Genomic DNA, 72,089 nt, shown 5'->3' on the forward strand with positions numbered 1-72,089 from the left:
TTTGGATGGGCACACCCTTGACATTGAGCCTTTGGATCATCTTCTCCACCTTGTTGATCACTTTGATTGATTCTTCATCAAGATCAGAGGTGGAGGAGGAAGATTGATCGTCACTTGAATCTTCATCATCATCATCATCATCCTCATCTTCTTCTTCATCTTCACTTGAGGAACTTGAGCTTGAGCTTGTCTCAACTTGCTTGCCCTTCATCTTCTTTTTCTCGCTACAAGCGAGAGCTTTGCCTTTGCTTGATGAAGAAGCTTCTTTTTGACCCATCTTACGTGACATTTCAAATGCCACTAACTTGCCAATGACTATGTCTAGGGTCATGTTGCTCAAGTCCTCCATGTTGTGAAGGATGGTGATGATGCTTGCATATTTCTTTTGTGGTAGCATGGAGATGATCTTCCTCACGATGTCCGCATCATCTAGCTTTAATAATCCTATAGAATGGAGCTCATTGATAATTAGATTCAAATGAGAATACATATCATGAACAAGCTCATCATCATTCATAGTAAAGGAATCATAGTTTTGCTTTGCTAGACAATGTTTTTGCACACGGACATTGCTTGTGCCGTCATGGAGCTCTTGGAGTTTTAACCAAACTTCACGTGCTGTATTTAAAGTGAATACTTGTTTAAAAACATCCATACTAAGTGATTCAAACAAGCAATTTTTAGCTCTAGCATTGAAGTGCATTTCTTTTTCATCACTCTTTGTGGGTTTTTCGGGATTCTTGATGGGTTTCATCCCATCACGAGTGACTCTCCATACACCCAAATCAACTGCCTCAAGGTGGCAAGCCATTCTAGCTTTATAGTATGGGAAGTTAGTGCCGTCAAAGTGCGGAGGCCTAGCGGTATCCATCCCAACCACTCTAAATAGCGTCGGCTCAACGGCGGTTAAGCCAAAAGTCCAAATTGAGCCAACCGGCTCTGATACCAATTGAAGTGACCGTGACGCCTAAGAGGGGGGTGAATTAGGCAACTTAAAAATTCTAACTCTAAACTATGGCCTCTTTTTCTAACCCTAGCAAAACCTATGCAATAGATAAACTATCTATATGTGCAACTATGGTTTTGCTAGTGTGTTGCTATCTCTACCGCAAACGTAGTAAAATAATCAATGTAAATGCGGAAGCTCAAGAGCAAGGTAGAGATATGCAAACTCCCGTCGACGACTTCGGTATTTTTACCGAGGTATCGAGAAGCGCGCAAGCTTCCTCCTAGTCCTCGTTGGAGCCCCTCACAAGGAATCCCTTGCAAGGGCCAAGCTCCCGGTCGGGTAACTCCGTGGATAGCCTCGGGCCTTCCCCACACGCAAGTGGGTCTCCGACGTGCCTTCCGGCAAGCCTCTCCCGGATGCTCCCCGCTGTCTTCACTATCAAGCTTCCAGCCAAAACACCGCGGGCCTTGTTCCCTCCGATACACGGTGGCGGCCACACCACAAACGCGGTTGGTGTGATCTCACAAGACTTCAAGCCCCTCCGATGTACAACAATGGTGCTCGCAAGCACCGAGTGGTAAGAGGTATGCAAACCTCACTAAACACTAGGCCAAAACCTAGAGCAAGCGCATAAGCGGTGGTCTAATCCACCTAAGCACTTCGCAAAGCACCTATGCTAATCACCTGATGAATCACTAAGCACTATACAAGTGGAGATCACTAAAATAGTGTATCAACACCCTTGGTATGTTTTCTCAGCTCCACACTACTCAAATGATCGGTTGGAGGTTGTATTTATAAGCTCCATTGAGAAAGTAGCCGTTGGGGTCGAACTCCCGCGAAACTGCTACTGACCGGACGCTGAATCGTCCTGACCGAACGCGTCCGGTCGTCCCGACCATTGAGCCGGCAATATACTGATCGGACGCTGGCCAGCGTCCGGTCGCCTGCCACCGGACGCGTCCGGTCATAGATTTGCCGCTCTAGAACCTCTCTGTACTCGATCGGACGCTGCTTTCCTGCGTCCGGTCGGTTTCGCCGCCCGTGTCCGGTCGCCCCGACTGTAGAGCCATCGGTCCAGCGTCTGGTTGTTCCGACTATAGAGCCACCGGTCCAGCGTCCGGTTGTCCCGACTGCCGAGCCACCGGTCCAGCGTCCGGTCGTCCCGACTGCTGAGCCACCAGCGTCCGGTCCAGCGTCCGGTCGCCTCTGCGAGCTCGTTTCTTCGCGATCTTGCGTACGGCTTGGTTCCAATCTTCATGTTTGGACTTTGCTTGATCTCTTGGGTCTTCTCTTGTGCTCCTAAGGTCTTGCTTTAGGTGTTGATCATCGGATCATCACGTCGCCTTCGTCCAAGTTACGTCTTGCACCCTATTGAACTACAAAACAAACACTTACAAATTCATTAGTCCAATTTGGTTGTATTGGTCATCAAACACCAAAATCCAAAGTAAATGGGTCAAGGGTCCATTTTCCTTACACATATTATATGTACATAAAATAACGTACAATATATATATATATATATATATATATATATATATATATATATATATATATATATGTATATATATATATGTATATATATATATGCATGTAATATATACGTTAGTTTCATACTTTAGTTTGTACAAAATGTTCGACCATTATAAACGTGTAGAATACATATATTATTAGCAGCGTAGAATGCGTATTCGGAAACCTATTCGAAAACTAAAACGAATCATCAATTGAAAATAGAAATAAAAAAAGAAAACATTTAGTCCCGGTTGGTAATACCAACCGGGACTAAAGGGCTGGCCCAGGCCGGGAGGCCTCTTTAGTCTCGGTTGGTATTGACCTTTAGTCTCGGGTGCGAAACCGGGACTAAAGGAGGGGCCCTTTAGTCTCGGATTCGTGCTCCCGGTTCCAAAACCGGGACTGAAGGGGGTTGAGAACCGTGAGTACAGTCTGTTTCTCTACTAGTGGACATGGGTGCTCGTATTTTCAAGAATTTATTATAGGATTTAACGGCATTGTGCTTTCAATGATAGGCGACGTTCCCGTCGACAACGAGACGCCTATGGTGACTTTATCAATCTCGAGATGTGCCGGCACAGTCTTTTGGAGGTGTCCATAGGGGTAAGGTTTGCGTACGCTTGTTCATAGGGGTGAGTGTGCGTACGTGTTGAGCGTCTGCGTCTGTATTTGTGTAATTCGCAAAAAAAATCAAGTAGTGATACACCTTGATGACCCAAGTTTAGCAGCAAAGCCTTCACACTAACGAAACTCCTAGAGAACATCTATTTCAATCGAGCCAATTTCTCCTCTATCGACAAACCTCATGTTAGCACAATGGTTGATTGGATACAAATTCAATATGCTCCCAACATACGATGGCCAGTCAGACCCAAGATAATTCTTAATGAGCTTTGAAGTCGCTGGTTATATCTGGAGGGGACGAAGCCACATTGACGAAGTCACTAGTGATGGCAGTTAAAGGACCAACTCAACAATTGTATTCATCACTACACCCACGATCAATTCAGTCTTGGGACCAACTCAAAGCAAATCTCCTAGTAGATTTCCAGGGGTTCCAGCCCACGGGCCTTACAATCACAGACCTCTTCAGCTGCAAGCAACACTTAAAAGAGCCCTTAACGAAGATTCATTCAAATCAAAGCTCAAGTATCAAATGTCCCAAATGACATTGTTATCATAACAACAATTAAGGGGTTTCCCGTGGATCATCAGTTTTGAAATGGAGTCGCCATTAGTTTCGTATCCCTATCTGTGGTCGTGGGGCCGGGGGTGGGGGGGTTAAAGTTCTCTCTCTAGGAATATTTTTGTCCGGGTCGGATTAACCATATGTATGGTTACCAGGACACCACAGGTCACAAGCAGTGTGCATCTGTGCATGGCTGAAGAAAACGCCAGATTTTGTCTAGCAATCGATCGATACAGTCACCATGCATATGGTCAGCTTTCTACCCTGATTTCTGACCGGTGTTAACTTTTACTCCTTGTAGTGTACATACACATGAGGCGTCGTTTCATGCATCTCCCTGGTCGAGTCCGGGGCTTGTCAGGATTCGGTAATACTACAGTAAAAGAGCAGCTGCAAATGCATGCATGCTCTCTTCATGGAAGATGCGCGCAATAGGATTTGCCACGCACATGAAACAACATGCATGAAAGATGACAAACTAGTATAGTACCTAATCATGCGTACCACTTACACGTAATGTTTGTCTAGCTAGTTAAGGAGAATTCGAGTCACGAGGTGCTGTTAGGACGGCCGCCACACATAATATTTCTAGAGACATTCACAAAGAGACGGTTTTCCCAACCGCCTTTAACCAAGAGTCTTTAATTAGAAATTTATTTCTTAAACAACCGTCACCCCTGAAATTGATTCCTAGAGATAGTTATTCTGAGAAATCAGAATGATAAAATGGCCCTAAAAATAGCAAAAATAAAAAATACAAGATAATAAAATCTATGGTACCAAATAAATACATTATAAAAATATATTTTATGATGTGTCTTGTTATACTAATTTGGTGTGTCCTAAATATTAATGCTATTTTCTAAAAAGTTGGTTAAATTTAAAATAGTTTGACCGAGGACAATTTCTAGAGGTTGATTTAATTTGGGGTACGTGGATGGGATATCATGCATGCACACCCACCTTTTTTATATATAGCACCCGTTTTTAACACCAAATAAACGATGGTTGCTAAGGTACAACCATTATTACCTCATAGGAGGTAAGATCTCAAACAAAGCTTAGCCCTTGATTTTTGAAGTGCATACAATAATTAAGTAATTATTAATTAATTAAAATATTTAGAAAACAGATAATATAAAAGGCAGCAAACCAAAAAATGTATACAAGATATTTGCTATTCAAGAACAGCTTGTTTCTTGCCATAAACCGGTGCCCGTGTACAGCATGCAACAACGCATATACGGGGATTAATGTCAAAAGCTAATGATTGATAGTAGAATTTTCCGTTACCAACATACATTTGCAAAGTACTAAGTCATAAAAATACTAATGTTGGGATTATGAAAATAAATAAATAAATCATTCAAATACCAATACGTTTAGAAAAGAGGGAATAGTGTGCATTTTTCGTTGGGGATTCCCTGGAATAAAACGTCGCATCTTCCTTCAATTCTTTGTGCGGGATATCCAATCAATTAGAATTTAGGTTAAAGAGGGTCTTTATCCTCGTCGTAACCTTTATATGGAAATCCAGGGCCAGGGGGTCATTCCCTTGACTCGTACTGATGAGAAGTTTTTTACTCCACGAGAAATTGAACAAGACCGATGTTGCCATTACCAACACTTCACGTTATAATTTTTTTTTAAAGATCCGGCTGCCCGGCGTATATTAATAAGCAAGAAACAGAGTTTCAACATGCTTACGCGAGAGGCGCCATCCCATGTGGCAGACCGACACATGAGATGTTTAGGAGATTACGCTAATTACTCCCAAAGTTTGGAGCAATCCTGAGGTAGCTAAGTACCCTACCGCCCCAGCGCACTCGTCCTTGATCCTTGTAAACACAGCTTGCTCAGCACTCCTATTTCCGTTGAACACTCTGGTGTTTCTTTCCTTCTAGATGTGCCAAGTAGTCAGTATTGCCAGAGAGTGTGCCGCCTTCGTTCCATCGTTAGTCATTGCCATAAACCACTCTTCCATGTTGTGGTGGTCTGCCCAGCTGGAAGGTTGAAGGTTTGTACAGTTGCTCCATGTTGCCACCAGGGTCCATACTCTTCTCGCGTAGGGGCATTCTATGAAGAGGTGGACCGCAGTTTCTAGGTTCCTTTCACAAAGCGCGCAGAAGTAGTTATTTTTCCATCCCCTTAATTGGAGTCTGGCTGTTGTCCAAACCCGATCTTGTAGGAGTAGCCATATGAAGAATTTGCAACGTGGCGTAGCCCACACCTTCCAAATGAGGTTTGGAAAATTGGAGATCACCTGGCCACTGAACTGAACTTCATATGCCAACTTTGCAGTATACTCTCCTGAGCTGTCGAGAGTCCAGACGATCTGATCCTCCTGCCCGTTTGTAGGGTCCGGGTGTAGTGACGTTATAATTTAAATAAATAACTAAAATGCACCTCTACTTTTGTCACATTTGTAGAAAAAATACAGCTCATGTTTAGATACAACTAATCTTGACATAAATTACATATGCACATAGATCAATTAATTAAAAAAAAGATCACATGTCACGTTAGGAATCAACCATACATACTTAAAAAGAAAAGAAAAAACGAACCATACAAACGCAGGCCTCATGCTGTTGCATGCACGTTAGATCCAATTGATAGATATTTTACCTAAAATTTTGCTTACTTTCCTGTTTTTCAAAATAATAAAATATATTTATTCTATTACCTCCCAAATCGACAGTCCACAGTTACTTGAGGGTACCATAGCAAAACCCACAAACGATTGTCGTAGAATCTGCAACATGTGGGAAGGGAACGTGTGGACGGAAATGGATAGAGAACGAAGTGTTCATACACTCTGGTGTTCATATTCGAAGGGGGAGGTAAACGTGGCCGCCGGTCGCTCAAGTGCTGGACAGGCGCTGTCGTCGTCCGTGAAGGCTGCTGCATCTGGTTGAATCAAACACTAGCAGACTAGCTAGATTTTTTTGTTGCCTTGCCTTGTAGGATCGGAGTACTTAGCTTCACTGGGTAGCTAGTGCTCTTTAGTTACCCACAAATGATAAATGATAGATTAAGGAGAGAGCTCTTTAGTAAGTACTCCCTCTGTTCCAAATTATAATTAAGTCGCTTTAATTTTTTTGGTACATCTATTTTGCTATGCATCTAGATTCTAGATAAATAATATGTGTAGATACATAGCAAAATGGATAAACAAAAAAAGTCTATGCGACTTATAATTTAGAACGGAGGGAGTATATGATTGCATACTTACTTAAGATGAACATTGTTATTTAGCTATTAAATGATAAATGATTGATAGAGCTCTTTAGTTACCTGATCCTAGTGTAGTGCAACAAATGAAACCTAATTAAGGTGATGTTTGTTGCAAATTAAGTATACATGATTGCATGAGGGGCTTTTTCCTTTTTCTTTGGCATTGAACCACATACTGTGTGAATGTATATAGCGTAGTTAGTATAGCACTATATATAAACTGTAGCAGTAATAGTAAGTTGTTGCACTGGACAATCGTTTCCAAACATCAAGACATGCACTGGTTGTCCCACATTCCCATATAGTAGCTGACATGCATGATAAAAGGGAATGTTTGTCACGAAAAGTGAGGGTAGGTCTGTGGGATACCTGGCAGCAAGTAGCTAGACCCTATTCCAACCTCAGCCAAGTAGCAGCTGACATACACATATGTAACAGCGAGAAAAATGCATGCCAAAACCACAGACACGACAACCAATCAACAGCTAGTATCATATAGAAGGTTTCAGTGTTGTTTCTCCTCGATCAATATCCTCAACATTTTTATTAGCTCCGAATGATTCAGTACATATATATATAACTACTAATACAAATTAATTAAGGAACAAATAAAGTTACATAGCATATAGTGGCTTGAATATATAATTAGCCACGCGCAACAACTGGATAAAGGGTGAAATTAAAAGGCTCACTCTATCTTATAGCAAATTAAATCCTGGCCGGTACTAATACTTACTGGCTAGCGAGAGTTTTTCGCCTATTATTCTTCCTTGGACATGTGATCACTCTATCTCTCCTGGCGATCATCTCCTTCCTCTTCCTCAACGACACAAAATCAAAACAAGAAAACGCAAGCGATATGAATGAAGATATGATAGAGGTAGCTATAGGGTACTTAGGGCATAATAATCAGGTTGCACTCATGCATGCATCTCGGTGGCTACTAGTGATCGATTTCTCAGCAGCTAGCTAGCTAGAAGCCATGGCTAGCTGCGGACGAGCGAGCCCACAGGACAGGGTCATGAGCAGCATGGCGGCGTCAGTGATCTCGTCAGCCGGGAAGGCATGAAACGACGACATCGCCTGGGGAGGAGTGGCGCCGATCTTGCTCTGAAGACTCGTCGCGGCATGGCCATTAACCTGCTTGTCACTGGAGACGTGATGATCCACCTGATCCTTGGTCGGAGCAGCGGTTTCTGGCGTCGTCGTCGTCGTCGCTTCAGTGGCTGCACCACCAGCAGCGTGATCGACAACTACCATCTTGCACCGCTTCTTGAACGGCAGCGACGACCGGTCGACGTCCGACCTCTTCTCCTTCTTGGCCGGCTTCGGCTGCTGGGTGGCCGCTTGTGGAGCGCCTCCGTCGCTGGCAGCAGCTGCCGCGGCGGCCGCCATCGCCCGCCTCGCCTTCCTTTGCCTTATGCCACATGCGTTGCAAAGAGACTGCACCATGCAAAGGGCACAACACAACACACATTAACAAGAGGAAAATAAACACGCTAGCTCATGAATGTGGTACTAGGTTGCAAAAATGTAACAACTTGTGCTGAGAACCTCAAACGAGCACAGATCAGGGCTTTTTATTTCCCAATTGCATTGGTAATTCACCTTGGGGCCACAAGGACCACTCCTCCACAAGGGGGTCTTTGTGGTGTTGCAGTCGGAGCACACTCTAACGACACCCATAGCCTGCTGCTGATGCTGCAGTAGCTGGCTGTCATCTTGGTGCGCTTGTGGTCTTCTCCTTGGCTTTCTTGCTGCCCCACCACCGCCCTCGGGATACTCGCTCGTTGCCTTCCTCCGCGTGATCTTCATCTTTGCTGCTGGCGGTGACGACGACACTGTCCAGCCGCCGCTGCGCAATCCTTCGATGTGCTTATTATTCTCTATATCATATGGATCATATGCAGATCGCTGGATCATGTCACCATCGATGCTTTGGATAGTCTGCCGGAACGGCGATGGCCTAGTAGGGAAGACTTCTGATCGGTTCATCATCATCCGATCGGTGAACTGACAGAATAAAAATGACAACGAACAAATTAAATATATTATTATGCATGCTAAGATATAAATTTATAGTAGCTTTCCTTGTATGCTACACACATATGCATCTATATATACTCTATAGCAAAGTTGTGATCCGGCCCCTAACCTGTTGAGTAGATTCAGACAAAACATGCTGCCTCAAGTGCTGATCTCCATAGCTGCTTTGCCCTTGGAGCTGATCCACAGGGCTGGTGATCATGAACGGGAACAAGATGGGAGGGTCCTTTCGGACATGGAAGGGCGCCGGAAAGAGTCTCTGATCCTGCTCTCCCTCCATCTCCATTAGAGGGAGAGTAGACAGTTGGCTCATGTAGATGGTAGACATGTACGAGCTAGGGGGGGGGGGGGGGGGGGGGGGTGTGGAGAAGAGAGCTAGAGAGACAGATCTATAGTCTATAGCTAGAAAAGAACTAGCTAGATAGCAAAGCACTGCGGCCGGGAAGATGAAAGAGATCAGGGATGATAGATGCATGCCGCATATAATAAGCTGCAGGGAGATGGAGAGGAGATCATGTGCAGTTGGAGGGGCAATTTACAAGGGCCCAGGGTGATCATGGCCTGTCCTTTTTATAAACAGACGCAGGATGGAGGAGCAAGGGCTGCTATCAGTCTCTCTCTAGCTAGGGCCCTAGAGGGGGATTTAGAGAGGTGTCATGTGTGATCCCTTTCCGTGTGTGTGTGTGTGTGTGTGTGTGTGTGTGTGAGAGAGAGAGAGAGAGAGAGAGAGAGAGAGTGGCCACAGGCAGCACACCAGCACAGGAAAGGGATCGATGAGGAACCAAAGGGAAACAGTTGAACAAACACATCGCACACTGTGGGTGCAAAACATTCATTCCAGATCGAGCACACAACTATAACATCTGATGCAACTCCACCATGTGGCCCCACCAAGCTAGTACAGATGTCGTGCAATGATTATTTTACAAAATCCTTTCCATGCATGGAATTGAGAAGAACGGTGTTGCACTGTATTATATTACATATTTGATTATTATGATCATGTTGCACTTGCACCATCTATGAATATTGTTGCACTTACACGATGAGTGTTAGCAAATTGCATCCAGATATAATTCAGATTTGAACCAGATGCATGTTTCCCTTGGGATAAAATAGTTAGTTAAGTAATACCTTTGGACTTTGGAGTAGAATTCCTATATAATGCCAAATGGCTTTGCGTTCAAAATAATGCCAAATGACTCTCCAAATAGAAGTAGGTAAGGGTTCAAGTCACCAAAACGACGAACATATATATATCCCATAGTGCCTTAATTGAATAGGTATATATATATATATATATATATATATATATATATATATATATATATATATATATATATATATATATATATATATATATATATATATATATATATAGACACACTACCCTGTAGGTGGCTACAAAATAACTTATTCTGTAGCCACTTTAAGTTACGATAATTACTATGCTAATTATGTTAATTTACGAGATTATAGTAACTCCTTACTAAATGGTTTACTATAACATTATGTTAAATATCCCCATGTGTTATAGTAACCCAACTATCGTAAATATGTATTGACATTATCGTAAATTAGTATATAAAATTATCGTAAATGGAGGTGGCTACAGAATAACTTATTTTGTAGCTGGCTACTGAATATACTCTCCCTATATATATATATATATATATATATATATATATATATATATATATATATATATATATATATATATATATATATACACACACACACACACACGGTAAGACTATTCTGCAGCTGGCCACAGAATAATTTATTCTATAGCCACCTTGTTTTACGATAATGTTTGTACCAATTTACGATAATGACAATACACATTTACGATACATGGTTTACTATCATTCAAGATGATACCATAATGTTATAATAAATCACTTATGAGAGAGTTACCATAATCTCGTAAATTAGTATAGTAATTATCGTAACTCAGGAACCGCCCCTAGAAATAGGAGAGAGTATTAATAGGACGGCGCACGGTAGTGATGTCGTCTGGGCGCTGTCTTCTTCCACCGACGACGCCGTCAGGCTGCCCGCGCGCCTAGGGTTTCCGCCGCCGCCACCGCCACCGGTCCCGCGCCCGCACCCGCCCACACCAGCCCCCGGCGCTCGGCGTCCCGCACCCGGCCCCCAGCGCCCACCCCCGCAGCCGCCACCCCCAACTCACCTCCCCCAACTACTCCTTGACGGCTGCTCACCTCGCCGCCGGAGTCGACGGAGGCCTGAAGCGAGCGCTCGAGTCGGATCTGCGACCTCATCCGCGCAAGGGCGCGCCAGGCAGGAGACGTCAAGATCGACGACGAACTGGGTTCGTCTCGGATGGCACGAGCAAGGATGATCTAGTGAGGTACGGATCGGCGGTGAAGAGGCCTGGTCCACGGCTAAACACAAAGGTAAGCTTCGTGCGATGTTCCTTTTGTCAAGAAACTGTTTATTGGCTTAACCGATTTTTTTGGCATATATTCATATGGTTAAACATTGAGGCTCTGTTTGGATGCAAAGTATCTTGTAGTGTTGGACAAATATCATAGTTTTGCAAAATACATTGGTTTTTTAAAGCTGTTGGCTGCAACAAACCTTCTAGAACTCCAATCAGGACCTTTCTTTTTTTCTTCTAAACCACTGTATTTACTTTTGGATCTTACAACAGCCTAGACTTATACAACAAAATAGTTTATTTGTCAAGAACTTGAATGTTGGTTATTTTTCCCACCTAATTGGGCTTTACAGTTGTGTCGATCTAATTGGATTTGTGCAGTATTTTCCATGTATATGTTGGCACCCTGTATATTTAGTTTGCCTGGACCATTGTGGATTTCATATTGTCCATCTCACCAATTCAGAAATGTAGTTAAATGCTTGAAGAAGTTAGGAATTTTTTAATTATGATGAATTAATGGTTAGTAGTTTCTTATATAGGGCAATACTTATCAGTCCTACATTAGTCCTTCCAAAAGCAGCTTAAAATTCTTCCTATGCTTAAAAGTCTTTGAAGGCTTCATCCATGCTATCTCATTTATATAGGAATAGGATATATTGCAAAGTTGACCTGTAGTTCTTGATCTTTTAGTTGGCTGAAATGATATGGCTCCTTATAAATTGATGTGGGATTATCACATGTCAGCACAGGTTGTTCTTAATCTTCTAAGTTTGCTTGGTGGAAATGCTGCTCTAGTTTGCTAAAGATATATTTCAATAGAACAAATATTACATATCTGACTAGCTGAATTGAAACCTTCTTAACTGCAGAGTTCTCAATTCATGTACTTAATCCACTGTACTTGCTCCCAAGCTTTGTTTGCTGCTTTGTGCCTTTTCTTACCATTCCTCTACTGCAGAGCTCCTGAGTAGACGATAAATTGGGGTTTGATGATGTAGGTGTTATTTTCATTTTTGCATCTCTGCTGCTAGACGTTCAATAATTTGCTGCTTAATTAGTACTAGGTACTTATTTAGTTTAGTGCTGTTGATCAGATCACGATATCGTATCTGGTAGAAGGCACAGATCAGGCATGCAAACTATACGAGGCCTAATGCCTGGTAGCCTTCTGTAGCTGAAGGCGGTATGTTTTTTACTAAACCTACAATTCAGTGTTTGTGGTTGCATAAGCGGTAGCTGATAGCGAAAGGTTGCTAGTTAGCTAGTCTATTGATGTTAGTTTCATAGAGTCAATGTAAGTCACCTTTGCCAATGGTCAATTGGTTACTCCAAAGTCTAGGCACACCTTTTATCACTTACAGTACGTCGTAAGTGTGACAAAATGGCACCCAATTCTGCCACTTGCTGATGATGAGCATGTGGAGCAAAACAGATAGTGCTGTTCGTTTCACTCTGAGCTTTCTTTTTTTGGGGGAACAATTTCACTTTGAGTTTTCATGAATTGCTCACTCTTTTGCTAACAGTATCGGAATCCAAGGGTCGGTGATCTTCATTTAGCTGTTATGTTAATTAGCTCCTTGAACAAACTTTTCCTACACCCCTGTTTTGTCTGAACCTTAACATATACTGTATCTTGAAGAAACCCAGCTGAGAACACCCAGTTGTATAGGAAAAAAGAAGCTGATGAAAAAAATGAGATCCAACCTAGTGGTGTAGTGAGACAAACAAGACAGTCTAGGGTTATTAGTGTGTGGATTACTTTTAGCATTGTATTATTATTTGTCTAGAAAATTTCTCTACTGTTGAACAATATTACCTGTAGTTCTGTTCTTTAATCTTATGAGCTATAACCTGTGTTACCTCTGTTCTTACTGTTCTGGACATCAGTAATTTGATCTTGGTTATATTGTTGTTTTTCTAGGCATTTAATATTTGTTCTAAAACCCTGAAATTGGTAAGATTGGACTGTCACATTAGTCTAGGATCAGTGATCACCAACAAGCATTGGAAGGCTACCTAAAGCAGTTACCCACTGATTTGAGAGCAAATATATATAAACAACCATGTTTATGCACTTAATAAGCATTCTTCATCTATATACTTGCCATGATAAATGTTGAAATGATCTTGAGTAGCTATATTTCTTTTATACAAGCTGTGGAAATGATCTTGCTCCTTTTTATCACATTTATTATGGCTTTTGTTTGGATGAAATACTTGTTCATGTGTGATCGAGCAAAGTCAGTATGGCAATCCATGCCACAACTTAAGTTGGTCTAGTTTTTTAATGACTAGTCAATAGTTCAACACCGACAGACTCGTCTTTCTCACACCTACATGTCCACATTGGAATGCATAAATCTCAGACCTAGCCCTTGTTAATTTGGATCATTCATGTGATGATACCTTAACACAAAGTACCACTATAAACATTGATACAGTAGTGTGAATGTGGTTTTGAATGTGAGTGCCTGTTCTAACAATATTGCCTTTTGTCATGATTTGTCCTTTTGGGTTCTAACAATATCTGCTAAGTAGAAATAATCCTTGCATTTATATTATTCTTCTTACATTGTCATTTGTCAGTATTATGATGATCCTCAAGTTTTAGTAAAAATTAAAAATACACTATTGTGGCCGGTGGCTACTAATCTTCTCTGTACTTGCTGTCTTCTCTGTACTCCTCTTCTACTACTACTCTCCTCTACTCCACTCTACTCCTCGCCTCTCCTAAGCAGTTGTTGCTTTTTTTGCTACTTCTACTACTTCCCTACTACTACTGTCTACTACTTCTGATTGTTCGATCTGCTTATTAGGTTCCGAAGATATTAAGCATATGATGTTCTTACATTGTCATGTTGCTTTTTCTGGGAAGCAGCACCTGCTTTTTTTTGCCAAATCTCCCCTCTCCTCTATTTGTTGCCACCTTTCCTATCCTCTATGTTTTGGAAGCAGCACCTGCTTTTTTTGCCAAATCTCCCCTCTCCTCTCCTCTCCTTTGTTTTGCCGATGATGAAATCGTCCAAGTCCATACTTTATATGGAATATGAGCTAATGATCAAGAACTTATGAGGAACTTGGCATCATTAGCAGCCGCCCCTACATTACCTTCTCCTCTCTTCTCTGTTATGATGCCTTGATGCTCCAAGTTCAAGATCAAATGATGATTGACATGTTTCTGAGGCCTCTACCACTGCTACTTCTCGTTTTTTTATATATTGTTGTTTTATAGGACTACTTTGGTTTATAGATCTTTTTGATTTCTTATACCTTCTCGCGTACCTAAAGCACACTTTCTTGCATCTATTAGAACAAAGCGTGAAATAATGTCGTGGACACCAGACAGTGCAGCCCGATGCCCCGAGCATGATGAGCAGCCAACCCTTGAGGAGCAAGCACTAGAGGACCAGCTTACTCAGGAACAGTTCAATAAGGAGGTAGAAAAGGATCTAGAAGTGATGCTTACTCAGGAGCAGTGTGACGAGGAGGAAGGCCCCGAAGGAGAGGCTGCTAAAGGCAAAGAAGAAGAGGATGATGATGATGATGACTCAGAAGAGGGATATGTAAGTCTCGAGGATCCTTTCCCACGTGAAGCCAGAAGGAGGCCAACGAAGGAAGATTTGGACAAGGACTTTGACCCGAACGAGGAGGTAGAGAAAAAGCCTTAGCTTGTAAATTTTGCTAAAGCTTTGGCTGTGTTACCTCTGCTAACACTTTGACCTGTCGTATATACAGGTCCCTCCTAAAACTCGGAAAAGACGATGTCAACGTCCGTGACATCTCGCTGGACAAGACAGAGTAGAGGAAAGGAGAGCAGAGGCAACAGCCACATAGATGGATCACGATACCTCTACTCCACAACCTGAAGACACAACCACGACTACCAAGCCTAAGAGAAAACGAGGGGATAGAAAAGGAAATCTATATCCAGATAAGGCATGCTATGTGATAACGGAGGTCGGGCCAGCAGGGGAGGTCCTTGAGCCAAAGGAATTAAGAGGACGATTCCGTAATGCGATCGGGGCCCTAGTAAGAGATAAATTGAACCCAGCAATCCCTAACTGGAAAGAGGTACCAAAGAACAAAAAGAATGAACTATGAGATAGGCACCTGAGGGTCAATTTTAGATTTCTGGAGGGTAAGCATGAACTGGTAAAAAAATACTATCAGGATGATGGGAGATGTATTCCGACGTTGGAGGTCGGAGCTCAATACGAAGTATATCCAAAAGGGGTTAACTCCCTTCAACGAGTTCGGCAAAATAACTCCTAGTCAATGGGAGGAGCTCGTGGCTTAGAAGACTTCACCGGAGGCATTGGAGCTCAGTGCCCGTAACACCGAGCTGGCGAAGAGGAACAAACACCACCATCATCTAGGCCCCGGTGGCTACTATGCCAAGGAAGAGTAGTTTAGGAAGATGGACGAAGAGGCCGCAGCTGCGGGGAATATTGATGTGACGAATTTGAAGATACGCTCAAGGAACTGGATATATGCGAGGAGTACAGAATCATCCGGCAGTAATCTTAAGTTTGATAAGCCGGAGACCCAAGAGATGGTATCAAGGATACTGAAATATGTTGAAGACAAGGAGAAGGGCTCCTTCAATCCTTCCAGAGAGAGGGACAAGCTTAGCCTTGGCTTGAGAAACAAGGAGCACACATGCTGCACCAGGGGGCTAGGGAAAAGGATGACCTAGAAGCAAGGATTCGAAGAGGACAAGCACATGTACAAGAAACATGGCCGAGACCGGGAGACTAGTCTTGAGCTCCAAGTGAAGGCTCTAGTTACAAAGGCGCTGGAGGAGCAAGGACTGTCTACGGAGCCATGGATATTAGTGACGCCGCTGGGAGAACTAGCATTAGTTGGCAGCCCTCCGAAAGTTCCTAGCAGCCAAGGTTCCACTGCAGCCACAACCCCCATCGATCGCATACGGGAACCAACTAGTTGCACCTTGGTGTTTCTAAGCGGTCGACAGAACACTGTGATGGAGGTGGCAACAGGTGTGGCACATCCTCCCAGTGGCTTACACCACAATAATAAGATATCGCCGGACTACACTAGGGTCGAGGTGCATACCGTGAAGCCCGAGTTCATGCAGTGGAGGATAGACTACGCAACTCCTAAGGGGCTGGTGTTACTTAGAGATGTTATTGGGTAGTTCATCCTCTGGCACAAATAGGACATTATATTGACTGCTTCTTCGCCGCCTCCCCCTCTCCCAAATTTGGAGCGAGTTGTTGAGGTTGGGGAGATATTTTCACCGTCTCATGACCACCACGTACCTGAGATGCCACATTCTTCCCCGCCTCCTAGCGAGCATGTGCCTGATGAGATGCCACAACCTTCTCCAGCTTGTACCAAGCAAGTGCATGATGAGATGCCATAGTCTTCTCAACAAGCACAGCCAATACCTGAACAACGAGTGCCTCCTGAAGAAGGTGATGCACAAGAAGACGAGGACGTGCCTGAATGGGAACTTTGAAAGAAGATTCCAATCAACATAAGGCCAGTTTATGTTCCGGTGAAAGACGTCTCGTCAGTGTCCAAGTGATATTCACATGACCAGTTCAAGCCTGAGAACCAAGTTAAACAAGTCCCATCATGGGGTTCTGAGGAGGCCATAACTAGCAAACTCTACCAAATTGCAAAGCAGTATCCAAATGTTGATGACATCAAATGGTCAAAGGATTGCCCGAAAACATATGAAAGAGGCAAGCCCTTTATACCAAACCAAGACATCCGGCGCCTACCACTTGGAATGAGAAGGTTCCATGATTGGTACTTGTGTGTTCTCCCAACGAGCATAGATCTCGTACAAGCATGCTTCCCCACCGGCACATTTGGAAGCCCAGTCGGGATAATTGTCTTTGACTTCAATGACATGCACACATGCTTTCACCTGAGACAAATGGAGATGAATCTAATTCGCGTGTGGTGCTTGTAAGTCCTTGTCCTCCTGGTATGATATGAATATAATCTTTGAATTTTGTTGTAACTAACCAACGTCGTGATTTGTAGAATGCAAGTGCACATTGTCAAACAAATGCCAAGTCTGAAAGCTGGGTATGTAGACCCTCAAGCTATAGCCCAATCAAATTTTAATTACCCTAAACAGTGGACACTGGATGCCAAAGAGCTAGCTACTACAAAGACTCTTCGGGAGAAAGAGCGCATCCGTACGGCGAAACTAAAGGAATAGTCCCTTAAGGTTGCGACATACATTGCTCTGGCTTTCAAAAATCTACAACAACACTCTACTATATGGCTACCATACAACTTCGAGTAAGTTCAACTATATACTTAAAGCTTTGTTCGATATATTTTATTCGATGCAAAAGAGCTTATCTAGTTCTATGATTAAATCTATGCAGCAACCACTGGATTTATATAGCCGCCGATGTCAGCAGGAGCATGACATGGGTCTTTGATTCAATAGATAAGGACCCGGCGACATACAAAGACTTCATATCGATTCTCAAGACGTATACATATCGATAATCCTCATTAGCTTATATGTTTGTATACATACTTGTAACGTTCACTTATGGATACTAATAAGTTGTATTTGCTAAAATAATTCGAACAGGGCATTTAGGTTCTATGTCACTCATCATCACGGAAGGCATGATCCAGCGAGGAAGGAAAAGCTGGCTATAAAAACACTATGTGTGGTAAGTGTAACTTACTTCTTTAGTACTCCATTACATGGCTGTCAAAAGCATTACCTAACATTTTCATATGCAAAACACACAGTGCTCCAAGCAGAGGCATGGGAGTGTACATTGTGGATACTATATATGTTCTATGATGAGTAACACCAGTGCATACAGGAGACACCCCTTAAGGGTAAGTTTGAACCTCTTCATCAGTAGTATAAAAACTTCGTATATGGTATGAAATACTAAACCAAAACTTGTTCTCTTGTAGTGGAGAGAAGAGAAAGGAATGAAAAAAGACCCATACAAGGATGACCAACTCTTAGAGCTCGTCGACGACCTTTGCAACTTCATATTGGACCAGATTGTACACGTCAAAGGCGCCTACCATGACCGAGAGTCTAACTTAGGTAGAAATCCTCAGTACCAACACCTTCGTGAGACTGAAAGGCTAGCTCTAGGACGTTGATAACAATGTGTATGGAATTTGTATATTAAATGATGGATTGTATATATCCTTACGAATTGGACTTGTAATTGTAGTTTATATAATACTATTGTGCTTGTAGTCGCGTTCGGAACGTTGGTCGCGGGACGTTCGGCAACGCGAACGCGGTTCGGAACGTTGGTCGCGGGGCGTTCGGCAACGCGAACGCTGGATGGAATACGCGGAAACAAACAGTTCTGGTCGAATTTGAATTGTAAATTTGAATTTTTTTTAGTGGGAAAACGTACTGTAGGGGCGGTTCTAGATTGAACCGCCCCTACAAACAGGTATTATAGAGGCGGCTGGCACTACAGCCGCCCCTACAAATCGATTTGTAGGGGCGGTTGGTGATTGAGCCGCCCCTACAAATCTATTTGTAGGGGCGGTTCGTAATACCAGCCGTCCCTACAAATCGATTTGTAGGGGCGGCTCAATCACCAACCGTCCCTACAAATCGATTTGTAGGGGCGGCCTGGGAACCGCCCCTATAAATGCATGATTTGTAGAGACGGTTCGGTAGGGGCGGCTGGCTAAACCGCCCATACAAAGGGTTATTAGCCGCCCCTAAAAATGCTTTTTGTAGTAGTGAAAGGCAGTGCCTGTTTTGCTTAAAAAGATAAATTGGCACCCAAACCGCCGGTTATCGTACAATTGGCTTCTCCACAAAAACCTATTATCTGTTTTTATAACAAATTAAACCAGGGTGTTCTGATTTTATGGGGTTGCTATGCTAACTTTTGTAGATATATTGATTGATTATAAAAATGCAAAAAATATTTAGTACTTAAATACGCATGAAATTGCCTGAGAATAAAATTGATCCGACATCATCATAACAATCTGGATCTTGGAGCCACATATAAAAAGGATTGAGAACTTGACTTCCAAGAACTGAATTCCCTCGGTTTTATCCAGTAACAAGATGAATGAATCCCCTCTCTCATTTCTTTTCATTTTACTAGATAAAGCATATACACTTGATTTAAACAGTACTACCTCTGTTTTTTTTTAGTGTAACTTGCTATACTTGCAATTAATTACGCTAGGTAAATCTAAATATTTTATTGGCTAGTGAAATGAAATTTCTACATTTCACAGATTTCGCTGCTTGTATGTAAGCTATGTTACCCTCGAAAGTGGTCTTCTGGGCCATGTCAAATGGCTAGCTTTGCAAACAAAATAGTGCTTTCATTGCAAAGCCAAACAAAAATGAAATGGAGTTTTGCAATGTTTGACTAGGCTACAACAACTAAATACCTACAAAACTTACACTTCTAGCTTGCGGGCACTGGGGTACATGCAATGCAAGTATGTGTCGCCATGTACTTATATGGCTTCTAGTAGTCTGTAAGTGTGTGACGTTCTTTTTTGGGTAATGTGCATACAAATATATAGGTCTTATATATCTTTTAGGTGCTAACTGCATAACGAGTTAACACGACCTACACGCCGTTAGGTTCCTACTTCCTACTGATAAAGACAACCCCACAAAGATGTTTTAATCTTATTTTATTAATGAAAAGAAACGTCGTTAGTGGATAAGATAGTCAGTGTATCAGTAATCATTGTGCGTCTAGTAGGTCACCAGTACCATGGCAATGGTCAATCTAGGGCTAGATAGGACCAACTCTCACATGCCATCAATGTTCTCCTGGCTCTCTTGCAATAAGGTCCTTGCACGTTCCCGTACTGTAGTATAAATGACAGATCTGTTAAACAAAAGCTGGAGCGATTCAGAGAGAGGAGGCTTGTGTAGGATTATAGTTTTCCAAACGGGCAGCATTGGCACTACACGGCATTAGCACTACACGGTACGGCACTATCAGGCACGGCACTATCAGGCACGGTGTCACTGTCGTGCCGTGCCGTGTAGTGCCACCGTACCCAGACTCTGGCCCAGGCACGGCACTAAAGCCCTCAGATAGTGCCGTGCCGTGCCTTGGCACTAAAATCACATCACCACTTCAACAGAGCAAGAAACTACTGAGGTAGAAGGGCGGTTAGGCCTACTGCTGGAGCCGTCATCAGCAGCGGCGTCGTCCTGGACGGCGCCGCCGGTGTTGGGGGCGTCAGTGTCGTCGACGGGAAGTGGGTCAGCAGCAGTACGGCCGTAGAGTTCCTCGGCAGCACGACCGCCGAAGAGCTCCTCGGCATCCCCAGCGACATCGTCCTCATCGTCTCCGGTCATCCCGTAGAGGTGCAGCTCGTCGTTGATGGTCATAGAGAGACCGATGTCCTCCTGCTCGTCCGACATCTCGTCGTCGTCGGCCTCCGGTCCCTCAACGCCAACGCCTACCAAAACCAAGAACAACAAGAACACCCAGGGTTAATAGAAAATCATGAAGAAATCAAGAAGAAGAACAAAAACGAACAGATCTAGGGTTACGGCTCACCTCTCTTGACGGAGCACCAGAGACAACGGCGACGACGACGTCGCGGAGACCCGACACCCTGGTACCTCAACGCATCAGAGCGGAGCCCCAATGATGCCGGACTCCGGCGAGGTCGATGAGAGCGACGAGACAGAGACGAAGACGAACGGTGGTGGATCTCGATGAGAAAGCTACATCGACGGTCAGGGAGAAGGAAGAGTGGTGTAGAAGGCCGTGCCGTGTGCCCGTGCCAGCAACCGCCGCCTTAACCAGCCACCGGACGGCGGGAAGAAGAGAGGAGAGCGGCTAGGGTTTTAGTCGATGGGAGAGCTCGATACGGCCATGCGGTTGGAATGGGGACGGAATGAGCTAGGGTTTGGAAAGGTGGGGAGCCAGGAGCGGCGGCTGGCTTATAAAGTTGTCCCACCTGACCCCTAGATCCAACAGTCAGCAGGCGGGGGGGCTCCATCCAACGGCTCGAGGCCGTGCTGCCCCCATGCCGGCCGTTGAAGCGGGTCGTGCCCGTGCCGTGCCATCGTGCTGGCATCGCGGCCCAGGCACGGGCACGGGGCCGTGCCGTGCTTGGCACGGGCACGGTAGCTGCCGGGCCGGGCCATTTTCGTACCAGGGCAATTCATACCGTGCTCGTGTCGGCCCAGCGGGCTTGGCCCGTTTGGAAAACTATATGTAGGATCTGAGTGATTTCAGCAGCAGGATCATGGATAGGTCTCACTCAGAATAGAGAGCACAGCATTGAAGTATGAGCAGGCAATGAGACACTTCCTGCCGCTTGGGACACATGCAAGCACGGCTTTTGGATTTAGTGACAGCAGCAAACAAACAGAATAGAGTACTAGCTTTTGCCTCTACCATAGTCCGCTAAAGAAGCTAGTATTGTGGACTATTATCAGGAGAAGGAAGAGGGGGTTAGAGCAAGTAACCTTAGGGCGTCTTCGATGGCAACTTTTAAATAGCTAACTAAATTAGGTTTAGAAATAATAATAAAAAGAACACTGTAGTGGAGAGTCATTTGAGCTATGAGAAAGTTGTTTGTAGAAGATCGTGCTAGACTAGTTATTTAGAAGTCGCTCACTATCTGGGAACCATTAGGGACGCCCTTACGATCAGAGACCTACCAAGGAGATGTGATGGGGTATTATTAAACTTCACAGAAACCAGGATCAAGTGCACCTTCTGTTGGCAGAGTATGGCCTTGTTTAGATTACCCCAAAATTCCAAGTTTTTTCACTCTCTCTCCATCACATCAATTTTTAGCCACTTGCATGGAGCATTAAATGTAGGTAAAAAAAAAACTAATTGCACAGTTTAGTTAGAAATCACGAGATGAATCTTTTGAACTTAGTTGGTCCACGATTGGACAATATTTACCAAATAAGACGAAAGTGCTACTATTCATCGGGTTGAAATTTTTCTCAATCTAAACAAGGCCTATATTAATTGTGGAACAATAACTTGAGTGCTGAAAGAACGACGGAGCTCCCGAGGCTAACCTGCACCAGCACAAGACAGCAACCAGATGTTGTACTAATTTGATTAATTACAAGCAATTGATAAATTAAACACGCAAATAGTTTGCCTAATTCTACGGATCACATTAGTTATGGCCAACTATATATGTGCCAACAAAAACCTCACCATGAATTTGGAACAGGACAGAGTACATTTGCTTTGCTAACCGATCTACATCCCTCTGAGGCTCTGACTGTTCAACCACTACCTTGCATTGCCCTTTCATCACTCAAAGAGGGCAAAGCTCATTAGCTATAACGACATCGCAGGATCTCCGTAGCATGCAAGAAAATGGCCATACCTGGCTTTTGTTAATCTCACAATCACACATGACCCATCCAGCCCAGCCCAGCCAGCGCTCCCTCCCTCTCTTATTGATATGACTGGGCAGGAGACAAGCAGAAACCGCTTAAACGATGAAAGCGACGTCTCTTCCAACATGACAAGCCCACACCCTTCCATGGGTGTTCAGCCAAAATCTGGGCAACTTGTTCCTCCACACTCTCGTGATCCCCATTGGGGCCAAACGGCAGCGGGGACAAGCAGGCTAGCTAATGGTGCAGATTTATGCAAAAAGGAGCAGGCAAGCGGGCTGCGGGCAGCAAGGCCGCGCCCACTGATGGCCTCTGTATGTGCACCACACTCTCGAATTGTATAGATCATCACAGCAATACATGGCATCCATACAAAAACAAAAGAGTGCAAAAGTTGAAAAGCCTGCCCGATCGACCGATCGGCCTGCAATGCCCATGCAATGCAGACAATCAGAGATCTTCAGGCAAGAGGTAGAGTGGATCTGGCAATTTAATTTCAAGCGCATCGGTATCGAGAACTACATACCTGCAGTGAGCCCTGTAAGAAGTAGGTGTAGAAGGATCCATGGTGTGTGCCAAATGCCAGCAGACTGCATATAGTTTTATTTGGAGAGGAACATTATGGTTCATCTTGTTGATGAGCACATCTCTCCAACTGACCTTTCCACCTTGCTCTGCACAATATTTGTCAGGCATGGTTCCAGAGTTCTGAATCATCAGAATTTCAGCCAGATTGCAGAGGTTGTCTTTGGGACATTGGATTCAGCGCCGCCCAGAGATTACACAGAGGATGCATAAACGAGCTGATCTAGTGCAAGAAGAATGCATGCAGCCATGAGCCATGGACTGATTCAGAAATTTGGTCAGTTTGATAAAAGCAGCATGATGTCATCTTATGAAATAGCATCTTAATGGACTATTAGCAGCATACAGTCAGCTAAAAAGGTGAGCAAAAAGATGCTCCAATGCAGTGAATGGTATAGTCGCTTCTTCATTCATAGATCTCCACGGAATCTGGCAGAAAATGACTTACATATCCATGGAATCTCACTGTACGCCATATAAGGCGTTCGGCTGTACTACTTCCCGCTTGTTTCAGCTTGTTTCAGTTTATTTTCTCTCACAGAATACTATTCAACTATCCGAAATAATCTAAAATTCACTATTCCACCTACCAGCCGAACGAGCTTGTCTCACTTGAGATGTCCATCAGAAATGCCAGAAAATCATGCCAAGAATAAGCACTATAGATGTAGTACGTAAGCCAAATAACCGCTTTTTGCTAATGTCACTTCAGACAGGCCATACTACATGTTCACAGAAGTAGATGAAATTTTCAGCCTGTGCTCAAACTACCATTCGTACTGATGGATAATGTTCGCTCCCGTAGAAAGCCAGATTCTGGTTGTATGATGGTTAAGATGCATACGTATATAGTTTTTGAATCACTCCTAGAGAGAGTGAGTGTGAAAGTAATTCACTCATTGTCACAAGACGTAAGGTGCTCAGTTCAATGATAGACTTGTGCCGAACAAAAATGTAGCTTTCTGAAGGCTCTGCAAATCCAATGGGGATCATGGGTTTGTGCAAAAAGACGCTGTGCTCCATGCTACATGGACCCCCGTGTGCGTGGGAGGGGGTGGGATCATGTGAGACGTATATATGTATAATATAACCATGCAGCCTACGCTTGGCAATTGAAGACTAAAACATTACAGTACAAACATATGGAGGCCATTACAGAAAAACCAAATGGCATAATCATGCTACAATATCAAACAGTGAAGTGTTTAGTTTTGAAGGTGTCACAGTCCAACATCATTTTAAGAACAAAACCAGAAGATGTGCTATTAAAAAAACATGACCTGTGGGGTAAGAACATTTTGCTAAGACCTCACGCGGGTCGAGAAAATCTCGAACCCCTGCCCCACCCATATACAGTAGCACTGTAGCCCATGTAAGAACGACCATGACCTGGGCCGTGCCTTAGACCTATGATTTGGCGTGGGACAGACGAGGGGATTTTCTTAATACGAGCATGGAATTTGCTCCCAGAGAGTCGAACCTATAGGACCTAAGAAGTGCTAGTAGAGCCACCTAACCAACTGTGAGACCCTGTTGATGGGCCTAGCTGGGCCAGTCTGATGGGCTGGGCCACCGAACAGCTGTAGCTGAGGTATTGGTACTGTAGCAGCAGAAATGACTGTAGCAGTAGACTTAGTACCACATCGAAATCTGGGAGGCAACCGAACCAACTTAAAAGCCTGAGCTCTGGAAAGCTATTGAACTCCGGTTTGAACTTTTTGCGCGAAGCGAGGACGAAAGCGCAAGAGAGTTAATTAGTAGGCGTGGTCCATTCAACGTGTAGAGTGGATCTTAGCCGTCTTCCCGGGCGGCGTTACAAATGGTATTCAGAGCAACTCTCGCGGTTTCACGGACATATGGCTTGGGAGCTCGGACAGGTTACGCATGGCTCTATAAGAGCATGCAGTTGGGCTGGGGAGCTGGAAAGATGGACGTGGGCCAAGAGAGTCTCGCGGTTTCACGGATATATGACTCGGGAGCTCGGACAGGTTGGCACTTGGGCCAAGAGAATTGGTCCTGGACATTTGTCGCGTTTGGTAGGTTGGTTCGGCCCTCGACGAGGACGTCGAATCCTAAGGGTGGGTGTATGTGAGACCCCGCCGATGGGCCTAGCTGGGCCAATCTGATGGGCTGGGCCGTCGAACTACTGTGGCTCGGGCGTTGATACTGTAGCATGGAGTGTTGCTGGTACTGTAGCAGCAGCCTTAGTACCACAGAACCGAGGCAACCGAACCAACTTAAAAGCCTGAGCTCTGGAAAGCTCGGTTCGAACTTTTTGCGCGAAGCGAGGATGAAAGCGCAAAAGAGTTAATTTGCAGGCGTGGTCCATTGAACGTGTAGAGTGAATCTTAGCCGTCTTCCCGGGCTGGGGCGTTACACCAACCAACTAGAGGCCCGTTTGCAGAAGAAGATGTACTATTAGCTAGATCAAATCGTTCTAAAGATTCAAAAGACAAATAACATCTAAGCCAAATAATTACGAATGGAGAACATCAGGTGCAGGCTGAACCGCTTAAGTAAGATAATCAAATTTTAAGGTAATCGCTTCTAACAAAAGCAGAAATTGCTTGCATAGTCAGTGCATAGTGAATTAATCTTATTAGTGGCGCTCGGTTTGATGAAAGTAATAGGAAGATCCAAATTATTGCTTCCTTTTCCACTCTTGCACCTTTCTCTTAATTAGGAAAAAAAATAGGACATGATATTTGAGAAGAGTATCTCTGGAGTCGTCCATTGTCAAAAAGGAGTTACAAAATATGATCAATACAAAACATCGAGTTTTACACATAAGTGAGAGAAATCCCACGGGAACACTGGCATGAATAGTTTCTTTAAAAGATCTATCACAGGTCAAAATGCAAAACAGTGAAACACAACAAAAAAAAGCTAGAATTTGAAAACGTTTTTTTAACGAAAAAAACTAGAATTAAAATTGCTATTTTCAGATATATGATCTAATTTAGGGTTTTATATCGGATTAAAAAGTTTTACTTGGATAATATCATAAGATGAGGATGTGATCACCAAAACATGCCCTAAGTGGCTGCAGCACACGCCTGCAAGAACAGGATGCTATTAAAGAAGCAACAAAAAGATCGAAGAAAACAGAGAATACACTAACTGTGAGCTAGTGGATAAGGTAACCTAGGGGTAGGATGGAGGGTTGAGCCACAGCCACTTATTTGGGAACTAAATGCCATGCCACAAGATTTCGAGATTATGTTAGGCATGAATGACAGCTCAGGTGATGTTAGAAACTAATATTAGTATGGAAAACATCGATTGCCAAGCACAAATCTATCAGTCGTCATAATTTTCTTTCTTTTTTTTTTTTTTTGAAAGGGGCACCCTGCCCAATCAATTAAGAGAGAAAGGTGAGGCTGAGGCACCTGCACCACTCGTACGCAGGTTGGCTGCCCGAGCACCCTGCGAACTTGACAACTGAGCCTCCAGTCCTCATCAGTCTGTATTGATTCTCTCTGCATCCAGCCTCTCAGTTACCATGATGCACAAGAAATCAAAATGGGTGTGGGAGTGAAAATTTTACCATTATTTATTTCTCTGTAAGTTTTTCGAGCTACAGTTACAATGACTTTGTATTAATAAAAGCAATATTTTACACCTTCATCAAAAGTCTAATCTGTGAATTCAAAAAAATCAGGAACAAGAAACATGAAAATATGCTATTGGTCTGTAGTAACTAGGTGATGCTGAGGCAGCGCTCTGGCATCAGGCCAGGGCAAAAGCCCTTGAGCTGCTGTTAGCTTACACTTAACTTCAGTCCCAGCGTATCTGTATGGATCTTGGATCCAGGCCTGCGTTGTAGTTGCCATTTTATAGCCAAACTACTATTTTCTATCTGAATACAAAGATACGCTGCCCTCTTGCATATTCTAAAAAAAACTAAGTGATGCTAATCATACTTGTCTGGAAAGCATTCTTCAAGTGCCACATGTTTCTTTAGCATCAGGCTATAAGCACATGTTTCATTTATATGGGAAAGAAGAACCAGCTTGATACTAGGATACAACACATATACCTCTTTCCTGTCAAACAAATTTTTGCAGACCATTCAAAGATTTGAAATAAAAAAAATTAGTACAAAAAAAACTCGACCTACGGGGGGTTATGATGACCCCCGGGGTTTTCCTTTAAGAAGAAGATCTTCTCGCACAGATCGAGAAATCCCCCGAACCCCCGCCCCCATCCTGACGCAGCGGTATCCGTTGCCCTGTGAGAACCAGGCCGGGACATAACTGCGCTTTGGCACATGAGGATGGGCGAGGGAATTTTTTAAAACCTCAGCCTGAAATTCGCTCCCACATGGAGTCGAACTCAGGGCCTGAGGAGTGCCGCTAGGTCACCTAATTGTTTGAGCTAGGCGCCCTTTGGCAAAATTTAGTACAAGCAAAACCAAGATTTGAATTTGTCAAATACTCAAATACTTCTGAAACATTTTGAGGCCCTCATATGCTAGAACCAAGTTTGTCTGTATGTGTGTCGGATGTTAAACCGAGAAGGGGGCAGTTTGCTGAGAAGAAGCATGACGCTGACAAGTCCGGCTAGTGGATAGGATGAGGAGAATCGTCAGAATTCTAGTTTCCTAGAATATTAATATAATTCTAGTTTCCTAGAATGTAAATATAATAATAGGAATTCAATCTATGAATAATTCTATTTTCCGATAGGCCAGTACGATAATATATACACTTTTCCATTTTGGTTGTATCTTTCGTATTTTTGTTAAAAAGGGGATCTGCGCACTACCCTCTCCCCCCAAATCCCCAACCCAAACAATCACACAATGATTTCAGCGTAGGTAACAAATTTATGCATTCTGCTTTTGTCTGGTGAGTTACTTCAAGCTAAGACAATACACAATGGAGAAAAAAAAGCATACTTTCTATCATGAGATGAGATGAAATGTTTGGTGCTTACCGCGCGCCACTAGTTGAAGATGTTGGAGATAAGGTTGATAAGACACCAGTGGCTTTGTTGGTAAACTGGCAGTGGCAGGTAACTCACTGTTGCCAGATTCTGCCGTAGCAAGTTGTAATCATACAGAAAGTTGCCTTCTCTTGAGCTCTGAACCGTTGCTTTCTGTCTACTCTCTGCCAAATCTTCACAAACGAACAAGACGCAGCTTAAAGGGTCACTGAAGTTTTATAAAAAATAATAATACACACAACTGTATGGTGTGTACAAATGAGCAGCGCTATAATATTGATGCTCCAGCATAGCACGCGTCATAGATCAGTTGCTATTCCAGCACAAAGCAGCCTATATATCATATAAACTTTCCCGTCACCAAGCTTGTACGCGAAACCAAACCTAAACTCACACGAAATTGACTATAGCGAAGACCTCGCGAATCCTGATCGTAAGAAGCTGGAACCTGCCAAACCTCAAAGCTTCCAGGGCTCATTTCGTCGAACACGTGGTGAGCGGCACACGTCTCCCGCTTGCTTCCATCAGCCTAACCACTCACAGCATAAGCGCGAGGAGGCGGGGACCCCTTGCCTCCGTCCGCCGGATTCTATGTCGACATGCGTCTCCTCCTCTGCCTCTGCCACCGGGGTGCGCCTAGTGCGGCGCAGAGAGCCAGGCGCGGCAGGGAAATCGCGACTGATCGATCAACGAGCGGAATATTGCTTTGGTTTCATGAGCATTATCTTCATTTTAGGCCCATTACCAAGCCCAGCCCGTAAAACTACTCACTCACGAACGGGCTATTGGATCCAACGGGTAGAGCGGGTACGGGTGCGGTTACATACTACCCGTACCCGCTCACCCGTGGGTAATTTTTAACCGCGTCGACCTATGGGGCTACTCAAATTCAGCCTATGTTAAAAGCTATTGGCCCAAAAAAAAAAATACCCTTCGGAGGCCCAAGCCCAACAATGACACACACATATAGTTGGATGAATCTAAACCCTAGACATATTCACATTGCTCTTCCTTCCTTGAGTCCCCGTCCTCCCATTAGCCGCCGCCACTCCACCGGTCCGTAGTTGCAGCTGCGCTGCACGCCGTCGCCCAGGTTCTCTCACGTCCTCCCCTTCTCCTTGCTAGCCATCGCCCGCCCTGCACGCATGCACTTCCCTCATGCTGTCACTATGTCGTGCGATTTGCCTGCCGGTGCCATTGACTGCCGCTGAACACAGAACCTTAACGAGAGAAATTCGTGTGATTTTCTTGATTTCTATTGTTCGGTGTTTGATGTCACTAATTTTCTTTTTTGTTTTTGTTGCTGTGTGCAGATCTGAGATCGAACGAAGCTAGCTTCTCATCGAGATGGCGCTTGTAAGTGTTTGTTCTAACTAGTACTAGTTGTTTAAGTAGCCTCTTTCTCTTAGATTTTTTATATGCTAGGGGCGTTTAAGTAGCTTGTATTAGCGAGATTATTTTGTTGTAATTTCGACTTGTGGTGTGGCAAGTTATTTTCTGATAAATTGATTTCCATTCATGGGTTTGTGTGGATTCCTACAGCACAGCCTACACCGTGGATATATGTTCTCTCACATTAACATAAGATTTGGTCGCTAAATTATTGTCCATGGATAGATATTGTTGATTACCCTTATCTTGTTGCCTTAGCTGCTTGTTGGTTACATCTCTTCCTTCTCACAGAAGGGTGTGGTCTATTTTGACTTGTTAGAGATTGAATTCATTTAGATCCTTACTGAAGTTAGGAAAATGGCCGCACCTCCCATTTATTCCCATAATCAGATGGTATAATAAGAATGAAGCTGTGAGGTAGTAGACGCCCCCTGTTTCAAAGGTCATTTTCAGAGTGGTTATCTTTAAACATATGGTCGGTCCTTGTTACACTTTTAGGCATTCCATTCTTTTAACATTACTTAATCTCTGATGCTGATTTGCATATTAGTTTTCTTTTAACATGTTTGGTGTATTAATAAGCTAATGAGCATCAAGTCATTCACAATATAATCCTTGCTCTGAGCTTATAATTTTGTGTTAATAAGTTTGGTGTTTTCAATACAAAAAAGCTCATTCAACTTTTCCCTGAGCTGATAAGCACCAAGTGATTGACAATGTAATCCTTGCTGATGCTAAGCAGAATACACTTCAGTTCTGCTTCTTCTGAGCACAAAAGGCTATTCACCTTTACACCACCACCACCACCACAACAACAACAAAGCCTTTAAGTCCCAAACAAGTTGGGGTAGGCTAGAGTTGAAACCCAGCAGAAGCAATCAAGGTTCAGCCACGTGAATAGCTGTTTTCCAAGCACTCCTATCTAAGGCTAAGTCTTTGGGTATATTCCATCCTTTCAAGTCTCCTTTTATTGCCTCTACCCAAGTCAACTTCGGTCTTCCTCTGCCTCTCTTCACGTTACTATCCTAGCTTAGGATTCCACTATGCATCGGTGCCTCTGGAGGTCTCCGTTGGACATGTCCAAACCATCTCAACCGGTGTTGGACAAGTTTTTCTTCAATTGGTGCTACCCCTGATCTATCACGTATATCATCGTTCCGAACTCGATCCCTTCTTGTATGACCGCAAATCCAACCTCTGTAACACGGATACGTCAATGAGGGGCCGTATCGCGTATCGGATACGGATACGCCTCCAATACGTCTCCGATACGTATCCTCCAAGTATCTCATTTTTATTTAATTTTTGGAATATTGAGTACATGACCGGATACGTATCCACCTATGGGATACGGTCTAGCCCAACAAACGCTCCTTATCTCCCTGAGTCCCCGTCGCGACGCCTCACACGGTCGCAACTCGCGCCGTCGCCTGCACACGCGCGCCGCCACCTGCACAGGGGTTGCGCCCCACTCGCCGACCGCCGGCGTCGAGCCTCCACCCCCTCCATGCCATCAATCAACTTCTCCTCCACCTCCGCGCTGATGAGCACCTACCAGTCCGCCATAGCCACGGCCAGCATTGCCGCCTCCTACGCAAGGCATGCACCACCTCCCGCCGGCCGCCGGCAACAAGCCTCCGCCCCGTCCAAGGCATCATTTGACTTCTCCCCTCCTCCAAACTGCCACACTGGGGAGCACCCACCAGTCCGCCATGGCCGCAGCCAGCTCCCTCAATGCAGGGGAGAGATGCAGGGGAGAGGACGATTCAACAACAAAGCAAGCTCCTGGCGACATCCCATGAGTACATCCCCTTCCCCCTTCTTGATCTACTCTGCTGCAGTTCTTGTTGCTTGGTTTTGTTTGTTTCCTCCCTGATTAGTATTGGCCATGCTTGATTGCTTGCATGCAGTAGATGACCTCTCCAAATTTGGGTCCTAGCATCGGGTCTGTGGCCACCGGCCACAACCACAACATACGATAGGGGGGCTCTCTGTTCCTGACTTCTCGTGTTCTAGAATTTTAGTAATTGCGGATTCATCCAGTATGGTTGGACTTGGATCATCTGTGAAAACAAGAAACCTACAAGGTAATCTGGTGATGTATATATCACGTATGATTGCATGTAGAGTACTGAACTAATGATTAATTGATTAGTGATTACTCAAGTTATAGACTTTCAGAATTTTAATTTACATTATTACTTATTTATTAAAAAAATTGTAAAATGTATCCATGTATCGTGTTTTCTGGGAAATTGCCGTATCCGCGTATCCGTATCCTTCCGATACCGAAACACGTATCCGTATCCGTGCTGCATAGAATCCAACGCAACATACGCATTTCCGCGACACTTATCTGTTGAACATGTCGTCTTTTCGTAGGCCAACATTCTGCACCATACAACATAGCAAGTCTAATCGCCGTCCTATAAAACTTGCCTTTTAGCTTCTGTGGTACCCTTTTGTCACATAGGACACCAGATGCTTGGCGCCACTTCATCCACCTTGCTTTGATTCTATGGCTAACATCTTCATTAATATCCCCGTCTCTCTGTAGCATTGATCCTAAATATCGAAATGTATCCTGCTACCTTTTGAATTTATTTTTTCCTAACTTTTATACTAGAGATAGGCATCAATATAAGCATCATTGTTGTTTATATCATATTGTTTTTTTATTGATTACCTTATGTAGATGTGGTCTTCTCCTTATGATTCCACACTGTTATCAGTTTACACCAATCGTCTACTAACTTCAGTTGCGCTAGACTAAAGATTCTGTTTCCTTTTTTTTCTGATTGTCTGTTTGATTCTACAACTTACATTCTGCCGTTTTTTCTGATATATTCCAGACTTTGATATGTTTTGTCGCTATGTAGACATATGACCAACCTTCTGCACTATGTAGGTACTGCATGCTGGCAGTGGTAACAAAAATGCATTCAAAACACTAATTGCCGCGGAATACAGTGGTGTCAAGGTTGAGCTGGCAAAGGACTTTCAAATGGGTGTTTCCAACAAAACTCCACAGTTCCTCAAGATGAACCCTATTGGGAAGGTATGAAAAATTCTGTATATGTTAAGACGGTGATAAAATAGTCCAGGATGTAAATCGGGCACTTCTTTGCAGGTTCCTGTCCTGGAGACACCTGATGGTGCTGTTTTTGAGAGCAATGCAATTGCAAGATATGGTAATTCAAATGTAGCAACCATTGGTTTGTTTAGTCTTCTGTTTGCATTTATTTGATTGGGCACTGAATTCTGTCATCTCCCTGAAGTTACTCGCTTGAAGGCTGACAACCCACTTTATGGATCTTCACTGATTGATTATGTGAGTGATGTTCCATATTCCATTCAAAATCATTTAATATTTTCTTGCATGCAATTTTTTGCTTAGATGTTTCTGTCTGTTTGAACCTGTGCTTGTTTCAGGCCCATATTGAGCAATGGATGGACTTTGCTACGACAGAGGTCGATGCAAACACTGGAAAGTGGTTGTACCCACGTATGGGTTTTTATCCCTATGCTGCTGTGGTATGTATTGCCATGTGGCTTACACTTTTTTCCTCAATAGCTTGATTGTAGTCTTATATTCTCATTTGCCCAACAGACAGAAGAATCGGCCATTGCTGCCTTGAAGAGAGCATTCGGTTCCCTGAACACCCATCTTGCATCAAACACATTCCTTGTTGGGCATTCAGTGACTCTTGCGGATATCGTTCTGACATGCAATCTTTATTTGGGCTTTAGCCGTATCTTGACTAAGAGTTTTACCTCAGAATTCCCTCATGTTGAGAGGTACTTCTGGACCATGGTTAACCAACCAAACTTCAAAAAGATCATTGGAGACGCGAAGCAGACAGAAGCTGTGCCACCTGTTCCAAAGAAGGCTGCTCCAGCCAAAGAGCAGAAGCCTAAGGAAGCCAAAAAGGAGGCCCCAAAAGAGGCCCCGAAGCCCAAGGTAGCTGAGAAACCAGCAGAGGAAGAGGAGGCACCAAAGCCTAAGCCAAAGAATCCCCTTGATTTGCTTCCTCCAAGCAAGATGATTCTTGATGATTGGAAGAGGCTGTACTCTAACACGAAAACCAACTTCCGTGAGGTTGCTATTAAAGGTATGTTTGCTTGTTATCAAATTCCTGTTGAATTTTTTTAACAATGATTATGGTTACATAGTTTTAACAGTGATATGGTTTCTAGTTTTAACAATGATCATGGTTTATAGTTTGAACAATGATTATGGTTTATAGTTTTAACAATGATTATGGTTTATAGTTTTAACAATGATTGTGGTTACATAAGATATTACTAATTAGAAACATAAACTTTAGTAATTTTAAGCAAACATGTGCCTCAAGTTAAATAAGACAGCTGGTCAAGTTAAATAAGACAGCTGGGTTTGGCATATTCTTTTGGTGTTTTAAGCAGTTCCAAAATTTTGTTTTGATATGTTAGTACTGCAATGTACAAGTCAACTGAACTCAACTCCCATGTATTTTCAGGTTTCTGGGACATGTATGACCCAGAGGGCTACTCCCTGTGGTTCTGTGACTACAAGTACAATGATGAGAACACTGTGTCCTTTGTGACCATGAACAAGGTTGGTGGGTTCCTGCAGCGGATGGACCTGTGCCGCAAATATGCCTTTGGCAAGATGCTTGTGGTTGGCTCTGAGCCCCCTTTCAAGGTCAAGGGCCTCTGGCTCTTCCGTGGCTCAGAAATCCCCAAGTTTGTCATGGATGAAGTCTATGACATGGAGCTCTACGAGTGGACCAAGGTTGACCTCTCTGATGAGGCCCAGAAGGAGCGGGTCAATGCCATGATCGAGGACCAGGAGCCCTTTGAGGGCGAGGCCTTGCTGGATGCAAAATGCTTCAAGTGAGCCTCATCTCTTTGGAATGGTGCTGAGGAAAGAGTTTAGGTTTTTGGGTCCAATTCGAAAACAGCCATGAATGTTAATTTTGATATGGGCGTACTGGTTATTTTCTGTGCTATATGTTGAAGAGTTTTTGGCCATGGTAAGGGAAACTGGGGAATGTTGCACTCGCGTGCAATCTCTAGATTATTGCATTGGAATCGTTTATGACATGTGCATACCCTTCTCATAAACGTCACATTTACATATATTTATTCATTTACCGTGAAACTAGTGAATCCAGTGTGCGCTTTTTTTTCTTTTAGTACAGCACAGGCGCCTGGTGATTTATATCTTCCTCGGTGTCAAGTTCCGGGCTTACTTTTACTCTTTGGAGAAAAGAATGTAATCGTAAGGGATACCTGCGAAACGTGAGAACAAGGTAGTTGGCAGAGTTAACAGCAGTTTTTAATTGTTGTCATTATCATTAAACATAGTAAAAGACAGTTTATCATTATCATTAAATAAACAGAGTAAAAGACAAAAGACGGTTAGGACTTCGTTACACAAAGATGCGTTTGGTTGGAGAGCTAGATGTGATGGAATATGGCTCCATCTACTTTGTGAATAAAAAGTTATATGTCCAATGTTTGGCATATTTAACTTTTTACCATTATTATCAATGGCGACTCCTGAGATAGTAGCTTTAGGTTGGCCCTACGTTTTAAACATCGGAGAGAGAAAAACGATACACATTTATCACTTTTGCTCGCGTGGCACGCCAGGTCCGTTGTCCTTCTCGGATCCGAGTCAGCAGGTGTAAGGAAAATAGACCCTAGGTCCATTTACTTTGGATTTTGGTGTTTGATAACCAACACAACTAAATTGGACTAATAAATTTGCAAGTGATTGTTTTGTAGTTCAATAGGGTGCAAGACGTGACTTGGACGAAGGCGATGTAACAGAACCGACCAATTATACGAAATTAAGTAAAAAAATTATCCGCCAGAGCAGACGATTTAGCAAACTTAAGCCCGTATAACCCGGTAGTCCGTGAAATCACGAAGGATTTCAAACCAACTCACATACCAGCCAAGATCGTAATAAGTTTAGCGGTCACCATCACAAATTACATAAAAGTTCGCATCTCAGATACATCAGAGTTTAAACATAGTTATTACAAAACGAGTTCAAATAGAAGTAGCGGAAGTCATTTATTCAAAACCACACACACTCACACGGAGTTCAAATACAGTGTCAGCTAATGATCATCTCCAACAAAAGCATCAGACGAGACGTAAGGAATGACCATGCCCAAGGTCCTAAGCATCATCCATCGTAGGATAAAGGCAGTTGATACAGTAGCACTAATACATCTGCTCATCTGCAACAAGTGGGAATAAAACCCTGAGTACGAGAAGGTACTCAGCTAGACTTACCCGACATAACCAAAAATAATTGACACCGAGGATTATGAAGGGCTTTATAGTAGGGTAGCTGACTCATTTGCAAAAAGAAGCATTTTTAGCATTTCAAGAACCTTTTCAAAAGCATTATTGTCAAGTTAATTATTATTAACATGTCGACTACATTTGCACCTACACTAGAGCAAGCATGTGATTAAGCAAATAATGATAACCAATGATCATTAACAACTTCCATAATGTCATATTCATTATAACTGTCCAAGTGTTCCATCAACATTACTACGATGAAGTCACTCAAGTCAAGTGCTCACTATCCAGGAGCGATGGCGATTCGAATCGATTCCTAACCAGCTGGTGATTTATTCCTTACACAAACTTCACTCACGCGCTAAAGTGAGGTATCGGTCACCGAGTCAACTATCCAGGAATCTCGAGTTTACCAGGAACCACATGTACCCGGGGGCCGACTGACTTCTCTTTGGTCTTATCTTCGCGCCCCCGTGTCCTACCACACCTGCTCCGGCATAGTGCGCTGCGGGCAATCTACTCGGCTCGAATAATCTCCCAGCTTCGCGGTCGAAAGGTACTTTATTCGGCTAGCTAAATGTAAGGCATGCGTTCAATATGACTCGACGCCCAACAACGGTCTGTCCTTAATCGACACAGACGGAAAGCACTACAGTCCAAAACTCTGTAAGTCTCCGTCCGGTCTCAACTTCATTTAACACTTAGTTATACCATGACTACATAGTTATCCAAGCAATCCAGGTAACCACCTATAGCTCGCAGGTGACAGAAAATCATCCGACTTCTACCGGTCTAAGCCAGCTAAGCATTGACTCGACTGCGGATACCAGGGTAACAAGGATATAGTATAACAAAGGTAGACAAGGTATAATGCAGCAACGGTTGCAAACAACTCCTGAACGTAATGCATCAATTAAAGTAAAGCATTTAATTAATAATTGCAAACCGGAGAGAAAATGCTCCGGGGCTTGCCTCTCTCGAAGGAGCTCGGGCGGTGATCGGGGCACTCCGGAAGTTCCTCAACGTCCTCCTCGTCTGCTTCGGTCACTTCCTGCGGCTGCACCTCGAGCTGCTCCTCGGGTATGACGACTGGGCTCTCGGTTTGCGATCCTATATGATGCATGTGCGTAAGTGCTTATGCAAACGGTGCATCGGATGAAATGAACACAATGGATATACTTGAATGCAAGGTAGTCAACATCATCCAAGAACATGTACTACAAGCACATGTCATCTACTGTATTCTTTTCTACTACTAATATGCTAAGTCAACATATCTCATTAAATGCTTCAAAGATACACCAAAGCTTCACTAATTTCTTAATCATGCATAAAGCAACATTTGATTAAACCCTAATTAATACTAGGTTTGAATAGCAACATCTATTTTTATAGCTTAGAAAAATCTTAGAAAATTACCATAGCACAGTACTACCCTAAGTAGTCTACCATCAGATTTTTATGGCATTTGGATAAGTGGAATAGCCTACATAAAAATAACAAGCTATGGCATAATTATGAACATGAAAATACTTTGTATTATGAAAAGTGTCAAACAACAGATTTAGTATTTTTCCTAGGTTCTAAATAGTAAATAATCACTGTACAAAAATTATCACATGCATGTTTTATACAAATTTTGCTCTCTAGCAAAAATAACAAAAATAAGCCATTAAAGGCACTTGAACTACATCTCACAATTTTTCTACAGGACATGCATGGCATATATTTTTTCTAGGAAGTACATTACACAAGAAGAGTAACAAACTTGGAAGCATATTTTTCTGATACACATAGGTTTTACTACATATTTTACAAGATATCAGCAATATCAAGGATTAAATAAAGCTCTACAGAAAGTATCTCAAAAATGACATGCAATAATTCTATCATATAGATCTAGTGACAAGGAACACAACAAAATTTGTTTTAACAAATTTGGAGCCAAAATGAGTATACAAACATTTTCCAAAGTATTTTTCTTCCCAAATAATAAAAGAAAACTGAAATCCATTTTTCCTATTACTATTGGGCCGGCCCGTGGGAACAACTGGCCCGCGGCCACTGTCGGCCTGCGCAAACCGAGCGGAGGGAAGGGCGACGGCCTGGCTCGGGGCTTCAGCCCAAGGCCGACCTGGCCCAGCTCGACCAAGGCGAGACGCTACGCCACGCCGGCGTTCCAGGCGCCACGGCGGTGCGGGCGTTGCCAGCGGGCCGGCGGCCGTTGCCGGCCATGTCCGGGCAAGCAGGCGTGCGCGCGGGGTCTGTAAGAAGGTGACAAACCTGAGCAGGCTACACAAAGGGATGGAGGAGGGACGGGGGAAGCTTTCCACGGCGGGGTCAAACACGGCGGCGCCATGACCGATGGCGGCGAAACGCGCAAGGCCGCTATACCTTGCTCAAATGGTGTCCCTACAGTGAGCACCAGGTGTCGGGGAGCGAGGCGGAGCGATGTGTGCTCGATTGCGGGCAATGGTGGAGCACCGGTGGCCAATTTTGCCGGCAGGGCTGCGGTGGCGATGGCGGCGCGAGCGGAGCTCGGTGCGGGGTAAGGCAGAGAGGCAGCGCGGGAGAGGAAATGAGAAGTGCAGGGAGAAGCGGAGCTGCGGTGGCTTGAAAACGGCGAGGCGCGCTCGCTTGCGGGGGCCACGGAACGCCACCCGGCCGGCGTCGCCGGCATGCGCTCGCCACGCGGCGCGGCGTGCCTGACGCGGTCGGACGCGTACGCGCGTGGGGGAAGAAGGAAGCCAGCGCGGAGGCAGGCCGGGCAAGCGGGCTGGGCCAAAGCGGAGGCACGGCGTGGGGTGGATCATTGGGCCGGCTTCGGCTGGCGGGCCAGAAGTGAGGCGGCGGCCCGTGAAAGGAGAGAAACCATTTTTCAATTTCTATTTTCAAGGAATTTTCAAATATCAGTTTTCAAATACCCTTTTGAGCAAGAAAATGACTTCTTTTGAAAATGGCCTAAAAATAAAAGTTGCTTAGAATTTAATCCTCTACAACTTTGCTTTAGGGACCAACTAAAAATTTTGCATAGATTTTGAATTGGGAAGTAAAAGCTAAATAGGGAGGATTTTTGACCATTTTCAATAAAAATTTCAAATGCATATTTTGTCAAAAGTTCGAATATAAACTTTGCTCCAAAAACTATGCTAAATAATTCTAGATGATTTCCAATTATAGCCAAACATGTTTTACTAACCTAGCAAGCATAATTAGGGCAAAAACAACTCTAAACAAGTGTATGCAATATTCATGTTTCACGAGCATGTTTCATACGTTTTGAAGCATGGTTTCAGTTATTATTTACATGATTAGGCATGGATACTTAGGATGCTTGATGATGCACAATATGCATGATTTGTAGTGCCTAAAGGCTGGCATAACACTGGGGTGTTACAGGCGACGTGATGATCCAATGATCAACACCACAAATAAGACCTTAGGAGCACAAGAGAAGACCCAAGATATCAAGCAAAGTCCAAGCATAAAGATAGGAACCAAGCCGTACGTAAGATCATGAAGAAACGAGCTCACAGAGGTGACCGGACGCTGACGGCAAATCGACCAGACGCGGGACAGCAGCGTCCGATCGAGTACAGAGAGGTTCCAGAGCGGCGAACTTACGACCGGACACGTCTAGTGGCATGTGACCGGACGCTGGTAGCGTTCGATCAGTTGATCGTGGCTCTAACGGTCGAGACGACCGGACACGTCCGGTCAGGACGTGATGAGTATCCGGTTAGTAGCAGAAAAGCGGGATTTTGTCCCCAACGGCTACTTTCTCAGTGGAACTTATAAATACAACCCCCAACTGACCAAATGAGATGAGTGGAGCTGAGAAAATATATCAAAGGTGTTGATACACTATTTTAGTGATCTCTACTTGCATAGTGCTTAGTGTTTCATTAGGTGATTAGCGTAGGTGCTTTGTGAAGTGCTTAGGTTGATTAGACCACCGCTTATATGTTTGCTCTAGGTTTAGGCCTAGTGTTTAGTGAGGTTTGTATACCTCTTACCACTCGGTGCTTGCGAACACCATTATTATACATTGGAGGGGCTTGTAGTCTTGCGAGATCACACCAACCACGTTTGTGGTGTGGCCGCCATCGTGTACCGGAGGAAACAAGGCCTGCGGCGTTTCGGCCGGAAGCTTGATAGTAAAGACGGCAGGGAGCATCTGGGAGAGGCTTGCCGGAAGGCACGTCGGATACCCACTTGCACGTGGGGAAGGCCCGAGGCTATCCACGGAGTTACCCGATCGGGATCTTGGCCCTTACGAGGGATTCCTTGCGAGGGGCTCCAATGAGGACTAGGGGGAAGCTTGCGCGCTTCTCGATACCTTGGTAAAAATACCAGAGTCGTCGATGGGAGTTTGCATATCTCTACCTTGCTCTTTAGCTTCCGCATTTACATTGATTATATTACTCCTTTTGTGGTAGAGATAGCAACACACTAGCAAAACTGTAGTTGCACATTTAGATAGTTTATCTATTGCATAGGTTTTGCTAGAGTTAGAAAAAGAGGCCATAGTTTAATAGTTAGATTTTTAAGTTGCCTAATTCACCCCCCCCCTCCCCTCTTAGGCGTCACGGTCCCCTACAAGTGGTATCAAAGCTGGTTGACTCAATTTGGATATTTGACTTAACCGTCGTTGAGCCGACGCTATTTAGAGTAGTTGGGATAGATACCTCTAGGCCTCCACACTTTGACGACATTAACTTCCTCAACTATAGAGCTAGAATGGCTTGCTACCTTGAGGCGGTTGATTTGAGAGTTTGGAGAATCACTCATGACGGGATAAAACCCATTAAGAATTCCGATAAACCCACAAAGAGTGAAGAAAAGGAAATACATTTCAATGCTAGAGCTAAGAATTGCTTATTTAAATCTTTTAGCATGGATGTGTTTAACTAAGTGTTCACTGTAAATATGGCACATAAAATTTGGTTAAAACTCCAAGAGCTCCATGACGACACATCTAATGTCTGTGAGCAAAAACATTGTCTAGCTAAACAAAATTATGATTTCTTTACAATAAATGATGATGAGCTTGTTCATGATATGTATTCTCGGTTGAATCTAATTATCAATGAGCTTCATTTAATAGGACTAACAAAGCTAGATGATACGGACATCATGAGGAAGATCATCTCCGTGCTACCACAAAAGAAATATACAAGCATCATCACCATCCTTCACAACATGAAGAACTTGAGCATCATGACCCCCGCCATAGTCATTGGCAAGATAGTGGCATTTAAAATGTCACGCAAGATGGGTCAAGAAGAAGCCTCTTCATCAAGCAAAGGCAAAGCTCTCGCATGTAGTGAGAAAAAGAAGATGAAGGGCAAACAAGTTGAGACAAGCTCAAGCTCAAGCTCCTCAAGTGAAGATAAAGAAGAAGATGAGGATGAGGATGATGATGATGATCAATCTTTCTCCTCCACCTCTGACCTTGATGAAGAATTAATCAAACTAATCAACAAGATGGAGAAGATGATCCAAAAGCTCAATGTCAAGAGTGTGCCCATCCAAATTTAAGATCTCATTTTCATCAATCAAAGAAATGAGCAAAGAAAGAGAGGATGCTATAGATATGGTGAGTTGGAGCACTTTGTGGAAGTTTATCCAAATAAGCCCACACCCAAGATAAAGAAAAAGATATGCAAGAACCAAGCCCTCACATCAATAAGGTCATGGGATGATTCTTCAAGTGAAGAAGAACACCATCACTAGAGGCGAGGGCGCAAGCACTCATCATCAAGCTCTTCTCGTGTGTGCCATATGGCATGAGGTAACGAAAGCTCATCCTCTAGTGAGAGTGATAGTGATGATGAAATGCCTTCTTATGATGATATTGTGCAACAAAATCTTAATTATGCTAAAGTTTGCACTAGTCAACAAAAGAAGCTCGAAAAATTAAAAGTAAAGTTAGATAGTTCACAAGAAGCATACAAAACCTTGCTTAAATAATATGAGAACTTTGCTAATATCAATGTTGAACTATCTGCTAAAATTGAGCAACTTGATTCTTGGCATACAAAACCTTTCCTAGGTGTGTTTGCTCCACTTGGTGTATGGTCTGTCTTGTTCTTCTTCCTCCCAGGTCTAGGTGCTGACGTCTTGGTTCTTAGCATAAACATCCCTGAGTAGTACTTCCTAATGTTTTCCATCAAATGCCTAAAGCACTCCCTCTGTTCACTGTTAGGAAAACCCTTGGCCACTGCATCTTCAAGGCCCTTGCAAGCATCAGTGCAGATAGCTAGGTTCTCCATAGGGCCTATGGACTTGCTAAGTTGCTCCATGAACCAGGTCCAGTTCTCCTTGGTCTCTGAGTAAAAAAACAAATACCAAGGGGTACATCTAGTTATGGCCATCCAAAGCTTGAGCTGCAGGTAGGTGGCTGTTCCAAAGCTCATTCAGGGTTGTAGAGTCTATACTGATGTATGGCCTACAGCCATTCCTGAAACCATCAATAGCACCTTTGAAACAGCAAAAAAAATCTCTTGAAGTGAACCTTATCGTCCACAGTCTCTGTGTCTATCTCCAATATACTACCTGGTGATCTCATCTCTACCTCTGCCCTTTGTCTGCCATAGACAACAGTCTGATATGGGATCTCTATTTTATACTTGTCTTGAAGCTTTTCCTGCACTGCCTTTGGACCCATACTTGGCTTCTTGTTCAGTAGGGTATGGCCCTCTCTGCCACCCAAGCCTATGATACCATTTTCCTAAGAACTCTAGCTCTAGAAGCACAATTGTGTATTCCTTCATTTATTTGAATCTGTAACTTCACACCACACAACATCATAAGTAATCCAAGGGCAGCCAAGAGACCCATAGTGACCCCTAAACCTCTGAGTGTCTGAATGAGCAGTAGCAAGTTCAAACTCTTTTACTATGGCATGCTGCCTCACTGCTAGCCTAAAATCATCCATACTAGGGTAACAAACACCAATAGACATGTCAGGATTGTCCCTGACCCACTAAAACATTAGCTCCTCAGGCACATTGGCATCAACTGGAACAACAGATTCACCCATATCCTTTTGCATCTCAGATGTCATGGTAGGGATAGGCACTGCTTCCCTAGTTGCTTCCTCTGCCCTCTCATCTGTAGCCTTAAATCCCATTGCCTCATACACTTTGTCCTCATCAGCAGCTGCATTGGCACAACCATCATCATTGTCATCTGGTAGTATGGTCAGATTGGCCCAATCAATTGGCTCAGCTACATCAGCAGCCATAGAGGGAGGAGGAGGAGTACTGTAGGTATCACCAGTGCCCTCTACATTCTTAGGGGTAGCATTAGAAGCTCTGTCACCTCTATTACCATGAATTTCACTACCTTCACCAGTTGTCACACCAGAAACACACCTTCTACCAGAACTAGCATTAATACACTCTCCATGTGTTGCTGACCACATCAACTACAAGAAAAAGCAACCCTGTCAGCCCATCTGTCCTTTATTAGCTGCTGAAAATGCTCATCCCTTCTGACTTTCCATTTAGAACCACTGTCAGTGTCAAGAACCCAAACTGCTAGAGTTTGTGATGGACCTCAAATGATCTTTGTGGCCATCTCCTCATGAAATTTCTCTAGACTATACTGTAAGTTTCTATCCACCCATAGTTCATGCTCTTGATCAGCCATTTCTACTAGCCCATACTGCCCATCAGCGATAAACTTGGGAAACTTAACAACTAATCTAAACGCGTTGCCAGGATCAATCCTAATAGGATGCAGCCACAAAAAATAAATCAACAAGTTAGACAACATCCTACACGGCACAGTTCGTGCACAACATCTACCATTTCGAATGCAATGAGATGGAGTGATTGATCTTACCAAATGGGATAGCCGGTCCAATCCATTGTTTGAGGAACTAGGGAATAGATCATCGGGAGATGGACAAAAACCGAATCAAATCGACGAACCCTAATCCTAATCCCCAAATCAAGGCAACAATGCAGACCGCGGACAGGGTTCCAAGCAGGCACATACCTTTACACCATCGCCAAAGTGCTCGGGGAGGACATGTCTCGTGGTGGGGGGGCGGTGTTGTGCGCGGTGTCGACGGCGGCTGGCGGGCGTCGCGCGTGGACCAGAGAAAGGGGAGCGGATGGGAGAGAGTGGAGTGGGCCGCGGGGTAATACAGACGCCAAGGACAGGGCGGTCATTTTACATCGACCTGTTGACTCAGATCCGAGAAGGACAGCGGACCTAGCGTGCCACGCGAGCAAAAGTGGCAAATTTGTATCGTTTTTCTCTCTCCGATGCTAAAAACATAGCGCCAAATCTAACGCTGCTATCTCAGTAGTCGCCATTGGTAATAATGGTAAAAAGTTAAATATCCCTCCTAATTTGGACAAACGTGTGTCCAATTTATAGGTCGTTTCGTTTTTTTAGATACACAACTTATTGTGTATAACAAAAACTAGGTATCTATAGAAGTTCGAACAACCTATAATTTGGGATAGAGGACGACACCCGTTTAAATTTAAATAAATGCACTATCGAAACATATTTGATGTTGTATATGTTGAACAAAATTAAAAAAAAAATTGACTCAGGACAGCCAAAATAAATAGATGCTACTTTCTCCGTTCTAAATTACAAGTCGTTCCGACTTTTTTAGATACGTACGTTTTATTATACACCTAGATAGCTTCTATAAAAAAAACTGACTATCATTTGAAAGAGGGTTTAGTAAATGGAAATAATCACAGGGGATCCGTTACTGTATGGAGTTCTCACATGTGAAGCCTTGTTTAGATGTAGTCGGATTCACATCAATCTACATATATTGAGGTGGATTGTAGTGGAATTTATATTAAATTTCACCCCAATGGATTGATCGGATTCGTATCGATCCACATGTATTGGGGATAGATTGTAGTGGAATTTAAACTAAATTTTACTTGCAATCCACTCTAATACATATGGACCGAAATAAATTGATAACATCCAAACATGGCACGATATCTAACTGCAGCGAGCTGCCAACTTCGATCATCAAAATGACGAGGAGTCGAGGACCTCAGACTATCTGTAGCACTTTTTCCAGGCGAAATGGGATTGAATAGCAAAATCATCGAACCAAATAGTAGTTGAACTCAACCAGAACCCAAGTTCCAAAAGCCTATCGAACAAGACTCTGAATTTTATGTTTGCCTTTCCAAAGCAAAATTTAGGCGAATAGATAGTGTACTTTTAGTCGTGTGTCCTCTTGAAGGGAACCAGAAGTATTAAAATGCACATTCACAAAGACGCAAGGTAGCATCAGTATACATGATATACATTTGCACATGGCATCGGGCTGCAACTTTTTGCAGACACCATGAAATTTTGACTTCTCTTTTCATCTTTTGTAAGGCAAGGGGGAAAAAAACTTCAGGATCCTATCTTTGTGGTGAATTCTGATTTTCAGAATCACCCGTTGAAATCCAGAACTGAACAATTATTTACCACGGCACAGAGCACTTCGTGTTGCACCACTTTTCTTCACTTGAGACTACACACTACGCTCTCTCCAGCAGCGCCTTTGCACAGCTTCAGAGACTCACATTTTTCACAAGGTGATGTGTAGAACCTTCGCCCAAACACATCTATACCGCAGAGATTCTGAATATACCTCCACGAGCTTCAAAATGGAAATTTGAGCCCTGTGACAGAGCTTCAATACTTGAATATATGTGTCCTGAGATTTGTCTCAGGAAACGTACGTCAGCAGCTTTCTGTAACAACTAAATGCTGTAATTGCTTTAGAGGGGACAGGAGCTGGGAGAACGCTGGCCTTTTGCTCGGATCGCTGTAAAAAAGAAGGGAAAAAATGGGGTTCAACATCAGTGGGAAGACCAACGCAGGAACCGGGAGGAGGGGGTGGGGGTGGGGGGGGGGGGGGGGGGTCTTACTTATCCCAACATGAAGATATTATGCTAGCCACCTGCGGATCCACATCCTTGGGAATGTCTAGTCGTCTGTGCTGGAATCCAACTGCTCCTACAACTTGCATTGGATTCAACCCACTCCATGGTACACGCATGGTTGCTAGTTCCCACAGGATTACTCCAAAACTGTAGACATCACACCTAAAGCCAGCAAAAAAACATCAATTTTCGCCGGAACAGCAGCAATAAAAAAGAGCAACATGTCCGTGCAACTCAACTACTCACTTCTCATTAGATGGTTCATTTCGTAGTACCTCAGGTGCCATCCACTCTGGCTGCAGGCCAACAGAAAATGCTTCGTAAAAATGTGATTATATGTTTATTTATAGAAAACATGTGATGCAGAACAAGAAAACAAACGGAAGGCAATATTCTTGTAGAACATAGGGCATCAATAACAAAATCTGGAACCAATGTCTATATATCTACTTGTTTTTCCATTAAACAAAAGCAGTGGTTTTAAGTTAAACATAGACACATGAAATAATTATGCTGAGGATTAAGTCCCCATTGGACAAGCTGAAGATTTTAAAAATCTGGCTTGTAAATTGTGGATTGTTAAAAGCTGGAAAAGGTTAGGGGAAGATGGATTGTCACAATCTGGACTAGAGACTGTTAAAAGCTGCTTGGATGAGCTTGTGGATTAAAAGCTGCTTCCACAAGCTGAAGGTTCGGACCTGAAAGCAAATAGGGATTGCACGGAAATAGCAGATTGATTAATCAAGGTATATGTAGTCCAGAGATCTTGGGACAAGGTACATGTATATGTAGTCCAGAGATCTTGGGTTTATAGAAACATAACCAAACAAGATCTCATCCCCTATTCCTATCCATAACCAACAGAGGAGAAGGCTGGCGGGCTATAGGAGGGTAGGTGGCACACGGCCCAGGCCCAGTCATCTATATACACGCATACATAAACACATATATGTCTAACAGGATCGGCAAGAGCTTTTAAAGCCACAATACACAAGTTCTAGCTGATCCAAAGAGGGTCCACATAATGCATGATGCAGCTTCCTAAGATATGGAACTATGGAAAATGTTTCACTTGTGCAGATTTGCGTCCCTATGCAACCAGAAATCAATTTAATTCCATGGTAGCTTCGCTATTTGCAAAAGAAGAAATTTTCTGTAGTCATGTATTGGACCTAGATCAAGTGCATGTGCATTTTGGATTGCATGCTCAAATGATGTGTTTCGAATAGTTTGCCAGCACTATATTGCCGCTCCAAACCAATTCCAAAGTGAGTACTCTAATGCTCCACAAAATAATGGCGTCTCCCTTCCCAGCCTATCCCAAAACAAGTACTCTAAAAAAACCTTGACCTGGGGGCTAAGACAGCCCCCAGGTATTGCATTAGGAAAGAAGACCTCACGCAGGTCGAGAAAACCCCGAAAACCCTGCCCCACCTATACACAGTGGCACCGTATCAGATGTGAGAACGACCACGACTAGGGCCGGAACTTAGACCAGTGCTTTGGCGTGGGACAGACGAGAGGATTTTTTTAACCCGAGCTTGAAGATTCGCTCCCACGGGGAGTCGAACCCAGGACCTGAGGCCCTTTCGCCACCTAACCAACTCAGCTAGAGGCCCTTTAGCCAAAACAAGTACTCTAATGCTCTACAAAAGAATTCAGTATCCCTTCCTAGCCAATTCCAAAACGAGTACTCTAATGATCTACAAAACAATGATGCATTTTTACGTAGAACATGTGTCATGTTTCAGTTGGCAATTTTGCATTGAGCAAGAGGATAGTATAATAAAAATCCGCTCATCATGAATGCCAACTACAATTTTCTCACCTTTTGTCTTAATTAAGTTTGTCTAAATGAGTCGTGTTTGTGTTATTCTTTCCTGCCTCGCTTAACACCTCTTTCATTTGGTGAATCCGTAGGTTCAGTGTTCTAGCAGTTAGCTGTAGTATATTCTATGTTTATCCTCCCTCCAGTCACAAGTAAGTGAAGTTTTGGGCTTATCTTAAGTCAAATATTCCAAAGTTTGGTTAGAAATTACTTTTATTGGGTTTGGATATTTGAAAATGACACAAGCAGATTTCTCTCAAAACAGAGTTTTATTGAAGTACATTTTCACTAAGCTTAATAACTATTTTGTGACAAAAAAGTAATAGTCAAAGTTATTTTCCAAAGGTCGGAAGTACCACTTTTTTGTGATTAGGAGTAACATCTCAAATAATAAAACAATCCATATGAACAAATAAAAACATTAACGGGTGAGGGGTATTACTGTTCCAGCAGTTGACTTAGAGGAAAGAAAAGTATGATGTTTCAACCTTGACATGCCAAAGTCAGACACCTGCCAAAAAAAGGTAGATATGCATATTATGTTGAGCTCCACAATGAAGTTCTGGTGATATATAAGCGTAAAGCGAATGCATAATGAACATGTATTCCTCCAAAGTAACTACTTCAGAGAGTCTGGGGAAGGTATGGAACAAGTAACTTGTAACTAAATAATAATAATAAAAGGTAAATAAACAGCAATAATGAACAATGCATGTCTTGTTTTAAACTGATAAACAATCCTCCCTCTGTTCCCAATTATAGTTCACTAAGTCAAACTTCTCTAACTTTGACTAAGTTTTTAGGAAAATATATTACTTATAAATGCACTATAAACATATTACATGGAGAGTTTTATGAAACTAACTTGATGTTGTAGGTGTTGGTGCATTTTTTCTATAAACTGGTCAAAGCTAGAAGTTTGACTTAGGACAGCCAAAATGAACTATAATTTGGAGCAGATGGAGTACTATATTACATATTGGAGACAATGCTAACAAGAAATACCACACAGCTAATGTACATGGAACCCAGTATTTGCTTTACTCCAATTAAATCATAATTCAGAGGTTCAGGGGTTTCGTGTATCATTGAGATTGGATAACAGTGCACCATGAAAACTGATCATTGACACTGACTATTAGGAAGAGTATTGAACAGTGCAAGGAATCAATCTATTAGTTACATACACAGAAGCAACAAGCTAAGTGCACTCTTTAAATCAAACATTCTATCACCACAGTATTTCTGATCTGCTATGACCAGTGTGGTGAACAGTAATAGGTCTCCAGATGAAACTGCCTAGCAAGAAAATAGCTGTGAGATGGTATAGAGGGGAAAGTTACCTTAACAACCCAATTTTTATCCACTAAAAGATTGGGGGATTTCAGGTCACGGTGAACAATGGTAGGATGGCTAGAGTGCAGGTAGTTCATCCCTTTTGCCTGAAAGAATACAATATTAAACAGCTGCAAAGAACAAGCCACAATGTATGTATTTAACACAAAAACAACTTGCCCAAGTTTTTACCACATCTAGTGCCATTTTTAGCCTCCGTACTTCATCAATTCGACTATTTGGCCTATGCAACAGGCGATATAGACTCCCCCTAAAAAAAGATTGTTGTACTTCTGTGAGAACTCTTTGTATTCATAATATCATGCCAAGATAGGTTGAATTATCATTTGCCGTTTTGACTAGAAACAGAGGAGCTTGTACAAACCTTGGGAGGTACTCAGTTAATATAGAGAGATTAGGAGGTTGTGTCACATATCCCAAGAAAAGAACGACATTGGGATGCCTTAACCTTGACATTATTCTCACCTAAAATTTAACAAATATAATCTTAGCTGAGGGAAAAAGAACCCAATAATCATTAAGCTCCAGTTGGAACAGGCATGTATGCTTTAAAAATTAACTTACTTCACATTTAAATTGCTCTAGTGAAACACCTGATAAATCCTGGTCAAGAAATTTCTTCACTGCAACCTCCTGGAATTTACAGGAAAATACATCAGAACAGAAACTCCAAAAGAATCAGAAGTCGAGGGAAGACTGCATATGTTCCTCCATAGAATTGGCCAGCTGAAATACGTATTCTTGAAGATAAGAAAAGACCTTTTGAATGTTTAATCTGAATGTTCCTACTTCCTAGTAATGTTAAAGCATATGAACTACGGGTCATGCTGACAGCTCAATTTGATACACATGCAACATGCTCATAATTATTGACTTGTGCATCACATGATTCCTACCTCAGTTTTCTCTATACGCTAATATGTACATAAAGGTAAACTGGTACAGGCAAAGTTAAACATTTTTTGCCTTATTAGGAGCAAAACCTGATGCACAATGCTTGCCTGTTATCAATTAATGCTTATGCACATGTGATATAAAGATGGCTCTGTTTAAGAAGGTTATCAAACTTTACAGCTACAGGAATTGCTCAACGTGTAACGTCATTGCATAATGTATAATCGCATGTAATCATGTCATTCCATGCTTGGGTAGATTTGGTGGAGGGAAGAATGTTAATACAAAAAGTTAGTATGTGTGAGTTCTTCAGAACCATTTCTTCAGCAGATATCACAGTTACAGAGAGAGAGAGAGAGAAAAGGAAAAAAAAACTTGACAATGGGGAGAACCATCCTTTGGTTTTGTCATAAGAGAGAAGTGTATGCCTAACCCTGTAGGGAGGTACTCAACGCAAAACCTACAAGCGCCAGGGTTCGAGCCCCAGTGGGAGGTGAGCAGCCTCTGAACTGGAGGCTCTATCAACCGAGCCATCACTCAGTTCTTAATATTATGTCAGCAATTTTGTTTGCCTTGCTCAAAGGTTCAGTTTACACTTTACAGCCATCAACAATCCAAGGCAATAACTGGGGCGGTGAGCACCCCCTGAACTGAGGGTCTACCAACAGAGCCATCACTCGGTTCTTAATACTATGTCAGCAATTTTGTTTGCCTTGCTCAAAGGTTCGGTTTACACTTTACAGCCATCAACAATCCAGGCAATAACTAATCAGGAAAATGAAGGTGAAATGCTCAATGAGCTACCAGGTGAAGAGCAGCATGATTTCCCATCACTTACATGGATTTGTCAATCTCAAAAACGCTAAACGAGCTAAACTTATAATGTTTCCAATGACTGTAGCCACAAGCCACAAACTTTGTGTACCCATCAGCTACAGAGCACACATTTTTATACTCATTAAACAAACTAGAACTAAAGCATAAAGACAACTACTATATAACAATTTATCTTATCAGCATAAGCAACTAAACTATCTCTAGTTCTCGTATGATCAATAATGTTTATAGTACACTATGTTCAATCCCTAGCAAAATGTCATGCAAGAACGCGCTATCAGAATATCTGACTTACCGTGCCATTCCAGTCCGCATGATAAACTTCCCCATAGGAACCTGCAACGATATAAATCCTAAGTTTATGACATGGGATTGCCATAGCCAAGAAACAAATAGTACACGGAAATGAAAACACCAATTAATTGCAAAAATACAACACAAAAATAAGTTTACTCTAACAATAACAGTAGTAAATGCCAAAAGAAGAGGAACTTGAGAGGAATTAACATGGGGAGCCTCAGAGTGAAGTCTAACTAACTGTTTTTTTTTATCCACAATAATTCTTTTTCACTTTTGCTTTTCATGGCCTCTAACATAAATTTTGAAAATTGATTGTTGGCTGTAGCTTTATTGATAAAAGTTATTGAAAAAATAATTTAATGCAAAGAAAAGTGTCTTTATTGTGTCATTTAGGTATCTTTGTGTAGTTGTGAAAATTACAGGATTTGAATTTCCATATTTTAGAATTGCACTAATCCAGGAGTGGAGGAGATAATAACATCAGCATGGTAGTATTTTGTATGCCATAGTCGTCGTGTTTTCCATGGGGATTCTCCAACTCATCTAGAGTTCTGTCACTCGCTAGTGAGTAGCTCAAGTTCATAAGAAATGGTTCCAACGATTTTTAGTAAGAGATGAAAAATGAACAGTCAATTATTGTGAATCATATTTTTAGTAAACATATTAAAATGTATTAATTTATAAATCTTGGCTTTGCCATTAAATAGAAAAAGTACTCTTGACACTGGTGGAAAGCAGTATTTTATCTTCAAGAAGGTCTCTATTAACTAGTACTTCACTGCCTTACTGGTAAAGGGCTATGAATTAGGCACATACCTAAACCAATACGTTCTCCAATATCAAGATCCTCCCATGGTATTTCGTATTCAGCAACGTCATCTATAACAGAGCTGATAGTTTTCGCACTAGACCAGCTCAACTTGTCCAAATTTCCATTGCTACTTCCTGACATGTTCACCGAAGAACCTTCAGCAGCCCTTTGATCCTCGTTGGAAATAGCACTAGCAGTATGACCATGCAAGTCCAAATCTCTTATGACTTCTCCTGTATTTTCCACAGGGTGTTGTGCATCTTCATCAGGTGATGAAGAATCTTTAGCTACAAAAGCATTTGGCAAATTTTGTGTTGTTTGAGAAATCAATAACCATCCTGTACTTTCTTTCTCGTGAATGTTGTGACTATTTTGATCAGATAATAAATCAGAGGGTAGCAATGCGCCACTCTCCAAAAGTAAGTCATGCAAATTTTGTGCAAACTGTGGGTCCACTACTTCAGGCACAATATACTTGGAAACATCATCGACTTTAACATGCTCAGAAATATCCCCTTCATTTTTTTTCTCAGAGACAACATTTTGTTTAAATTCTGTTTGAGATAAATCTCCCAGGTGTGAACTCGTGAGCGCTAAAATAGAACTGTGACCAGATGAGCATCCTCCAATGGTATTTTTGTTCTCATATCCACCATTAATCTGCTCAAGAGCTAAGCACAATTCTGCGACACTCTCTTCAATGGCATCACTGCTCAGTTCGCTATTGTTGGAGTCCTGAAACTGACTCCCAGAAATGTCTGAAGGGATTAAGGTGCCTGGAGCTCCCATCAGATCAATAATATATTCCGTGCTGCAAGAATTACAGTACATAAGGTTAATAGCTGTGAACAGTATCAAATTATTCAGTGCTGCAACAGTTCCTTTTTTCTCTTTCTTCCCCCTTTTTGTTGGTCACTCATGTTAGGTTTCAACTCTAGTCTACCCCAACTTGCTTGGGACTAAAAGGCTTAGTGCTGTCATTGTTGTCAATCTTAAAATAAGATCAATTATTTGAAAGATGGTAAAGAAACATGCAGATACCTGTCAAAATCAACTTTGACCAAGTTAACAGCTCCTTCATCTGTGCCGGTATAACATATTCCTTTCACAAGCTTACATGGTAGGTTAACTCGGTCAGCAAGTACCTGAAAACAATTTGGTTAATTGGTGTCTGGTATATAGTCCTACCCAAATCCCTACTTTTAAGCAATCAAATAAATTTTATGGAGAAACCCATTGATTATGAATCTGGTGTCACAAATACACAATCCACTGGTGCAAATTGACAAAATAGGCTGGCTTCTTGAGTTGACTACAACATAGGACTTAAATAAATTATCTAAACTGCAACACGTCAGTGCTACACCATTAACCATAAAAAATCATAACTAGAAGTGCTTCTAGAAACAAAGCTAAGAACACAAAAGACGATGCGTTCAAACCTTCTACAAGTAACATCACTCCTGCACGACAATTATGACCACAGGCCATGACCACAGAATGACACGAAGAACACATACAAGAACGTCTGGTTGTCCTCTAATACACTATTCTTCATCATTCTCAAACATCTTCTACTGTATGCGCTCATGTTAAGTCCCAAATGTCAACGCCGACAATGCTGATAATTTAGCACAGCCACTGCAACCTTATCATTTCAGTCCACCAGCACTGACCAAAGAGCAGTCAGGAGCCACCACACACTGGCTGAATCAACTCACTGACTAGCGACTAAACTAGAATCAGGCAGCCACAAATGGAAACTTGGTTTGAAAAACTTTCTATCCCACTATTTAAATTCTTAAACCCAAAGTTTGAATGCCCAGTTATATGCAATCCCATTTGAAAAGATTACATTCAAATTGTTGTAAGTTCTCAGCATGAGTAGGAAAATGTTTAAAAAAGATATACACAAAGGGTCAATCGTAAGTTCTGAGAAACCAATTCTAAGTTTCTTAAATCGCAGTTAAAGTTCTATTCTTTTGTCTTGAATCTTCCGTGGGTAATCTAATATTCAAATAGAAAGATTGGAAAGAGTGAATGTATAGGAACGATAATAGCTGTGCACAAAGCACCAAACTATTGTGCAGTGTCATATGTTAACGATCCAGATATAATCATATGACAAGATGTAAACTATTAGCATCCTTCCCTATACTCTTTTGCTATCTAACATCATAAGACAACTATCAGATTAAACATAAAGATGATGCAGGATGCAAAGTCACTAACCTTAAATAGCAGTGATCTGTGCCGTGACAGCCCAACCCGAAGCGAACCAAGTGGAAGAACGACACTGTTTAGCTGGAGAGAGAGCTCGCGGCTCTTGATGCTCCATTCCCTGTTCATACCATCAGCATCCTCAACTAGACCGCCCATCGCATTAACAATGAGACCCACAATCTTCTGTGCAAGCTCAGCTGAAGCAGCTCCACCGTGCTGTGCCCTCGTCTGCGCAGCAATCTGTGCAGCCCTATCTTCCAGTCGTTTTAGGGCAGGATCGTGCTCCCGATCCACCAAGATGGCCAGGAAGGCGACATCGCACCCAAGCGGGACCGCCCTGAGGTAGTTGAGCGAGGGGAACTTGGCCTGGAAGCCGGGATGCAGCTGCGCGCCACAGACGTCGTAGAAGCCGTCGGGGAGCTGCTCGTCGTAGTTGACGACGCTGTGGTTCCAGTACCGCGCGGAGAGGGCCTCCGCGGGGCTCCGGTCGTGGGGCCCGCACCCGGCGGCGGCCCCGAGGCTGATGAGCTCGGCAGCGCGGATCTGGACGGAGTCCGCGTCGACGAGCCCCGCGTGGTCCGACGCGGAGATGGCGAGCGCGAGCCGCACCTGGTAGTCCTCCTCCAGCCGCGTCGTGGCCGCCTCCGCCCCGAGGCCCCTGGGCTCCTCCGCCGCGGGGGCGACCGACACAGCCGCGGCGGCGGGAGTAACCGCTGGCTGCGGCGGCTCGGGGCCCCCCGCCGCAACGACGACCGCCGCCGCCCCCGGCGGCGGCGGCGGCGGCGGCGGGTGCCCCGAGCGGCGGTGCCTCGGGCGGTGGTGGTCGGGCGCCGCGCCCGCGCCGCCGGCGGGGCCCCCGGCGAGGTGGAGTTTGCGTAGCAAGTGCTTCATGCGGGACATGGGCGGCGGCCAGGCGGCATGCGAGGCAGGCCCCGAACCCCCCACGCCTCCTCCTCCGGCGCCGATCCAATCCGATCCGATCCGAGGCAGCAGCTACCGAATCGCGGTAGGAATTGTCGGAGCCCGATTATTAATCAATCGCTTCGAGCGATCTACCTATCCATTCGTGACCTGTGGTTCATTTTGTAGAGTAGGCAGCATGTCCGTAAGTCGGTATGACATAACTAATAATTTATATTAAAAATATTCGGATACGATGATAATATAATAATATTATAAAAATTAAATACCAACTTGATATTTAATCAAAAAAAATAAAGTTTATGAATTTAACATATTCACGAAGTGCGCGGTGTTGTAGGCTCACAAACTCTATTTATTTTAAAGACGTTTTCATGATGCGGCTAAGATAGCGTTTTATATTAGCCGGAAGAAATCTCCGATATTCATTTCTTTCATTGTAATCCATTTATCTGGACAATGTTTGAGGTGAGGGTATGGTTACAGTTTTTAGTAGCTTTGCGATATTGTTTGAAGCTAAGATGATTGATGTCTTGCAATAATCCTTTCATTAATTTAGTTTTCTATCTATGTTTAACTGTTTATTCAGTCTATTTTATATGCACATCGGTAGATAATGGATGACAAAATTCAAGCATCCGTAATTTATCTCTTTGACTTTGAGCATGAGTTTTGTTTTTATTTTTTAATTGATATATTGATATTTTATTTTTATCGTAGCGTTAGCACGGGCATACATGAAAAACGAAGATATCTTTACACTGCAGAAATCTTTCAAAAAGATCATGCATAGATTATTCTTATATTGAATATTATATATATACAATAAAAGAAATGGATATCGGAGATTTCTTTCTGTCAATATAAAATATTATCTTAGCCGCATCACAGAAAGATCTATAAAATAGAGTTTGTGAGCCTGCGACGCCGCGCACTCTGTGACTATGTTAAATTCATAAACTTTACTTTTTGGATTAAATGTCACTTTAACGTTGGTATTTAATTTTTACAGTATTGTTATCTTATCGTGCGATCCATGTGTTTTAGTATAAATTGTTAGTTATTTCATAGCAACCCATGAACACGTTACCTAGTATAAATATAAAGAATGAAAAAGACAACAAGAAAGATTGGCATTAGGCCACCTTCTTTTGATTGTTTACAAACACATCTGAAGTTAACACGTGGGCTGTGGATATCAAATCAAAACAACAAAAAGAATATAAATTCGACCACATTTGTCCTCTTTTTTTTTAAAAGAAATGTACTATAAAGTTATAGGATTGTCAATCTTATTAGCATCATCAGTTTTTGGTAACTGAGAACTCAACCAAGACATCCATTGAAGTGTTACATCCCTAACTCGCAACTCAATTAAGAGTAAATTCTCGCAAGCCTAGCACCCCAGCTATTATTAAACTGCATAAAGGGTTCTGAAATGAATACCACTATTTAAAAAAGAGTAAATAATTATTGTTTCCTTCCATTCATGATTGTTGTTTTCTTTTATATATGATTATTGTTTTCTTCCATACATGATTGTTGTTTCCTTCCCTGCATGATTATGCATGATTATTTTCTTTCGTGCATGATTATTGTTTTCTTCCATACATTTGGCCTCAGATGATCGATTTGTTTTTTTCAAAGCAGACGGAGATCGCAGGGATGGTAGCTTCTTTTTCTATCGCGCTCGGGGTCGACGGCTACTGCGCCAGACAGAGGTGGCAGGGACCTTTAGTCCCGGTTGGATCCACCAACCGGGGGTGGCTCTAACCGGGACTAAAGGTCCCTGCCACCTCTGTCTGGCGCAGGAGCCGTTGGGAAGGACCTTTAGTCCCAGTTGAAGCCACCAACCGGGACTAAAGGTCTCTCCCTTTATATATCGGTCGTCTCCTTCTTTCTCCCCGAGCCCGAGCTCAGCATATTTTGAAGTTCACTGCACTAGTGTTCTTGCTTCCTCTCTCCATTGTTTCTGCATTCATTCTTCGATTCCTCCATCGATTTCTTCGATTCCTCCGTCGATTCTTCAGTTATAAAGGTTACCAATCTCATACTCTCATTTTTCACCATTGTCTTATCTCATTTTGTTCACTATATATATATGGTTCTTTATTGTGGTTTTTTTCATTTGTAAGCAATTTGAGCTCAAAATCACTTCAAGCTTACATATTTACATTAAGGAAGGTTAAAGTGGCTATTAAAAACTAGTATTCACCGTTCATTTGTAGCATGCATAGCACACTTCATTGTTTAGAGATATAGAGAATTTTAGAGTTTTTTAATTTTATTTGTTTATAAAATGATAAATTTATAGTGTATTAAAAAATGAGTATAGGGACTAGTGCCTCCGACTGGTATGACAGATGCAATGCAAGGCCGTGCAATAGAAAGCAAATCCGTTCTCGTTTGACGATACGCCTGAACAGCCGGGCGTGACAGATTTGGTGGTTGAACGGGTCCGTCGACCGTCGCCGTACGACTGTACGACAAAGAACGACATCGATCGACCATAGTATTTTATTGTCCGGAGTCCGGTCCGGGGTGCAATGCAACGCAATGACAATTGACAATGCGTTGCTAGGTCAAAATATGGTCATTTTTATGGACTCCGCGACTAAACATTTTATTTTAACTTTTTATGAAATGAAAAACTTAGAAAATAGTTAGAAAATTATAGAAAATTTGTACTAGTTGAACTTGCGGACCGTGTTCAGCTCGGCGAGCATGTTCTCTGTCGAGCGGTAACGGACATCAAGGAGGAGCTTTGATTCTACGAGGGAGAGCGACAACAGTCGTGGAAGACCGTGTTCCCTTCCTCGTAGAATCGGAGCTCTTCCTTGACCAAGTACGGTGTCGTCCGGTGGAGAAATACTCGCCGAGATGATGACGTAAGCAAGGTCAACTAGTACGAATGGTTATTTATTAAAACATGTTTTTGAGCTATAAATCCTGCTGGCCGTCTTCTTCCTTCCCGAGCCCGTCCGAGAGCTTAAGTTCAAATTTAAGCAGTGTTCTTGCTCTTTCTCCATCTATTTTTTGATTCCTCCATCGATTTCTTCGATTCCTCCGTCGATTCTTCGGTTCTAAAGGTTACCAACTTTATACTCTCATATTTCATCATTGTCTTATCCCATTTTGTTCACTATATATATGGTTCTTTATTGTGGTTTTTTCATTTGTAAGCAATTTGAGCTCAAAATCACTTCAAGCTTGCATATTTACATGAAGGAAGGTTAAAGTAGCTAGTTGAACTAGCGGACCGTATTCATTTCGGCGAGCATGTTCTCTGCCGAGCGGTAACGAACGTCAAGGAGGAGCTTTGATTCTACGAGAGAGAACGGCAACGGTTGTGGAAGATCGTGTTCCCTTCCTCGTAGAATTGGAACTCTTCCGTGGCCAAGTACGGTGCCATCCGGTGAAGAAATGCTCGCCGAGATGATCACATAAGCAAGGTCAACTAATACGGATGGTTATTTATTCACACGTCCCGATATCGTCTCAGTAGTCTATCAATCACCGTACCCAAACGTAGTATATATATAAATATAAACGATAATCGATTGTTATGTGTATACACTCCCATTCTTCTGTTAATTTGCGGAAATATCATGTGAATTACTTACCTGCCACAGTAAAAGATGAGAACACAATGACCATTAAAAATATCATTGTTTAGAGATATAGATAATTTTATAGTTTCTTAATTTTATTTGTTTATAAAATAAGAAATTTATAGTGTATTAAAAATGAGTATAGAGAGTAGATGGCAACTGCTTCTAGGTCCTCGGCCTCTCATGGGTTTCCAAAGCGACTTAGGCCGGACCTCCTTCTCATTCCATGCGGCAAGTGTCGTGATGAAACGAAGATTGTGATAGAGTACCGAGTGAAGAAGGAGGGTCCCAACAAGGATCGTATCTTCTACAAGTGTCTGGATCGCAATGTGAGTTATTTTATCGTATTTAATTATTATGGTTAGTTTATACCTATTTTCATGATGGTTGTGATTAAAGTTCTAATTTTTTGTTTTAATTTCAGTGGGATGGCAGTGGACGATGTTCAGGCTTCTACTGGGAGGAAAAGTATGTTGAACTTGTGCAAAAATATCTTGCACAACAGGCAGATACGGCGACTAATGAGGCAGTGATCTAGCCGAAGAAGCCCAAAGATGTTGCACAATCGGGGGATCTGTCTATTTTAGTTGAGATTGGTCGCGAAATCCTTGTGCTCCTGAAATGTATTTTAGCTTTAGTTCTTTTAGTGGTAGTTGGGATTGTCTACATTGTAGCGATGCTTTCATAAATTTGTACCTTTTGTGGTGGCACGCATGTTGTATAAATAATTAATTATGATCTAGGTTTTAATATAATATTTATGTAATGTAATACAGATGAGCTGGCATTGGATGTACAATACTGATCGCCGCTCCCAAGAGTTCATTGACGGCGTGCATTCTTTGTTACATACGGCCAAGGCAAACAAACGCGATGGTTTCATATGCTGCCCATGTGCCATATGTAAGAATACGGTGGAATATCCTTACTCAAGGACTCTTCATTTATACTTGTTCAAGTCGAGTTTCATGCCAAACTATATTTGTTGGATGAAGCACAGAGAAATCGATGTTGTAATGGAAGAAGGTGAAGAAGAACAATAGGACAACAATGATATTATTCCTGATAGTGCGTGCTTCAATGATACTGCAATGGGAGAAGCTGAAGAAGAGGTAGCCGCAGAAGATGAGCCGGCTGATGATCTTTGTCAGGTCATTCGTGACGCACAAAGAGAATGTGAAAGTGAAAAGGAGAAGATTAAGTTTGAGCGGATGCTAGAAGATCACAAGAAATTGTTGTACCCAACTTGTGATGCAGGGCAAAAAAAAGTTGAGAACCACACTAGAATTGTTGTAATGGAAGGCAAATAATGGTGTATCTGACAAGGGATTTGGAGAGTTACTAAAAATCCAAAAGAAGATGCTTCTGAAGGACAATGAATTGCCCGCCACTACCTACGAAGCAAAACAAGTTATCTGTCCTATGGGGCTAGAAATCAAGAAGATACATGCATGTCCTAATGACTGCATCCTGTACCATGGCAAAGAGTACGAGAAATTGGATGCATGCCCGGTATGCCATGCATCGTGGTATAAGATCAGGCGAGATGACCCTAGTGATGTTGAGGGCGAACGTCCGCGGAAGAAAATCCCTACCAAGGTTATGTGATATGCTCCTAAAATACCACGCTTGAAACATCTGTTCAGAAACAAAGAACATGCAAAATTGTTGCGATGGCACAAAGAAGACTGTAAGGTAGACAATATGTTGAGACACCCTGCTGATGGGTCCCAGTGGAGAGCAATCGACAGAGAATTCCTGGAGTTTGCAAATGATGCAAGAAACTTAAGGTTTGCTTTAAGTTTAGATGGTATCAATCCTTTTGGAGAGCAGAACAGTAGTCATAGCACTTGGCCTGTTACTCTAAGTATCTACAACATTCCTCCTTGGTTATGCATGAAGCAGAAGTTCATTATGATGCATGTGCTCATCCAAGGCCCGAAGCAACCGGGCAATGACATCAATGTGTACCTGAGACCACTTATTGACGAACTTCTTATTTTATAGAATAAAGAAGGTGTACGTGTGTGGGATGAGTACAAACAAAAACACTTTGATCTGCGAGCATTGTTGTTCGTAACAATCAATAATTGACCTGCTCTAAGTAATCTTTTAGGACAGTCAAACAAGGGATATAATGCATGCACACACTGCTTCGGTGATATTAGAGGTGTATTCTTGAAAAAATGTCGAAAGGTCGTGTACCTTGGCCATCGTCGATTTCTTCCTGCAAATCACCCTGTAAGAAAGAAAGGCAAGTATTTTAAAGGGAAGGCAGACCACCTAACCAAGCCTCACAACCGAACAGGTGAGGATATACTCGATATGGTCAATGATGTGAAAGTCGTCTTTGGAAAAGGACATGGCAGCCAACCTATTTCGAACGACGCTAACAGTCACGTATCCATGTGGAAGAAGTTCATATTTTGGGACCTACCCTATTGGCAAGTCCTAGAGGTCCGTAGCTCGATCGACGTGATGCACCTGATGAAGAATCTTTGTGTAAACCTGCTAAGCTTCATGGGTGTGTATAGAAAGCCTAAGGACACATTTGAAGCACAACATGACCTGTGTTGTTTAAGAGAAAGAGACAACCTGCATCCAGAGAAGACAGATGATGGACGCCATTACTTACGCCCTATCAGCTACACTCTAAGCAAAGAGGAGAAGGAAATCATGTTTGAATGCTTAAACAAAATCAAGGTACCATCTGGATTCTCCTCGAATATAAAGGGTATTATAAATGTGCTAGAGAAGAAATTATGTAACTTAAAGTCCCATGACTGTCACGTTCTCATGATGCAATTACTTCTAGTTGCATTAAGAGGAATTCTACCTCCAAATGTACGTCTAGCCACCGTGAAGCTATGTGCATTCCTTAGTGTAATTTCTCAGAAGGCAATTGATCCAACTGATCTAGCTAAACTACAGAATGATGTGGTTCAATGTCTCATCACCTTTGAGTTGGTGTTCCCTCCTTCCTTCTTTGATATCATGACATACCTCCTAGTTCACCTAGTTAAGGAGATTTTCATTCTTGGTCCTATGTTCCTATACAACATGTTCCCCTTAGAGAGATTTATGGGAGTCCTAAAGAAATATGTTCACAACCGTGCTCGCCTAGAAGGAAGCATCGCCAAGGGCTATGGAACAGAAGAGGTCATTGAGTTCCGTGTTGACTTTATTCCCGACCTTGACTCGATTGGTGTTCCTGAATCGAGACATGAGGGGAGACTAAGCGGAAAGAGGACACTAGGGAGGAAAACATATATTGGTACGGATGATGATTATTTCAATAAAGCGCACTACATAGTTCTACAGAACTCCTCTTTAGTAGATCCATATATTGAGACACACAAGGATCTCTTATGATCTGAGTTTCCAGGGAAGACTGAAGCTTGGATTACGTGTAAGCACATGGAAACTTTCGGTGGTTGGTTGCGAAAAAAATGTCAAGGTGATGAGAGCATCCATGAGCAACTGTATTTATTGGCTATGCAACCATCATGGCATATCGTCACATACAAAGGGTATGAGATAAATGGGAACATATTCTACACAGTAGCCCAAGATAAAAGGAGTACCAACCAAAATAGTGGTGTCCGCATAGATGCCACAGACCCGAATGGGAATAAGCAGACATATTATGGACGCATAGATGAAATATGGGAACTAGAATATGCACCTACTTTGAAGATCCCATTGTTCAAGTGCCAATGGGTCAAGGTGACCGGAGGCGGGGTAACAGTAGACAATGAGTATGGAATGACAACAATAGACCTTAGTAATATTGGGTACGAAGACGAACCATTCGTCCTTGCCAAGGATGTGAATCAAGTGTTCTATGTCAATGATATGTCTACCAAACCAAAAAGAGGGAAAAACAATAATGACTCAACCAAAGAGCCAAAGCGCCACATAGTTCTTTCAGGGAAAAGAGTCATCATGGGAATTGAGGACAAGTCGGACATGTCAGAAGATTATAAAAAGGATGACCGAATTCCGTCCTTCAAAGTGAACAAAGACCCTAACATCTTGGTAAATGATGAGGACACTCTATGGTTACGATGCGATCATAATCAAGGGACATACGTAAAGAAAAAGTTCACTGCTGTGCCCACTTGATGATATAGTGATTTAATGTAGTGTGTGTTTGAGATATTATATAATAATTATGAATTCAGATGTTTATTATGTCGTGTTTCAAATTAAATCAATATTTGATTTGGTGGGATTTCTCTCTCGAAAAGTTAAATTAGGATATTGAGTGATGAAAAATTAAAATATTAACGTTAAAATGATGTGAAAACAAATTTCATGTCCAAAACCAATAGTTTTAATAATTTTAATTAAACACTACATTTTTACATTAACGAAATAATAAATATTAGTTACATTATGTTTTATAATTATAACAAAAAATAAAAAGTTAGGTTATAGATTTTTCCTATGTGCAATAAAGAAAAAGAAAATCCATATTTTTAACAAAATAATTTTATGTCTTTTATTTAATTTACTATGTATTTAACAAGACTATTGCATTTCTATTAAAAAATTTGCTTAAAACAGGCGAGAAACAAAACTGCAGCCCACCTTTACTCTCGGGTTGGATGCCCACCCGGGAGTAAAGGTGGACTGCAGTTTCATGGCCCGTCAAAAAAACCATTACTCCCGGTGCTTATTACCAACCAGGAGTAAAGGTAAACGTTTACACCCGGTGCGTGTTACCAACCTTACTCCCGGTTGGTAACACGCACCGGGAGTAAAGGACCTTTACTCCCGATGGGGGATGGCACCGGGAGTAAAGGGGCGTGGCATATATATACCAGTGCCATCTTCTTCCTTGCGTTCTTCGCCGATTCCTCTCCCCCTGCGCCCACGCCACTCGGCCCACCACACCGAGGACGCCGCTGCCACCCTGCCCGACGCCGGCCATCGCCACCGCCTCGCGCGCATCCGTGGTCCGTGCGCCGACGACCTCGCGGCGCCAGCTGCTGCCCGGCCACCCCGGCCAGACGCGCGGGCCACACCGGTACCATACCCTCGCGCGTTGACACGGCGCGACGATGAGGCCACCAACGCGCGCGGCTTCCTCTCCTCCATTCCCGAGGTACGCTGCTTGCTCCATTCCATCTCCAGGCTACACCGTGACCGCAATAGATCGATGATGAGGAGCACGCTGTGCTTGCTCCATTCCATCTCCGGCCATGCATGAAACACATGTTTTAGGCAAGTTCACTCGATCATGGTAACCGTACTGTTGCTCAGGTTTTCTTTTCCTATGTGTATGCTCCTCTATTGATACAGTTGCTACTGAAATAAATATACATATAGAAAAAGGGATTTTATTTCAAAGGATACCAGCTCAAACGAACGAAAGAATAATTAGGCCAAACTATAAGCATGTATGTTGAGTTGAATCAGAATTTTAAATCCAAATAGTCATGTTCTATTATATGGAACCTTATCAATCAATGCCCGTTCTTCGCTTGCAATACTAATACCGGTGGCAGCACCAGCACAGTTGAACGAGGAGCCTTTGCGAGTACAGTACTATCGGGTACCATAGAACGGGGTACCCCGAGCGAACGTCAAAGAAGTCACTTAAGTCCCATCAAGAAACAAAGCAAGAAGGTAAGCCATGGGCCCCTCACCTACCATGTCCGAGCCCACCAGGCCCTCCACTTCGCCTCGAGCCTCACGCAGGAGGTCTCGGCGTCCGGACGTGATCTCCGCCTCGCGCGAGGCTCTCCACAGGAGGCCTTGGCAGGGAACATGATCTCCGCCTCGCGCGAGGCTCCCCATGGAAGGCCTCGGTAGGGAGTCCGATCTTCGTCTCGCGCGAGGCCTCATTCTCCGTATCGCTCGAGGTCGGTTCGTCCGTGGCCCGTCGCCCCCACCTCGGCCGATCTTCCCGACAGCACGTCGTGTCTCATTAATACTTCAACCACTCCCGCAATCTCCGCCGGACGAGGGCTCGACGCCATGGAATGGCCGACGGGACCTGAGGTCGCATCAGCGCCATACCGGCTGGGACAGGGCACGGCGGGGAGTATCGGCCACTGTGTTCTGATGATGTGCCCACGATCAGCGCCCATACTACACTGTGTCCCGTGATCCCCGCCTCAAAAACAACATCACATGGACAACTTGGCCTGGGTCATCACCGCCTCCAAGCCAACGCACCAGATTAGCCGCCTACTCGGGGCCTCAGCACTGTGCACCAAGGTCTCGGCTATCTTGGGGTTCATGCCCACCGAGACCCCCCATTGCGGTGCAGCCTCGGCACCGACCAAGCCTCAGCTTCATGCATAGTCCATCCACAGTGGTTTGCACGTCCACCGCCACACCCGCCCCGAGGCAGTCCTAGGGCTCTCACGATGCACAGGATCGGCTGGGACTAGCACGGCGCCTTAGTGCTCCAAGGACGGACCACTCCGACGACTATGCCACCATAGGAACAGGCCATAGGACTCGGACCTACCGCCCTTGTTGGCACGATGCCGCATAGTTAACACATGTACTGTCCTTGACCTCCCTTCAACTATAAAAGGAGAGAACTTGGGCCACTTAGGGAGGGGGAGGACGAAGAAGAACACCTAGTAACACACATACACGCACGCACACGCCCTAGCCGCCTGAGAGCAACGTCTCAAGCGGCCTACGCGACACCTTGCTGAGACCTGGGACTAGCTCCCTCTCTCCCCTAGCTTGTAACCCCCTACTATAAGCACTTCGGTGCGAGGAATACAAGATCAATCTCTCAGACTGGACGTAGGGCATCGATTGCCTAAACCAGTATAAACCTTGTGTCTCTTTGCATCACCATCTGGAATCAGGAGCACGCAGTTCAAATTCACTGGTTGGTTGAGGACCCCCCGGTTCGAAACACCGATAGTTGGCGCGCCAGGTAGGGGACCTCTGCGTGTTAGTTTAGTCATCCCAGCAGGTTCCGGATGGTAGACCCTGTACGACCATTATGTCTCAGCATGGTGGTGTGGTTTGGGAGTCTAGAGTTCATGTCTCTAGGGCAAGAGTACGACATGGTACTCCTCCTCCTCGAGCCCCACCAACCGACAATGAAGTCACGCACCGGCAGCCCAGGCGCAGGCGGCGCCCGGACGGCCGCTCTCGCCGCGCTCGCTAGGCACGACGTGAGCAAGACCACCCCGACGTTACGCGAATCCAGGGCGGCACGCCGCTCCCCACTGATATCCTATGGCTAGCTATTGGCACGGGGTCCCTGGCTCGGGACCTGTCTAGCCTGAGCTTGGACAAAGGAAAATCGCCGGCGGCACACGGTGATGCCCAGCCATCAAGCTCCGTGAAAGGACCTAGGATGCCGCCTAGAGGGGGTGAATAGGCGTTTCTGTAAATTAACACCTTTAAATGCGAAAACAATTAGAAAGGGGAGTTTCCAAAATGGAAACTCCAAATTAAGAGTACTACCACCCCTCGCAAGTTAGCCACAAAGTAAACAAGGTATAAAGAATATATCTAGAAGTTAAAACCCTGCAACACCAAGTTAGAACAGAGAATAAATATTTTCAGTGCAGGCAGGAAATACCGGACGTGTCCAGTATACACGATTTCTGCAGATCGGCCCCGAACTTGCTCCTTTCAATTTCTATCTTCAAACCAAACTGCAGGCACCTAATGGAGATGACAATATACACAGAGAACCTGCAGAATAGCTAGAGCAACACAAATATCAAATGAAATGCGAATTTAGACACGATATTTGTTTTATCGAAGTTCGGACTCGTTCGAGTCCTACTCTCCGTTGAGGGGGCTGCGGGCGACCTAGCGAAGGTCAGCCCTAGAGGGTACCACGAAGGTCACTCTAGCCGGAGTCTTTTTCAACTCCTTTTCCTCCTTCCACTAATTTGATTCCGAGGCGGCGGAATCGACCGTTACAAACTTTTCGAAGCAACCACAATCTCTCGGTTGCTCTCCAGCGACGCCTAGCCGTCTAGGACCGAAGAGTCCAAGAGTAACAAATACGAATCATGAGATTGACAATATGCACAAGTGCTCAAGTGGTGGCTTGCTCTCTTTTTCAAATTCTCTCTTAACCCACAAATTGATTTTGCAATTTGGATCACACACTCACTAAGAGAGGGTTTAGGAGAGTTGGCAAGGCTCAAAAACATGTTTTTATCTCAGCAGAATCAGCAGCCTCCAATGGTGGAGGCTTGGGGGTATTTATAGCCCCCAAGGAAAACTAGTCATTTTATAGCCGTTGCAATACCGGACACGTCCGGTATGACTCATACTGCGCCAATGGTAACTAAGTTACAGTGAAGTTATGAGGCGTCGGAACTCCTGAAGAATGTCGAGACTTTCGACCGTCGGAACTCCCGACTCAAGTCGGAACCCCCGACCCTCAGCAATTTTGAAAAACATGTAACTGAGTTAAAGTTAGTGAGGTGTCAGAACTCCCGACATATGTCGGAACTCCCGACCCTCAAGGCTTTTGAAAACTAGCCGTTGGCTTCTGGTCATCCATACCAGACACGTCCGGTATGAATACCGGACACGTCTGGTATGACCAGGACAGTGAAACCTCCAAGTTTGATGAAGTGCGAGACGTCGGAACTCCCGACCCATGCCGGGACTCCCGATCATCGGAACTCCCGACGAACCAACCCGAGAACAACAAATTTACAGCTGCTGGACAAATACCGGACACGTCCAGTATGAATACCGGACACGTCCGGTATTGCCAGACCAGCAAGAAATCAGTTAGCACTTTTGTCGCTCAAATAATCAAACCTCACATGGGTTGGCTTGAGCACTTATGAAACATTATCTATCAATATGATGCATCCCTCTTAGTAGTACGGCATACCTATTAAACTCAAGATAAATGGAAATATGAATTTGTACCACTTGAGTTGTTCTTTCAAATTGATGCCGTCCCTTCCAATCTTCATCAAGTAAGGGTGCTAACATGTTGATGTTGATCTTTTCACTTGAGCATAGCCATCTTAAGCATGTGACTTGATTCCATTCATCAAGTTTGAATAATCCCAAATGTATCAAGTCACTTCCATCAAATACTTTATTATAGATTTGATCCTTCACATCAATATGACCATCTTAGCTTGATTAGTACCTCAACTAAATGCAAGTACTTTCTTCTTCACCCTAGCTAGGTTCTTCGGCCGCCAAGCCGTCGCTTGCCCTTCACCCTTGCTTAGTACCTCGAAGCCTTTCCTTGCTATCTTCACCATCTCAAGCCATCAAGTCACATCTTGTGTTGAATCATCCATTCATATGTATTGTTATCTTTTTCATTTTAATTTAGCAAGCTTCAAATATGAGACCATTCCATATGCAATCCCTCATGTCTCATTAACTAATAATCATGAGCTTGCTTTCACATAGTACATGGAAATCCCACAAGAAATAAGCCTTCACATGAATTCCATTTGCATTGTTGTCTTGTGCTTGAACTAGATTGTTTATTCAACAACACATCATTTTGGTTTTCATTAAGTACCTATGAGATAACCTATTACCTGTTCACACTTAGCAAACGGGTTAGTCCTTTAATCACGTTGTCATTCAATCATCCAAAACCCACTAAAGGGCTAGATGCACTTTCACTCCGCTCCACCACTCCCCGAGGAGCCGATCCCGGCGGAGCAGAGTCCGGCGACAGCACCATCCCCATACCCCTTTGGGTTGAGAAATGCCGCTGCCTCCTACACCTACGCTTACACGGCCGCTCATGAGGATCCCTCAGAACATCGCCAGCGCTTCATTCTCGACCTAAACACCCACGCCGACTCCTCGGAGGAGGATGAGGCATGGCCCGGAGCGGATTTCTCCGAACTCCACGACCCTGGGGCTATGCGCCAGTTCTTGGCCGTGAGCGACTACTGCTTAGGCTACTCCAACGACGACGACGAAGGCATCTACGACCCCACTCGTGAGTGTTTTCACGTCGGGCTCGGGATGCCGAGAGCGGGCAAGGAGGATGAGGGGGCAGGTAGCCATTCCCCGCTTCGCCCAGGTACAGGCGCTGCCACACCTCCACGCATTGTCCTACCGGCCGCACGAAACAAGACCCCCGCCCTCGCGTGACCTCAATGCCTAGACCTGGAACAACTCCATGAGCTCTAGGCTAAGGTCGAACAAGACCAACTCCTGCTGCAGCAGCTTCGAGACACTCTCGAACAGGAACAGTGAGGTCATGGTGAAGGTGGGGGAGCCCGACGAAGGGCCCGCGATGTGCATCATTGCATCCATGACAACGAAGGGAGTGAGCAACCCCCAGTCTTCAATTGCGCTAGCCAGAACGTCGCGGCTACGGTAATGCTGGTCCGCGCAATGCTTGATCCTTCTACCATGGAAGGGCGGCGGGTCCGCGGCGAGCTCCGGGATCTCCTAGAGACCGTCGCAGTTCAGCAGGCCGAGAGTTCCGCCTCCCGACATCACGGGGGCGTCTCAAACCTACCCGCGGCACCGCCTCGGTAGGACAGGGAAGCCTTAGCTCGTCCCAAGCCTGACCAAGCGCCGATAGCCCATAGGGTCCCCGTGCTTCTGGACCGCCTCGGCAATCGACGCGAGGTGCAGGGAGACCATGAGGTGGTCAGCAGGTGACGACGCCACGACAACGAGGGGCCCGCTCGGGGCTACCACCCACACCGAGGCGGTCGCTACGACAGCGAGGAGGACCGCAGTCCTTCTCCTGAACCGCTAGGCCCTCGGGTCTTCAGCAGGGCCATCTGCGCTGCCCTTTTCTCGGCCCAGTTTCGGCAACTAGCCAATCTCGCAAAATATAGCGGCAAGACCAACCCCGAACTCTGGCTTACCGATTACCGCCTGGCCTGCCAGCTAGGTGGCATGGATGATGACCTGCTCATCATCCGCAACCTCCCCTTGCTCTTGTTAGACTCAGTGCGAGCCTGGCTCGAGCACCTTCCTCTCTCACAAATCCACGACTGGCACGACTTGGTTAGGATCTTCGTCGAGAACTTCCAAGGCACATACGTGCGCCCTAGGAATTCCTAGGACCTTAAAAGCTGTCGTCAGAAGCCGGACGAGTCTCTCTGAGACTTCATCCGGCGCTTCTCCAAACAGTGCACCGAGTTGCCCAGCGTCGGCGACTCGGAGATCATCCAGGCTTTCCTCTCCGGCACCACCTACCGAGACCTGGTTCGGGAGTTTGGTCAAAACATGCCGCGCACCGCTGCTGCGCTCCTCGACATCACCACCAACTTCGCCTCGGGCGAGGAGGCTGTCGGAGCCATCTTCCCCGACAGCGACACCAAGGGAAAACGAAGGGACGAGGCCCCCGAGGCCTCGGCCTCCTACCTCCCCAAGAGAAAGAAAAAGGGGCGCCTAGGGAAGCAGGAGGTCCTGGAGGCTGATCTGGTCGGGGCCGTAGAACGCAAGAATCCCTGAGGCCCCAAAGGCCCTAGGCCTTTCGATGACATGCTCAAGAAACCATGCCCTTATCACCAAGGCCCGGTCAAGCACGCCCTCGAGGATTGCTCCATGCTACGACATTACTACGCCAGGCTCGGGCTCCCCAACAATGACGCCAAGCAGAAGGGCGTCGGCGACCGGGACGAAGACAAGGACGACGGGTTCCCCGAGGTACGCAACGCCTTCATGATCTTCGGTGGGCCCTCGGCGTGCCTTACAGCACGGTAGCGCAAGAGGGAATGCCGAGAAGTCTTCTCGATCAAGGTGGCCACCCCCCAGTACCTCGACTGGTCTCAAGAGGCGATCACCTTCAATCGAGATGACCACCCTGACCATGTTCCAAATCCTGGGCAGTACCCGCTGGTTGTCGACCCGATCATCGGTAACACCCGACTCTCCAAGGTGCTGATGGACGGAGGCAGCGGCCTCAACATCCTCTATGTCAATACCCTGGAGCTCTTGGAGATCGACCGGTCGAGGCTCCAAGGCGACATCGCCCCCTTCCACGGCATCGTGCCAGGGAAGCGCACGCGACCCATCGGGCGCATCGACCTTCCCGTCTGTTTTGGCACTCCCTCCAACTACCACAAGGAAGTCCTGACCTTCGAGGTAGTCGGGTTTGGGGGGCCTACCACGCCATCCTGGGGCGGCCGTGCTATGCCAAGTTCATGGTAGTCCTCAACTATACCTACCTCAAGCTCAAGATGCCAGGCCCCAGCGGTATCATCACGATTGAGTCCACGTACGAACATGCATACGACTGCGACGTTGAGTGCATCGAGTATGCCGAGGCTCTTACAGAGGCCGAGACCCTCATCACCCACCTCGACCAACTCAGTGGCGAGGCGCCTGACTCCAAGCATCGTGCGGGGGCGTTCGAGCCCACAGAAGCCATCAAACTTGTCCCGGTCGACCCTGCCTACCCCGACGACCGAGCGCTGAGGATCAGTGCCACCCTCGATATCAAATAGGAAGCCGTGCTCATCGACTTTCTCTGTGTGAACGCCGACATATTCGCATGGAGTCCCTCAGACATGCCGAGCATACCGAGGGAGGTTGTTGAGCATGCCCTAGACATCCGGGCCAGATCTAGACCGGCGAGGCAACGCCTGCACCGCTTCGACGAGGAAAAGCGTAGGGCCATCGGTGAGGAGATACAGAAACTCTTGACGGCCGGATTCATCAAAGAAGTGTCCCACCCGGAGTGGTTGGCTAACCCCGTGTTAGTCAAGAAGAAAAATGGGAAATGGAGAATGTGCGTAGACTACACTGATTTGAACAAAGCCTGTCCAAAAGTCCCCTTTCCATTACCCCGAATCGATCAAATCGTTGATTCCACTGCAGGGTGCGAGACCTTGTCTTTCCTTGATGTGTATTCTGGTTACCATCAAATCAAGATGAAAGAGTCAGACCAGCTCGCGACTTCTTTCATCACACCATTTGGCATGTACTGCTACATGACTATGCCTTTCGGCCTCAGAAACACAGGTGCCACGTACCAGCGGTGCATGACCCAGGTCTTTGGCGACAACATTGGGTGGACCGTCGAGGCCTACGTAGACGACATCATGGTCAAGACCAGAAAAGCTGAGGATCTCATCGACGACTTGAGGATAACCTTCAAATGCCTTAGAGAGAAGGGCATCAAGCTCAATCCTGAGAAGTGTGTGTTTAGGGTCCCCCGAGGCATGCTCTTGGGGTTCATAGTCTCAGAACGCGGCATCGAAGCCAACCTAGAGAAAGTCTCAGCCATAACTAGCATGGGACCAATCAGAGACCTCAAGGGAGTACAGAGGGTCATGGGATGCCTTGTGGCCCTAAGCCGCTTCATCTCGTGCCTCGGCGAAAAAGGTTTGCCTCTGTACTGACTCTTGAGAAAATCCGAGCGTTTTTCTTGGACCCTCAAGGCCGAGGAAGCCCTCGATAGACTCAAGAGGTTGCTCACAAATCCTCCCGTCCTGGTACCCCTGGCTAGGGACGAGGCCCTCCTGCTCTACGTCGCCGC

The 72,089-nt window shown here is 44.0% G+C and overlaps 4 protein-coding genes across 4 annotated transcripts in view; 1 reads left to right on the forward strand and 3 right to left on the reverse strand.

Annotated features, from left to right (window-relative positions):
- Positions 1-7,416: 7,416 nt before the first annotated feature.
- On the reverse strand, positions 7,417-9,289 carry LOC136471393 (protein CYTOKININ-RESPONSIVE GATA TRANSCRIPTION FACTOR 1-like). The gene is made up of 3 exons (XM_066469116.1): positions 9,049-9,289; positions 8,502-8,906; positions 7,417-8,336 (listed from the first exon to the last, which is right to left on the reverse strand). The coding sequence occupies exons 1-3, from the start codon at positions 9,265-9,267 to the stop codon at positions 7,863-7,865; spliced, it is 1,098 nt and encodes a 365-aa protein (XP_066325213.1). The 5' UTR covers positions 9,268-9,289; the 3' UTR covers positions 7,417-7,862.
- Positions 9,290-29,221: 19,932 nt separating this feature from the next.
- Positions 29,222-34,769, forward strand: LOC136476033 (elongation factor 1-gamma 2-like). The gene is made up of 8 exons (XM_066473701.1): positions 29,222-29,327; positions 29,548-29,590; positions 32,535-32,684; positions 32,757-32,817; positions 32,905-32,957; positions 33,059-33,160; positions 33,237-33,738; positions 34,126-34,769. Exons 2-8 carry the CDS (start codon positions 29,582-29,584, stop codon positions 34,503-34,505), a joined length of 1,257 nt encoding a protein of 418 aa, XP_066329798.1. The 5' UTR covers positions 29,222-29,327; positions 29,548-29,581; the 3' UTR covers positions 34,506-34,769.
- A 10,258-nt stretch (positions 34,770-45,027) lies between these two features.
- On the reverse strand, positions 45,028-55,233 carry LOC136476034 (probable serine/threonine-protein kinase SIS8). The gene is made up of 12 exons (XM_066473703.1): positions 54,123-55,233; positions 52,932-53,035; positions 51,896-52,701; positions 51,075-51,115; positions 49,613-49,681; positions 49,413-49,513; positions 49,220-49,298; positions 49,036-49,134; positions 48,135-48,203; positions 46,111-46,160; positions 45,850-46,026; positions 45,028-45,746 (listed from the first exon to the last, which is right to left on the reverse strand). The coding sequence occupies exons 1-12, from the start codon at positions 55,011-55,013 to the stop codon at positions 45,662-45,664; spliced, it is 2,571 nt and encodes an 856-aa protein (XP_066329800.1). The 5' UTR covers positions 55,014-55,233; the 3' UTR covers positions 45,028-45,661.
- A 13,513-nt stretch (positions 55,234-68,746) lies between these two features.
- Positions 68,747-72,089, reverse strand: part of LOC136468747 (uncharacterized) — an 8,186-nt gene continuing 4,843 nt past the window's right edge. Inside the window, exon 4 of the mRNA XM_066467200.1 lies at positions 68,747-69,040. Coding sequence (XP_066323297.1) covers positions 68,747-69,040 — 294 coding nt within the window. The remainder of the gene's footprint in view (positions 69,041-72,089) is intronic.

The sequence above is a fragment of the Miscanthus floridulus genome, chromosome 8 (genome assembly GCF_019320115.1).
Source record: "Miscanthus floridulus cultivar M001 chromosome 8, ASM1932011v1, whole genome shotgun sequence".
Lineage (NCBI taxonomy): Eukaryota > Viridiplantae > Streptophyta > Magnoliopsida > Poales > Poaceae > Miscanthus > Miscanthus floridulus.

Excerpts from the sequence above, each read along its gene's own strand:
- LOC136471393 (XM_066469116.1), bottom strand. The coding sequence starts at position 9,267 with ATGTCTACCATCTACATGAGCCAACTGTCTACTCTCCCTCTAATGGAG. Across the intron at positions 8,907-9,048 it reads TGTCTGAATCTACTCAACAG|TTCACCGATCGGATGATGAT; the intron begins GTTAGGGGCCGG and ends TTATTCTGTCAG. Across the intron at positions 8,337-8,501 it reads GTGGTCCTTGTGGCCCCAAG|TCTCTTTGCAACGCATGTGG; the intron begins GTGAATTACCAA and ends TGCATGGTGCAG.
- LOC136476033 (XM_066473701.1), top strand. Across the intron at positions 32,818-32,904 it reads CAATGCAATTGCAAGATATG|TTACTCGCTTGAAGGCTGAC; the intron begins GTAATTCAAATG and ends ATCTCCCTGAAG. Across the intron at positions 32,958-33,058 it reads GATCTTCACTGATTGATTAT|GCCCATATTGAGCAATGGAT; the intron begins GTGAGTGATGTT and ends TGCTTGTTTCAG.
- LOC136476034 (XM_066473703.1), bottom strand. The coding sequence starts at position 55,013 with ATGTCCCGCATGAAGCACTTGCTACGCAAACTCCACCTCGCCGGGGGC. Across the intron at positions 49,135-49,219 it reads TAAAAATGGCACTAGATGTG|GCAAAAGGGATGAACTACCT; the intron begins GTAAAAACTTGG and ends GTATTCTTTCAG. Across the intron at positions 46,027-46,110 it reads AATGAACCATCTAATGAGAA|GTGTGATGTCTACAGTTTTG; the intron begins GTGAGTAGTTGA and ends TGCTGGCTTTAG.